This window comes from Oncorhynchus tshawytscha, linkage group LG28 (genome assembly GCF_018296145.1).
Source record: "Oncorhynchus tshawytscha isolate Ot180627B linkage group LG28, Otsh_v2.0, whole genome shotgun sequence".
NCBI lineage: Eukaryota > Metazoa > Chordata > Actinopteri > Salmoniformes > Salmonidae > Oncorhynchus > Oncorhynchus tshawytscha.
In genome coordinates this window covers 33,028,593-33,100,681 of record NC_056456.1, presented here as the reverse complement: position 1 = coordinate 33,100,681, position 72,089 = coordinate 33,028,593, and the positions used below count along the sequence as shown (strand labels likewise).

The 72,089-nt window shown below is 42.8% G+C and overlaps 2 protein-coding genes and 1 pseudogene across 3 annotated transcripts; 2 read left to right on the top strand and 1 right to left on the bottom strand.

Moving 5' to 3' along the window:
• The first annotated feature begins 25,198 nt into the window (after positions 1 to 25,198).
• Positions 25,199 to 30,292, top strand: LOC112226382 (CMRF35-like molecule 3). Of its 2 annotated transcripts, XM_042308306.1 has the most exons (6): positions 25,199 to 25,409; positions 25,682 to 26,023; positions 28,005 to 28,181; positions 28,748 to 28,852; positions 29,125 to 29,174; positions 29,315 to 30,287. In XM_042308306.1, the coding sequence occupies exons 1-6, from the start codon at positions 25,364 to 25,366 to the stop codon at positions 29,639 to 29,641; spliced, it is 1,047 nt and encodes a 348-aa protein (XP_042164240.1). In that variant the 5' UTR covers positions 25,199 to 25,363; the 3' UTR covers positions 29,642 to 30,287. The 2 variants fall into 2 exon arrangements, with proteins under 2 accessions (XP_042164240.1, XP_042164241.1); XM_042308307.1 differs by lacking the exon at positions 28,005 to 28,181 and having other exon boundaries at positions 29,315 to 30,292.
• A 14,330-nt stretch (positions 30,293 to 44,622) lies between these two features.
• LOC112227118 lies at positions 44,623 to 54,642 on the top strand (annotated as a pseudogene).
• A 676-nt stretch (positions 54,643 to 55,318) lies between these two features.
• Positions 55,319 to 65,432, bottom strand: LOC112227116 (ras-related protein Rab-6B). Its single transcript, XM_024391962.2, has 8 exons — positions 65,223 to 65,432; positions 61,370 to 61,428; positions 61,008 to 61,061; positions 60,578 to 60,683; positions 60,228 to 60,339; positions 57,387 to 57,480; positions 57,011 to 57,077; positions 55,319 to 55,610 (listed from the first exon to the last, which is right to left on the bottom strand). Exons 1-8 carry the CDS (start codon positions 65,290 to 65,292, stop codon positions 55,546 to 55,548), a joined length of 627 nt encoding a protein of 208 aa, XP_024247730.1. The 5' UTR covers positions 65,293 to 65,432; the 3' UTR covers positions 55,319 to 55,545.
• Positions 65,433 to 72,089: the final 6,657 nt, after the last annotated feature.

Below are 72,089 nucleotides of genomic sequence, written 5' to 3'. Positions count from 1 at the left end.
ACAAAACAATCATCGACCATGTTAAGAATGACTGGGCACCACTCGACTTTCGGGCGTCAGTATGGCTGAGGGCGTCATGAGAATGTTGATGGCGTAACGCAGCCGAGTGATGGAGGTGCAACACATGAATACAAATCCTCCTTTGGCCCTGATTGAACAATAGAGGTCTCATTGTGACAGTGTGCCTACGCTCAATAGTAAGCAACATATAACACACTGTGTGTTCTACAGCTGTCTCCTCTGCACTCATGGTGAACACTGGGATCAACAGAGAGGTGTGTGTGTGTGTGAGAGAGCGAGCGAGCGAGCAAGAGATTGAGAGAGAAAAGAGCAGAGCAGGCTCCTCACCGCCATGGCTACAATGTGGGATGTTCACCAAGCTGGAGGGGGAGGTGGTCCTGCTCAGGGAGAGCATGAGAAAAAAGACACCAGACATCCACACCGTAGAGGAGCACCTAACCAAGGTGAGGACAGAGCAGGACAGCAGCCTTGCATACAGCTAAAAGAGGTTCAGCAAGAGAGAGCTGACTGATCCAACAAAGGAGATGAGAGAGCTCCAAAAAGACAGGCATAGCATTAATAATGATCTGACCACACTAAGAGATGAGCTGTAGGAGAGAAAGAGAACAGAGGACAGGCTGCAGGAGCAGCTAGATCACCACTCTATGACCTGCCCTCACACAGCAGAGGAGCCCAGCTCAACCAGCCAGGCTTCCCCAGCCCTGCCTGCTGCACGCCTCCCCCAGCCCACAGAGCAGCCTCCCACTGACAGCGGTACCGGAAGAGACCAGCCACACCCCAGCTCCAACACCCACCAGCCCCCCATTCCACCCCCTCCAGTCCAGAAGAAACACTAGCTGACATCGTCCTGTTGATGGAGTCGAATGGGAAGTTTGTTCAGGAGAATAAACTTTTCTCTAGACACGAAATGAGAAAGGTGTGGTGCCCAACAACACAGAATGCCATGGAGCTGCTTGTTAAGGTCCAGCTCGGGTCGCCAAGCCACATAATCATACACACCTGAAGCAATGACCTGCGTGCTCAGCAGGAGAGGGTGGTGACTTCACTACGGGGAGTGATGAGGAAGCCTCCACAAAAAAAAAAAATCCTATTTTTATAGTTCTTGTTGGATTGTGAGGGTTTGTCTAATTTTTAAGGTAAAGAAAAAAACATTTTGAAATCTTTTTACATTGCATATTGGAATTTACAAGTATTGAAGTCCTCTGCTTTTGGGCTAAAGAGCAGGAACCCAGACTTCCTGAAAGAAACTGATGATGTTGATATTGTAGTACTACAGGAAACATGGTGCAGAGGTGATGTTTCCACTGGCTGTCCACTAGGTTATAGGGAGATAATCATACCACCATACCATCATACCATCACACAGGGCAGAGACTCAGGGGGAATGCTAATATGGTATAAATCTGAACTAATTAATTCAATCGAATTGATCAAAACAGGAGAATTCTTATTCTGGTTAAAAATCAACAAGGAGGCTATCTTATCAGATAATAACATATTCCTCTGTGCCACATACAGTACATTCCCCCCTCAGAGTCACCTTACTTCAATGAAGAGAGTTTCTCAATTCTACAGGGGGAGATGAGTCACTTTCAGGCCCAAGGCAACATGCTGGTCTGTGGAGACCTGAATGGTAGAACAACAGAAGAAACAGACACTATTATTAACAGTCATGGGGAAAAACACCTACCAGGAAGCAACAACCTTTCCCTCCCCACATACCCCCCCAGAAACAACTATGACAAAGTGAAAAACAAAAATGGAGTATAGCTCCGGAAGCTCTGTCGAACACTGGGCCTGTACATAGTGTTGTGGCTGTACTATCATTAAATTGAAGAATTATAGTTTTTTCAAAGATTCTCTGTAATTAGTATTACGCGATCAACTGATTTATCATGTAACTGTAATTAACTAGAAAGATTACAAGGTTATAATTTCCTAATATAACCTTTCAGATCATTTCATATCTGATCCATAGTCTTCTGAATAATGAATTATTTACTTTACCTCACGTTAGTCTCATTCCAAACGTCGTAAATTGTTGGTTATCTGCACGAACCCAGTCTTCACTATGAGTCATCCATACATCAATTGTCTTAAATCATTTATTTATTACTAACTAAGTAATTCACAGAAATGCATAAACAAACAGTAAATATGGTTACAATAAATGATAGGAGAATGTGCCCTAGTGGGCTGAACCGGCATCGCGGCTTGTTAGACAAAAGGGGAAGTGGGGGTCGACTAAGAAGTCACTACAGAGTGATAATTATAACAATTGAAATGCTAATCCTTTGACATGAACGCTCACTCATTCGGGAATGATTGCAATCAATATATATTTATGCTCAGTGTGTCGTCTTGATCGCTGTTGAAAAGTTGTTTCTTTAGTAGAATTGTCCGTCTCTCTCCCTCTCTCTGTCGTGGTTATAGTGGATAGTTCAGAGTGACATTCATTTTGCGTTCAATGATACCGAATTCCTAGCTGCAGACTAGTAATTAATATCAAAGACTTGTTCTTATTCTGTCAGTATCGATAGTCTAAGAGTTTAACCACGTGGTATGGTTAAAAGATTCAGCAATGGTTTACAACCTTTGTCCTCTCCTAATGAAGAAAAACATGGTCTGGTGATAATTTCTCAAAGTTGGGTTTTATTAGGAAATGCAGAAAAGGGCTGTCCCAAGACGCCTGACCCTAACTGGGCTCAGGGGCGGTCCTCTGATTTAGTTAACTCCAATTCCCTTTTTGAGTTTTCCTTCATTAAACAGTCCAAAATCACATTGTAAAATTGTGTAAACAGTATCATACTCACTCATTCATCTTATACAACAATTAGATGTAAACCTCATATCTTAGGCTATTATATAAACAGCGTTATGGTAATGTGACCACACCGTCTCCCATGAGCTTCCCCAAGTTGCAACAAACGGACCAGTTCGTTGCTGGATTCTTCACCGATCTTTTACACTTTCTCTGGAACATGAAATTTGTTCGTACCTCAAGTTCTGTGAGGTGGAAGAAATTCCTTTGTGCTCCATGAAAATTTACTCTGCCTGGGGTGCAAATGGGGTGCAAAGGAGCAAAATAAATTAATTAATTAAATACAGTTGGGAAAGAGGTAGTTGTTTGGGCTAAATTATAGGTGGGCTATGTACAGGTGCAGTAATCTGTGAGCTGTTCTGACAGTTGGTGCTTAAAGCTAGTGAGGGAGATAAGTGTTTCCAGTTTCAGAGATTTTTGTAGTTCGTTCCAGTCATTGGCAGCAGAGAACTGGAAGGAGAGGCGGCCAAAGAAAGAATTGGTTTTGGGGGTGACTAGAGAGATATACCTGCTGGAGCGTGTGCTACAGGTGGGAGATGCTATGGTGACCAGCGAGCTGAGATAAGGGGGACTTTACCTAGCAGGGTCTTGTAGATGACATGGAGCCAGTGGGTTTGGCGACGAGTATGAAGCGAGGGCCAGCCAACGAGAGCGTACAGGTCGCAATGGTGGGTAGTATATGGGGCTTTGGTGACAAAACGGATTGCACTGTGATAGACTGCATCCAATTTGTTGAGTAGGGTATTGGAGGCTATTTTGTAAATGACATCGATAAAGTCGAGGATTGGTAGGATGGTCAGTTTTACAAGGGTATGTTTGGCAGCATGAGTGAAGGATGCTTTGTTGCGAAATAGGAAGCCAATTCTAGATTTAACTTTGGATTGGAGATGTTTGATATGGGTCTGGAAGGAGAGTTTACAGTCTAACCAGACACCTAAGTATTTGTAGTTGTCCACGTATTCTAAGTCAGAGCCGTCCAGAGTAGTGATGTTGGACAGGCGGGTAGGTGCAGGTAGCGATCGGTTGAAGAGCATGCATTTAGTTTTACTTGTATTTAAGAGCAATTGGAGGCCACGGAAGGAGAGTTGCATGGCATTGAAGCTTGCCTGGAGGGTTGTTAACACAGTGTCCAAAGAAGGGCCAGAAGTATACAGAATGGTGTCGTCTGCGTAGAGGTGGATCAGGGACTCACCAGCAGCAAGAGCGACCTCATTGATGTATACAGAGAAGAGAGTCGGTCCAAGAATTGAACCCTGTGGCACCCCCATAGAGACTGCCAGAGGTCCGGACAGCAGACCCTCCGATTTGACATAATGAACTCTATCAGAGAAGTAGTTGGTGAACCACGCAAGGCAATCATTTGAGAAACCAAGGCTGTCGAGTCTGCCGATGAGGATGTGGTGATTGACAGAGTCGAAAGCCTTGGCCAGATCAATGAATACGGCTGCACAGTAATGTTTCTTATCGATGGCAGTTAAGATATCGTTTAGGACCTTGAGCGTGGCTGAGGTGCACCCATGACCAGCTCTGAAACCAGATTGCATAGCAGAGAAGGTATGGTGAGATTCGAAATGGTCGGTAATCTGTTTGTTGACTTGGCTTTCGAAGACCTTAGAAAGGCATGGTAGGATAGATATAGGTCTGTAGCAGTTTGGGTCAAGAGTGTCCCCCCACTTTGAAGAGGTGCTGCTTTCCAATCTTTGGGAATCTCAGACGACACGAAAGAGAGGTTGAACAGGCTAGTAATAGGGGTGGCAACAATTTCGGCAGATAACTTTAGAAAGAAAGGGTCCAGATTGTCTAGCCCGGCTGATGATTTGGGAGAAGGAGAAATGGGGAAGGCTTGGGCGAGTTGCTGTTGGGGGTGCAGTGCTGTTGACCGGGGTAGGAGTAGCCAGGTGGAAAGCATGGCCAGCCGTAGAAAAATGCTTATTGAAATTCTCAATTATGGTGGATTTATCAGTGGTGACAGTGTTTCCTATCTTCAGTGCAGTGGGCAGCTGGGAGGAGGTGTTCTTTTTCTCCATGGACTTTACAGTGTCCCAGAACTTTTTGAGTTAGTGTTGCAGGAAGCAAATTTCTGCTTGAAAAAGCTAGCCTTGGCTTTTCTAACTGCCTGTGTATAATGGTTTCTAGCTTCCCTGAACAGCTGCATATCATGGGGGCTGTTCGATGCTAATGCAGAACGCCATAGGATGTTTTTGTGTTGGTTAAGGGCAGTCAGGTCTGGGGAGAACCAAGGGCTATATCTGTTCCTGGTTCTAAATTTCTTGAATGGGGCATGTTTATTTAAGATGGTTAGGAAGGCATTTAAAAAAAATATCCAGGCATCCTCTACTGACGGGATGAGATCAATATCCTTCCAGGATACCCCGGCCAGGTCGATTAGAAAGGCCTGCTCGCTGAAGTGTTTCAGGGAGCGTTTTATAGTGATGAGTGGAGGTCGTTTGACCGCTGACCCATTACGGATGCAGGCAATGAGGCAGTGATCGCTGAGATCTTGGTTGAAGACAGCAGAGGTGTATTTAGAGGGCAAGTTGGTTAGGATGATATCTATGAGGGTGCCCGCGTTTAAGGCTTTGGGGAGGTACCTGGTAGGTTCATTGATAATTTGTGTGAGATTGAGGGCATCAAGTTTAGATTGTAGGATGGCTGGGGTGTTAAGCATGTTCCAGTTTAGGTCGCCTAGCAGCACGAGCTCTGAAGATAGATGGGCAATCAGTTCACATATGGTGTCCAGAGCACAGCTGGGGGCAGAGGGTGGTCTATAGCAGGCGGCAACGGTGAGAGACTTGTTTTTAGAGAGGTGGATTTTTAAAAGTAGAAGTTCAAATTGTTTGGGTACAGACCTGGATAGTAGGACAGAACTCTGCAGGCTATCTTTGCAGTAGATTGCAACACCGCCCCCTTTGGCAGTTCTATCTTGTCTGAAAATGTTGTCGTTTGGAATTAACATTTCAGAATTTTTGGTGGTCTTCCTAAGCCAGGATTCAGACACAGCTAGAACATCCGGGTTGGCAGAGTGTGCTAAAGCAGTGAATAGAACAAACTTAGGGAGGAGGCTTCTAATGTTAACATGCATGAAACCAAGGCTATTACAGTTACAGAAGTCGTCAAAAGAGAGCGCCTGGGGAATAGGAGTGGAGCTAGGCACTGCAGGGCCTGGATTCACCTCTACATCGCCAGAGGAACATAGGAGGAGTAGAATAAGGGTGCGGCTAAAAGCAATAAGAATTGGTCGTCTAGAACGTCTGGAACAGAGAGTAAAAGGAGGTTTCTGGGGGCGATAAAATAGCATCAAGGTATAATGTACAGACAAAGGTATGTTAGGATGTGAATACAGTGGCGGTAAACCTAGGTATTGAGTGATGAAGAGAGAGATATTGTCTCTAGAAACATCATTGAAACCAGGAGATGTCATTGCATGTGTGGGTGGTGGAACTAATAGGTTGGATAAGGTATAGTGAGCAGGACTAGAGGCTCTACAGTGAAATAAGCCAATAAACACTAACCAGAACAGCAATTGACAAGGCATATTGACATTAAGGAGAGGCATGCTTAGTCGAGTGATCAAAAGGGTCCGGTGAGTGGAGAGGTTGGTTGGGGGTCACGGCGATTTAGACAGATAGCCAGGCCATCGGTAGCAAGCTAGCATAGGATGGAGGTCTGTTATTAGCCACCTCTTGCGTTCCGTCAGTAGATTAGTGGGGTTCCGTGTGGTAGAGGGGATTAATCCAAATCACACAACAACAACAAAAATAAAAACAATAGATATAGTTATAGAGGCCCAAGAAGAAAACATAATAATAATATAAATAAATAAATTGTCCGATTGTCTATTCAGATAGCAGCCGGTAAGACAGCTAACGGTTAGCAGGCCGCAGATGGGCGTTCAGGTAACGTCGCGACGGAGGAGCCAGCCGGATAACTCCTTCGGGTAGATAACGTCGGCAGTCCAGTTGTGAAGGCCCGGTGGGGCTCCGCGTAGGCAGTAAAACGGGTCCGGATAGGTGACTGCAGCCCAGGAGTGATTGATGGAACTCAGGAGTGATTGACGGAGCTGGCTAGCTCCGGAATAATTGATGTTTGCTCCGGAATCGACGAAAGCCGATAGTCACACGGATAGCAGCAAGCTAGCTGTGAGATCCAGGTATGAATGTCCAGAGAGCGGTTGAAATCCAGGGACATGGAGAGAAAAATTGGTCCGGTATGTTCCGTTCCGAGCCGTGCTGCGCTGCGCCGTACAAAACTGGCGATAGATTTTCGAGCTAAAGGATAGCTGATGACCACAAACCGTGGTTAGCTGAATACTAACGATTTGCCAGTAAAGAAGCTAACTTGCTTCTGAACTAGCTTCTGGATTAGCTTCTGGGCTAGCTTCTGGCTAGCTCCTGGCTAGCTTCTGGCTAGTTTCTGGCTAGCTTCTTGGAGTAAGAAAAGAAAGATAAGAAAGAGCCCAGAACAAAAACATATACAATACAAATTACAAATCCTTGAATCATTAGTCAAAGACTATCAGAATCCTGTGGATCACAGAAGAAGAATTATTGGAAAAACTATGCACTCTCCAACCCAAAAATACATTTTTAATGAAATTATCTAATATACGGGCCACAAATTCCAATTGGCTATACTCAAACTCTTCAACATCATCCTCACTGCAGGTATTTTCCCCAATATTTGGAACCAAGGATTGATCACACCAATCTATAAAAATGGAGACAAATTTGACCCAAATAATTACAGAGGAATTTGTATTAACAGCAACTTGGGGAAAAATTCTCTGCAGTATCATAAATAGCAAATTACATAATTTCCTTGATGAACACAACGTCCTAAACAGAAACCAGATTGGATTTTTGGGGGAATCATTGTACAACAGACCACATTTACACCCTCCACACTCTAATTGACAAACAAGTAAACCAAAACAAAGGCACAATCTACTCGTGTTTTGTTGACTTCAAAAAAGCATTTGTTTCAATTTGGCACAGAGGTATTTTTAATAAACTAATAGAAAGTGGTATTGGAGGGAAAACATATGATGTTATTAAATGAATGTACACTTAAAACAAATGTGCGGTTAAAGTTGGCAACAAGCAAACTAACTTCTTCTCTCAGGGGTGTGGAGTGAAACAGGGCTGCCCAATAAGTCCAACACTATTTAACATCTACATTAATGAATTGGCAAAAACATTAGAAGAATTTGCAGCACCTGGTCTCACCATACACAATACTGAAATCAAGTGTCTGCTGTATGCAGATGACTTGGTGCTGCTGTCTCCCACCAAGGAAGAGTTACAGCAGCACCTAGATCATCTGCACAGGTTCTGTCAGACCTGGACTCTGACTGTTAATCTAAAAAAACTGAATATAATGATATTCCAGAAAAGGTGTGAAAAACAGGATGACAATTATAAATTCTATGTTTACATAGAACACACCAGAAACTGCACGTACCTACGACTAAATATCAGCAACACAGGTAGCTTCCACATGACTGCGAATGAGCTGAGAGACAAAGCAAGAAGAGCATTGTATGCCATTAAAAGGAACATTAAAATCGAAATTCCAATCCGAATCTGTCTCAAAATGTTCCAATCGGTTATAGAACCAATTGCTCCATATAGCAGCGAACTATGGGATCCGGTCTCTAACAATGAATTTACCAAATGGGACAAACATCCAATCGAAATACTACATGCAGAGTTTTGCCAGATGGTTTTGCAAGTGCAAAGAAAAACTCAAAATAATGCATGTAGAGCAGAATTTGGCCAATACCCCCTCCTTATTCGAATAGAAAAAGAGTAATCAAATTTTACAACCATCTCAAAACAAGTGATCCCAAAACATTCCACCACACAGCTCTACAATGTCAAGAGATGAAACAAGAGAAGAGTCCCCTAAGCCAGCTGGTTTTGAGGCTCAGTTCACTAACCGAAACCAACACCATAGAGCCTCAAGACATCACTCAGAAAATCTGGCCAAACCAAATAATCACAAAGAAAAATAATAATATATCCCCTATTGGAAAGACACCACAAAAAATCTAAGTAAACTTCAATGCTATTTGGCTCTAAACAGACAGTACATGGTGGCAGACTATCTGATAACTTTTCCCATTGAGTTTTCTTTTGGCTTTCATACGATGTCATGTGTTTTCTCAGTCAGGTTGAGACTGGTCTACTACTATTGCTTTAATGTATTATTATTCTCATTAATATTGTTATGATAGTTGCTGTTAATGCTAATCCCATTTCCACTACTACTATTATTATTGCTGTTGGTCCCAGCATTTAGGTTATATGTATACTTTAAAAATGTAAGTAATTTACTTGCAATGTCAATAAAGTCTATTGAAAGGATTTGAGAGAGAGAAAAAGAGATAGAGAGAGAGAATGTTCTAATCTAAACTGAACAGAAATATAAATGCAACATGCAACAATTTCAACGATTTTACTGAGTTACCGTTCATATTTTTAAAAATCAGTCAATTGAAATAAATAAATTAGGCCCTAATCTATGGATTTCACATGACTTGGCAGGGGCACAGTCTTAGGTGGACTTGGGAGGGCATAGGCCCACCCCACAAAAGTGCTTTATTACTGACAAACATTCCTTAGTTTCATCAGCTGTCCGGGTGGCTGGTCTCAGACGATCCCACAGGTCAAGATGCCGGATGTGGAGGTTCTCGGCTGGTGTGGTTACACGTGGTCCGTGGTTGTGAGGCTGGTTGGGTGTACTGCCAAATTCTCAAAAAATGATGTTGGAGGCAGCTTATGGTAGAGAAATTAACATAAAATTATGTGGCAACAGCTCTGCTGGACATTCTTGCAGTCAGCATGTCAATTGTACGCTCCCTCAAAACTTGAGTAATCTGTGGCATTGTGTGACAAAAGTAAAGATTTTAGAGTTGCTAATTTATTGTCCCCAACACAAGGTGCACCTGTGTAATAATCATGCTGTTTAATCAGCTTGTTGATATGATGACCTGACTAACTGACAACCAATCACAAGGGACATATACACACTGGCAACAAATCATAAGTGACATGTTATTATAATAGTTATTGTCACATCTGCTCCTGCCACACCCCTAGTGGACATCCTGTGTCTCCTTGATCTGCAGCCACTCCTCCAGTACACGCTCTCTACCTCTCCCTTTCTGTTTGTGTTGTTGGAGACAGGTGTGCTGGAGCCAGAGCGGATCCTCACCAGCTGCAATTCGTTCCATTATCATGACCTCTACAAGTACTCAGTCCTGCCACTTCCACTCTGCCAGATCGTGTTCTCCGTTCAGTCAGTCATGTTTCTACCTATTTGTTGTTATTTAAGATCTTGTATCCTGCTGTGCCTGTTTCCTTGCCTGATGCTGTTTCTCCTCTCACTGCAGTTTTGCTGCTCTGACTCTGGTTCCTGTATCCTGCTGTGCCTGTTTCCTTGCCTGATGCTGTTTCTCCTCTCACTGCAGTTTTGCTGCTCTGACTCTGGTTCCTGTCTCCTGTTCCACATCTCACAACCCGGCTACCCTGTTCTGGATTCAACTCATCATCACTCCCTTGGATTCCCCTCCGGACCTATTCACCCTGTCCCAACCCAGCTCACTCCAACCTCAGCCTCCACATCTGGTTTCCTACAACTCATCCAAGCTTCCCTGGATCTGCACTTCATCTCTCCCTGTGTTACAATAATTCATCCCTGTTTCCTGATCTGAGTCTGCTCTTGGGTTCCCCTGTGCTGCTCCGCTTAACAAGTTATAACTGCATGTTCCACCGACAGCCTCTGTTTTTAGAAAACAGCTGCATGATCAGGGCCTGAGTTTCCAATCGCGATGGAACTTAGGCTTACAGCCAAAGATGTAACTTGCGTTTTCTAAAACACCACGCAGAGAGAGCATTCGCTAAGTGATTCATTGGAACATGTGTCGATACTGATAGGATGTAAAGCAAAGCAGTGTCACTTTCTCCATTCAAATCTTACCTTGGCATTAGAATAACTGCACAATATTGATGAGTGTTCAGCTCCTTGGAGAGATATACTGAACAAACATATAAACACAACATGCAACAATTTCAAAGATTTTGTCGACTTACAGTTCATATAAAGATATAAGTAAATTTAAATAAATTCATTAGGCCCTAATCTATGTATTTCACATAACTGGGCAGGGGCGCAGCTATGGGTGGGTCTGGGAGGGCATAGGCCCACCCACTGGTGAGCCAGGCCCAGCCAATCAGAATGTGTTTTTCCCCACAAAAGTGCTTTATTACAGACAGAAATTCATTATGTAATTATAAACTCCTTATGAAGGGTGCCTTAATGTAAAGTTCAATACAACCCATTGAAGGCACTCTGCTTCCACGGTCTGCTTACCGTACCTAGATGCAGAACCAAGACGGGGGGCGAAGCATTCTCTATTAAAGACCCTCAACTAGGGAACAGCTTGCCCTGTCAAGAAAGAGGGGCAGACACCATTGAGGTTTTTAAATCACGGTTTAAATCTCACCTTTTTAAAATCACAGTTAACAATGTACCTTTTAGCTTGGCCTTCAACCAGTGACTGTTTTAGATGTCCTCTGTGTTTTATGTTCTTTTATTCATCCTTTTACTGCTTCCTGTTTGGTTCTACTTTTTTAATTTGATTGCTTTAATGTAAATTGTGTTGCAATTTTAAATGCACTTTAAATTAAAGGGGCAGTGCAGTTAAAAGTGTGATTATGCCAGTTTCTTTTATGATATTTCTCCAATATGATGTCGAAATAACACTCTGAAATAGTGACATTTTTGATAATGCCCTTTTTTCTGTAAGAGCTGTTTTTTTGAAATGCCTGGATTTTCAGCCTGGTCAGGTGGGATGGAGTTTTTGGCCCAGATCTGATTATAGTTGTCACGAATTCCACCGAAGTCGGTCGGCGGTCGACGTCACCGGCTTTCTAGCCATCGCCGCTTCATTTTTCATGTATCCATTTGTTTTGTCTTGTTCTCTGCACACCTGGTTTTCATTCCCCAATCAATCTACATGTATTTATTCCTCTGTTCCCACTCATGTCTTTGTGTAAGATTGTTTGTGTTATGTGTATTTTGTCTATTTTTGTTACGCGCCAGACATCAGTCTATGTTCCGTGTTTTGGGCACATTGTTTGTGCTTTTGATATTTGACCGGAATAAAGTGTGCGCCTGTTCACTTCACTCTGCTCTCCTGCACCTGACTTCGCCTCCAGTACACAGCCAGTGACAATAATAGACCAATGACTGTTCATCTGTGTAAAGGGGTGAGCTCTAGACCAATCAGGACTGTGCATGTCAATATCTTTTAATTTGTTACACAGAGGCCTGTGCTCTGGAGAGGATCGATTTGGAGGTGGAGGGTCCATCATGGGCTGGGGCGGTGTGTCACAGCATTATTGGACTGAGCTTGTTGTCATTGCAGGCAATCTTAGCGCTGTGCGTTACAGGGAAGACATCCTCCTCCCTCATGTGGTACCCTTCCTGCAGGCTCATCCTGACATGACCTTCCAGCATGACTATGACTAGCACATCTGGGACCTGTTGGATCAGAGGGGGAGGGCTAGGGCCACGTCTGGGAACTTGCAGGCACCTTGGTGGAAGAGTGGGGTAACATCTCACAGCAAGAACTGGCAAATTTGGTGCAGTCCATGAGGAGGAGATGCACTGCAGTACTTAATGCAGCTGATGGCCACACCAGATACTGACTGTTACTTTTGATTTTGACCCCCTCTTTGTTCAGGGAGACATTATTCCATTTCTGTTAGTCACATGTCTGTGGAACTTGTTCAGGTTATGTCTCAGTTGTTGAATCTTATCATGTTCATGCAAATATTACACATGTTAAGTTTGATGAAAATAAATGCAGTTGACAGTGAGAGGACATTTATTTGTTTGCTGAGTTTATAGTGAACTGATTTAACAGTCCCCAGGTTTACAGTCATGTTACAAGTCACGTCTGTTACCCTGGTGCTCGACTCCCCCTAGTGGTGGTCTTTAGTCTTTGCAGTCTTTGAAGTGTCCTGCAATCAATTTCACACAACTACCTGCGTAAGCCATTTCTAAAATACATACCCATATTTCCCGTTATTAATCAGACTCGTCCTGAAACTGTACATGTGTAAACAAGTATTATTACCCCGTCTGGAAAACGCGCCTCATTCACCTTTTACGGTTACAAATAACACCCTAATTGCTGAATAATTGGGAACTGTGTTGTATGGAATTAGGCCATGGCAATTTCTAAAGAGAAAAAGCACTGACAAATCTGATCAAATGTTTTTGGATGTTTAACAAAAGGACACCAACAGAATCTGAAAAATGTGTTAATGGTCAGTTTAAAATGACATTAAAGCAATTGTTTGGGCAGTTATAAATGTAACTCATTAATACATGTTAATACATGTTCATAGGTTTAATGTCATTTTAAACCACCAGAAGTACCTCTGTAAAGGGGATTGTTCTGTTTATAATAAATAATTCACTGTCATGTCCTTGGAACCATTCCTGGACAATCCTAGCCTTGTGTCATGGGTCATTATACTGCTGAAAAATCCATTTCCAGATGTGTACACCACTGCCATGGTTCACCTGATTGGCAATGATGTTCAGATGTCCTGTGGCATTCAAACGTTGCTCAAACTGGTGCTCCTGGCACCTACTACTATACCCCATTCACTGACATATTTTGTCTTGCCCATTCACCCTCTGAATGGCACACGTACACGATCCATGTCTCAAGGCTTAAATATCATTCTTTAACCTGTCTCCCTCCCTTCATCTACACTGATTGAAGAGGATTTAACAAGTGACATAAATAAGGGATCATAGCTTTCACCTGGTCAGTCAATGTCATGGAAAGAGCACGTGTTCCTAATGTTTTGTACACTCAGTGTATATGAAAGGTTATGACTGCTTTTCCATTGTGAGACACATTGATCAGGGCACAGTTGTATGTCAGTGAAGTGAGAAGCTTGGACGGAATATGATGAGGGAGAGTGATGGGTGTGTCTGTCTGACTGGAAGCGTGACAAACAACTGGACCACAACTTAACTTCCTGTGTGATGTATTACATGTTTCAACATCTGTCTCGGATTCAGAAACCTGTCAGTATTACTCAACTGTCTTCAGATGACATATATTTAGGGCATCCTGTGTATGACATATGGAGAGAAGGAGAGTTGATTTAATTTCCATTGTGTACTTTTAACTATTTGCACATCATTATCACACTTTACATATCCATACTATGACATTTGTGTCTATTCCCTTGAAACTTGTGAATGTAATGTTTACTGTTTATTTCACTTTTGTTTATTATCTATTTCACTTGCTTTGGCAGTGTAAACATATGTTCCCATGCTAATAAAGCCCTTTGAAAAGAGAGAGAGATTTGTGCAAAAGAGAGAGACAGACACTAGCTTGGGAAAACAGAGCACGAGCGGAAACACTGTGTTAGGTGCTGATTCAGATTTAATTCGGTTTTTTTCTGACAAGGAACATTTTTGAGAGAGAGAGAGAGATGTGGTTAGCTAAGTGATAACTAAAATATCTGACCAGGAAGCTTAGAAACCACACTTCCTTCTCTACACCTGTCAGTTCAATTCCGGTGTACATTTACACTTCAAATTCAGCAAGTACACTGACATTACAATTCTCTTCAATCAGAATCAGAATCAACTTTATTCACTAAGAACATTTACACATACTCAGAACATTGCTTGGTATAATGGTGCTGCTAGTGATAGACAACATGCTAGTAATATACAACATGCTAGTGATAGACAACATGCTAGTGATATACAACATGCTAGTGATAGACAACATGCTAGTGATATACAACATGCTAGTGATAGACAACATGCTAGTAATATACAACATGCTAGTGATAGACAACATGCTAGTGATAGACAACATGCTAGTGATAGACAACATGCTAGTGATATACAACATGCTAGTGATATACAACATGCTAGTGATATACAACATGCTAGTGATATACAACATGCTAGTGATAGACAACATGCTAGTGATAGACAACATACTAGTGATAGACAACATGCTAGTGATATACAACATGCTAGTGATAGACAACATGCTAGTAATATACAACATGCTAGTGATAGACAACATGCTAGTGATATACAACATGCTAGTGATATACAACATGCTAGTGATATACAACATGCTAGTGATATACAACATGCTAGTGATATACAACATGCTAGTGATATACAACATGCTAGTGATAGACAACATGCTAGTGATATACAACATGCTAGTGATGACAACATGCTAGTGATACAACATGCTAGTGATATACAACATGCTAGTGATAGACAACATGCTAGTGATATACAACATGCTAGTGATATACAACATGCTAGTGATATACAACATGCTAGTGATATACAACATGCTAGTGATAGACAACATGCTAGTGATATACAACATGCTAGTGATAGACAACATGCTAGTGATAGACAACATGCTAGTGATAGACAACATGCTAGTGATATACAACATGCTAGTGATATACAACATGCTAGTGATAGACAACATGCTAGTGATATACAACATGCTAGTGATAGACAACATGCTAGTGATAGACAACATGCTATCATAGACAATCAGCCCCTTCAGGATAAACACATTTTAAAAAGTGATTTTTCCTCTGCGAAAAATGCTTGTTTTTGCGGCAGCTTTTCTGATATTCAATTTTACATTAATTTCATATAAAGCAATAAAAAGTTATAAGTGATCAGTTTTAGGAAGATTTTAGTAGAATACATAATAAAAAAAACTATTAGAAACATCTAAAGTGCTCAATTTTGTTTATTTTCCTGAACAAACAGCTCTGTCATAATCCACTCACATTCACTTCTCCTTTTCATTTGGCTTGGGGCTTGCTATCAACATGCGATACCTCTCTCTCTCTCTCTCTCTCCCTCTCTCTCTCTCTCGCAAAACAACATATAGATTCAAAGCTGATCAATCGCTTTCAATTTGAGGATCGATATTTTGCATAGACTGTCTTCAAAATCCTTGAGATTGTGACTTTTTTTCTGAAACGGTCGTAAGGGAGATAAAGAGCAGAAAACATAGAAACAGAGTATTGTGGTTGATATGTACTTTTAAAACAGTATTACCATTTCAAAAAAATCGTGAAAGATTGTGCTTTCGTGACCCGTATGAAGTTTTACAGAGAGTTTAAAATGACAAAGAGGACAAATTACACTCGGTGCTTTGAGCAGCGCTCTCCATAGACAGACTGGGGAGAGCAGAGTGCCGACCACCCTACTAAAGCCAAGGTTAGACTGGGGAGAGCAGAGTGCTGACCACCCTACTAAAGCCAAGGTTAGACTGGGGAGAGCAGAGTGCTGACCACCCTACTAAAGCCAAGGTTAGACTGGGGAGAGCAGAGTGCCGACCACCCTACTAAAGCCAAGGTTAGACTGGGGAGAGCAGAGTGCTGACCACCCTACTAAAGCCAAGGTTAGACTGGGGAGAACAGAGTGCCGACCACCCTACTAAAGCCAAGGTTAGACTGGGGAGAGCAGAGTGCTGACCACCCTACTAAAGCCACGGTTAGACTGGGGAGAGCAGAGTGCTGACCACACTACTAAAGCCAAGGTTAGACTGGGGAGAGCAGAGTGCTGACCACCCTACTAAATCCAAGGTTAGACTGGGGAGAGCAGAGTGCCGACCACCCTACTAAAGCCAAGGTTAGACTGGGGAGAGCAGAGTGCTGACCACCCTACTAAAGCCAAAGTTAGACTGGGGAGAGCAGAGTGTTGACCACCCTACTAAAGCCAAGGTTAGACTGGGGAGAGCAGAGTGCCAACCACCCTACTAAAGCCAAGGTTAGACTGGGGAGAGCAGAGTGCTGACCACCCTACTAAAGCCAAAGTTAGACTGGGGAGAGCAGAGTGCTGACCACCCTACTAAAGCCAAAGTTAGACTGGGGAGAGCAGAGTGCCGACCACCCTACTAAAGCCAAGGTTAGACTGGGGAGAGCAGAGTGCCGACCACCCTACTAAAGCCAAGGTTAGACTGGGGAGAGCAGAGTGCTGACCACCCTACTAAAGCCAAAGTTAGACTGGGGAGAGCAGAGTGTTGACCACCCTACTAAAGCCAAGGTTAGACTGGGGAGAGCAGAGTGCCAACCACCCTACTAAAGCCAAGGTTAGACTGGGGAGAGCAGAGTGCTGACCACCCTACTAAAGCCAAAGTTAGACTGGGGAGAGCAGAGTGCTGACCACCCTACTAAAGCCAAAGTTAGACTGGGGAGAGCAGAGTGCCGACCACCCTACTAAAGCCAAGGTTAGACTGGGGAGAGCAGAGTGCCGACCACCCTACTAAAGCCAAGGTTAGACTGGGGAGAGCAGAGTGCCGACCACCCTACTAAAGCCAAGGTTAGACAGGGGAGAGCAGAGTGCTGACCACCCTACTAAAGCCAAGGTTAGACTGGGGAGAACAGAGTGCCGACCACCCTACTAAAGCCAAGGTTAGACTGGGGAGAGCAGAGTGCCGACCACCCTACTAAAGCCAAGGTTAGACTGGGGAGAGCAGAGTGCCGACCACCCTTCTAAAGCCAAGGTTAGACTGGGGAGAATAGAGTGCCGACCACCCTACTAAAGCCAAGGTTAGACTGGGGAAAGCAGAGTGCTACCACCCTACTAAAGCCAAGGTTAGACTGGGGAGAGCAGAGTGCTGACCACACTACTAAAGCCAAGGTTAGACTGGGGAGAGCAGAGTGCTGACCACCCTACTAAATCCAAGGTTAGACTGGGGAGAGCAGAGTGCCGACCACCCTACTAAAGCCAAGGTTAGACTGGGGAGAGCAGAGTGCTGACCACCCTACTAAAGCCAAAGTTAGACTGGGGAGAGCAGAGTGTTGACCACCCTACTAAAGCCAAGGTTAGACTGGGGAGAGCAGAGTGCCCACCACCCTACTAAAGCCAAGGTTAGACTGGGGAGAGCAGAGTGCTGACCACCCTACTAAAGCCAAGGTTAGACTGGGGAGAGCAGAGTGCCGACCACCCTACTAAAGCCAAGGTTAGACTGGGGAGAGCAGAGTGCTGACCACCCTACTAAAGCCAAAGTTAGACTGGGGAGAGCAGAGTGCTGACCACCCTACTAAAGCCAAAGTTAGACTGGGGAGAGCAGAGTGCCGACCACCCTACTAAAGCCAAGGTTAGACTGGGGAGAGCAGAGTGCCGACCACCCTACTAAAGCCAAGGTTAGACTGGGGAGAGCAGAGTGCCGACCACCCTACTAAAGCCAAGGTTAGACAGGGGAGAGCAGAGTGCTGACCACCCTACTAAAGCCAAGGTTAGACTGGGGAGAACAGAGTGCTGACCACCCTCAAGCCAAAGTTAGCGGAGTAAAAGTTTGAGTAGAACGCCACTAATCTTGATTCTTTCAGCGCTTGCCACAGTCTTCCCTGCTACCACTTCAGTCATGGTGATCTGCCTCTGCTGTGGGAACTTCTGACATTCTCATACGCTTTGTTGATTCGAAGTGACTTTTGATTGTTGACTTTGTCTTGTTTCCAAAAACATTTGGAAATTGTTTTGCACGGTCTTTAGCTGTTATTTTGTTGGCAAATGAGATTGATTGCTGTTCATTGTACTGCATGTTAGCCACCAACAATCACCCATCATCTTCGCATGTGAATACGCTGTAACGCTCCGGGTGTCATGGGTGTGGAGTCAGACGCAGGAAACAGAGAGTGCAATACTGTGCTCTTTAATGCACTCACGCAACACTGGGTGCTCAAAACCAAATGCCCCAAACACGGGGGACGAAAACAGTACAGCAGAATACACGACCAGGAAAAAACACGTTCCTCTACTACACAACCAAAGGTCACAATAATTAATCCCGCACAAAGAAACAGGCGGGGCCGGCTGTCTAATAAAGCCCAACTAATGACTCACTAACAGGTGCTAACAATAAACATACAAGGAGGGGGAGGAAAGACAATCCGTGGCAGCTAATAGGCCGGCAACAACGACCACCGAGCTCCACCCGACCGGGAAGGGTACCCCCCCCCCGACGCGCGGCTCCCGCAGCGCGCCGACACCGGCCTCGAGGTCGACCCGGAGGACGAGGTGCAGGGCGATCAGGATGGAGGCGAGGGAAATCCCTCAACATTGATGGATCCAAGATGTCCCCCACCGGTACCCAGCACCTCTCCTCTGGACCGTATCCCTCCCAGTCCACGAGGTACTGCAGGCCCCTCACCCGGCGTCTTGAGTCCAGAATGGCCCGTATCATATACGCCGGGGACCCCTCGATGTCCAGAGGTGGGGAGGGACCTCCGGCACCTCACTGTCCTGCAGGGAACTAGCTACCACCGGCCTGAGGAGAGACACATGAAACGAGGGGTTAATACGATAATAGGAAGAGAGTTGTAATCGATAACACACCTCGTTTATTCTCGTTCTGGCTTCGTTCTGGCTCGGATGCCATGGTGCCAGGACCGGCTGGTACCCCAACACACACTAAAAAAGGGGACACGTTAGTAGAGGAGTGGCGTAGTGAGTTTTGGGCCATTTAAGCCCAGGGAATGTATCGTGCCCACTCCTCTGGCCGATCCTGGCAATACGACCGCAGAAACCTACCCACCTCCTGGTTCACTCTCTCCACCTGCCCATTACTCTCGGGGTGATAACCGGAGGTCAGGCTCACAGAGACCCCCAAACACTCCATGAACGCCCTCCATACTCAGGACGTGAATTGGGGGCCCCGATCAGAAACGATGTCCTCCGGCACCCCGTAGTGCCGAAAGACATGGGTGAATAATGCCTCCGCAGTCTGTAGGGCTGTAGGGATACCGGGCAACGGGAGGAGACGGCAGGACTTAGAGAACCGATCCACAATCACCAGAACCGTGGTGTTCACCTGAGATGGGGGAAGATCGGTCAGAAAATCTACGGATAGATGTGACCATGGCCGTTGTGGAACGGGGAGGGGTTGTAACTTCCCTCTAGGAAGGTGCCTAGGAGCCTTACTCTGGGCGCACACCGAACAGGAGGAAACATAAACCTTAACGTCCCTAGCCAAGGTGGGCCACCAATACCTCCCCCGAAGGCTCCCCACTGTCCTCGTCATCCCAGGGTGACCCGAGGAGGGTAGGACGTGAGCCCACCGAATCAGTTGGTCCCGAACACCAAGCGGCACGTACTTTCGCTGCGCCGGACACTGAGGAGGCGCGGGTTCCGCCCGTAACGCCCGCTCGATGTCCGAGTCCACCTCCCAACCCACTGGTGCTACCAGCCTCGAGGTGGGAAGGATGGGAGTAGGTTCGGTGGAACTATCCTCCGTGTTGTAAATGCGGGACAGTGCGTCAGCCTTCACGTTCTGGGAGCCCGGTCTATAAGATAATGTAAACCGGAACCGGGTGAAGAACATGGCCCACCTTGCCTGACGTGGGTTCAGTCTCCTAGCTGCCCGAATATACTCCAGATTCTGGTGGTCGGTCCAGATGAGGAAGGGGTGCTTAGCCCCCTCAAGCCAGTGTCTCCACACCTTCAGAGCTCTGACCACCGCTAGCAACTCCCGGTCCCCCACATCATAGTTACGCTCCGCTGGGCTGAGCTTCCTTGAGAAGAAAGCGCAGGGGCGGAGTTTTGGTGGCGTACCCGAGCGCTGTGATAGCACGGCACCCACCCCAGCCTCGGAGGTGTCCACCTCCACTATGAATGCTAGAGAGGGGTCCGGATGCACCAACACGGGTGCCTCTGTGAACAGTGTCTTCAACCTGTTGAAAGCTCCGCCCGCCTCCGCTGACCACTGTAACCGCACCGGGCACCCCTTCAGCAGTGAGGTAATGGGAGCCGCTACTTGGCCAAAACCCCGGATAAACCTCCGGTAGTAGTTGGCAAAACCCAAAAACCGGTGCACCTCATTTACCGTGGTCGGAGTCTGCCAATTACGCACGGCCCTAATGCGGTCACCCTCCATCACCACCCCCGAGGTGGAAATGCGATAACCCAGGAAGGAGATGGCTCGTTTAGAGAACACGCATTTCTCAGCCTTGACGTATAGGTCATGCTCCAGCAGTCTACCAAGCACCTTGCGTCCCAGAGACACATGCGCGGTGTGAGTGGCCGAGTAGATCAGAATGTCATCGATATAAACAACCACTTCCTGCCCGCACAGGTCCCTGAGAATCTCATCTACAAAGGATTGAAAAACAGCTGGAGCATTCTTTAACCCATACGGCATGACGAGGTACTCATAGTGGCCCGATGTGGTACTAAATGCGGTTTTCCACTCGTCTCCCTTCCGAATACGCACCAGACTATACGCGCTCCTGAGATCCAGTTTTGTGAAGAACAGCGCTCCATGAAATGATTCCACCGCCATAGTGATGAGAGGTAGTGGGTAACTATACCCCACTGTGATGGCGTTTAGACCTCTATAATCAATACACGGACGCAAACCTCCCTCCTTTTTCTTCACAAAAAAACTAGAGGAGACGGGTGAAATGGAGGGCCGAATGTACCCCTGTCCCAGCGACTCCGTGACATATGTCTCCATCGCCAACGTCTCCTCTTGGGACAATGGGTACACGTGACTCTTGGGAAGCGCAGCGTTTACCTGGAGATCTATCGTACAATCCCTTCCCGACCGGAAAGGGGAGCCACCCTCGGTCGGACTCGTGACATACGCTGACAACCTGGGGGAAAAAACTTTGTTGACGTGTGGTTGGATTGGGCCAATTTCCACTGTAACAGTGCAGTAATTGGTCAAAATTACAAACCCACTTTTGATTGGACCCTTTATTGGGCTAAAAGTGTGGGGATTGGTAAAAATTGTGAGCTCTCACATAATATGCACTGATTAGTTGATTTTGCATTGAATTTTGCGATCACAGAATCGTGGAATCCTGGAGGGAATGGCTAACGATAGACAACATGCTAGTGATAGACAACATGCCAGTGATAGACAACATGCTAGTGATAGACAACATGTGAATGATAGACAACATACTAGTGATAGACAACATGTGAATGATAGACAACATGCTAATGATAGACAACATGTGAATGATATACAACATGCTAGTGATATACAACATGCTAGTGATAGACAACATGCTAGTGATAGACAACATGCTAGTGATAGACAACATGTGAATGATAGACAACATGCTAGTGATAGACAACATGCTAGTGATAGACAACATGCTAATGATAGACAACATGCTAGTGATAGACAACATGTGAATGATAGACAACATGCTAATGATAGACAGCATGTGAATGATAGACAACATGCTAGTGATAGACAACATGCTAGTGTCGTGTCTTTGGCATCATTAAAACTGAAGACTATTTATCAAATAACTCTCTGTAATTATTATTACGTGATTAAACTGGTTAATCATGTAACTGTAATTAACTAGGAAGTCGGGGCACCAATGAAAATATTCAGATTATAAAGTTATAATTTTCCTAATATAACTTTCAGATATTTTAATATCTGATCACTTAGTCTTCGAATGAATGAATTATTATTTACCTCATATTAGTCTCATTCCAAACATCGCAAATTGTTGGTTATCCGCACAAACCCAGGCTTCACTATGAGTCATCCATACATCAATTGTCTTAAATCATTGATTTACTAACTAAGTAATTCACAGAAATGCATAAACAAACAGTAGATATTTTCAATTAAATGATAACGGAGTTTACCTAGTGGGATAAACCCGTATCGTGGCTTGGTGGACAAAAAGGTTAGTGGGGGTCATCTGAGATGAGACACTACAAAGTTGATCATTTTAACAATTGAAATGCGAATCCTTTGCACATGAATGCTCACTCATTCGGGAATAATTGCAATCAATATATATATGTATATACGCTCAGTGTGTCGTCGGGATCTCTGTTGAAAAGTTCATTTCTGTTGGAGAGTTTGTCCGCCCTCTCTCTGTCGTGGTTAGAAAGATAGTTCCGAATGACATTCATTCATGTCGTTATAGAATAGATGTTTTGGCGGTTGTCGGTCTTCGAGTTCAATGATACCGAATTCCTAGCTGCAGACTAGTAATTAATATCAAAGACTTGTTCTTATTCTGTCGGTATCGATAGTCTAAGAGTTTAACCACGTGGTATGGTTAAAAGATTCAGCCATCTACTCAAACCTTAGCTTATTCTCAGGTTTATGGTCTCCTCTCAAACCTTGGCCCTATCGTTATCGAGGTAAGCTGGTCTGCAACCTTTGTCCTCTCGTAATTGAGAGAAACATGAACCGGTGATAGAAAACCCAGGTGGGGTTTTATTCGGAAGAACAGAAAAGGGCCTGTCCCATGACTCCAGACCATAACTGTGCGCATGGGCGGTCCTCTGATTTAGTTCAACTCTGAAGGGAATTGGAGTTTCCTTCATTAAACAGTCCAAAATCACATTCCACAATTTCACAAACAGTATCATCCTCACTCATTCATCTTATACAACAATTACATGTAAGCCTCATATCTGAGGCTATGGTATAAACAGCGTTATGGTAATGTGGCCGTATTATCTCCCACGAGTTTCACAAAATTGTACCAAACGGACCAGTTCGTAGCTGGATTCTTAATCGATCTTTTATACCTTCTCCAGAACATAAATGTTGTTCGGACCTCAAGTTTTGTGAGGTGGAAGAAATTCCTTTGTTCTCTCTATGAAAACTCACTCTCTCTATATACTGTGGCCATGAGGAGATAATCTCCTCCAGGAATTTACAACCTCTCTGACCACAGCAGCCTGGTTGTAGGAGACAGAGAGAGGGGGATGGTGCTCGCTGTACCCAAAGAGGGCAACATCATGACACTAGTGATAGACAACATGCTAATGATAGACAACATGCTAGTGATATAAAACATGCTAGTGATAGACAACATGGCAGTGATAGATAACATTCTAATGACAGACATCATGCTAGTGATAGACAACATGCTAATGATAGACAACATGATAGTGATTTACAACATGCTAATGGTAGACAACATGCTAGTGATTTACAACATGCTAATGGTAGACAACATGCTAATGATAGTGATAGATAACATTTAGAGACAGAATACACACAACAGAGTTTACATACAGTGTATACAGCTAGGTAGAGTGAGCATAGAGCTATAAGAGAATGAGCAGATATGTAAATGTATAGTGGCTATACAGCTGATCTTTCCTGTAAGCTTCCTTGCCCTGGAGTCGTAAAGGACCTCGATGGAATCAAATCAAGTTGCTTTTGTCACATGCTTCATAAACAACAGGTGTAGACTAACAGTGAAATGCTTATTTACGGACCCTTTCCTACAACGCAGAGATTGAAAATAGAGAAATAATACAAAAATAGAAACATAATAACACAAGGAATAAATACACAATGAGTAACTTGGCTATGTACACGGGGTACCAGTTCATGGCTACAGACGTGAGTGCTACGGGTCGATAGTCATTTAGGCAGGTTACCTTGGCGTTCTGGGACACAGGAACAGGAAAGGTGGTCTACTTGAAACATGTAGGTATTACAGACTCGGTCAGGGACAGGTTGAAAATTTGAGTGAAGACACTTGCCAGTTGGTAAGAGCATGCTCTGAGTACACGTCCTGGTAATCCGTCTAGGACTGCTTTAAAGTGACTGGCCACTAGGAGCGCCGCCTCTGAATGAGCATTTTCTTATTTGATTTTGGCCTTATAAAGCTCGTTGAGTGCAGTCTTAGTGCCAGCATCGTTTGTGGTGGTGAATAGACAGCTAACAATATCTCTTGGTAAACAGTGTGGTCTACAATTTATGGTGGTTATGTCACACATTTAAACAAATTTATTTGAACCCTTTATAAACCCTTTATAAAACAGGATTTGTAACACATTCATGTAGTGGTTATGAACCCTTTATAAAACAGGATTTGTAACACATTCATGTAGTGGTTATGAGCCCTTTATAAAACAGGATTTGTAACACCATCATGTGGTGGTTATGAACCCTTTATAAAACAGGATTTGTAACACCATCATATAGTGGTTATGAACCCTTTATAAAACAGGATTTGTAACACCATCATGTGGTGGTTATGAACCCTTTATAAAACAGGATTTGTAACACATTCATGTAGTGGTTAACGAGGCTTTATAGAGGCTTTATAAGATGCACTTCATTTAAAGCAGAACTTTGTTTTTATTTAACATATATTGTAGGAATAAATTATTAATAAATGGTGAGCAAACTCTTTATAAATGTCTTAGAAATGGTTTATTGACGGACATTAAAGTGTTCCTGAGAAGTGAAATGGTTTCAGGAAGTACTTAGTCAAACAGAAGGACTTCCGTGGCTCAGAGTAGACACACACACACACACACGCACACACACTCAGAGTGGTTCTCATACACACTGCAGGAGCAGACCTTCCTGTACTGGGGTGGTAACTGGACATAGAAGTATTGAGGGGACTGTAGTAAACAGGGTGTACAGGGTCTAAAGAGACTTGAACTAGCTGGGAGCCACAAGTCATCATGGTTAACCTGCTGGTCCTCACACTGAAGGTTGTCCTCCTCTTAGGTGAGTACATCAGACTGAATGAACACTTGTGACTCCTCTCTATAGTTGGATACATTTGGTTGTAACATTTTACAGTGTAACTCCATTCAATCACTGATAATGTTGTTAGATAAAGGGGAGGGGACACTGAGGAACACAAGGTCCAGTATGTACTGATGGATGTGATGGTGATCACCAGTGGTGTACCAGACCAGAATCCACTCTTACAGTATGTGAAATGGAAGCTGGGGTGTTTGTGCTGTTTGTAATGAGACTGTTGGTGTGTCCTACAGCTGCTGTGTGGAGTGTGTGTTCAGCAGAGTTGATCACAGTGGAAGGATATGAGGGGGGCAAGGCAGAGATCAGATGCCCCTATAGAGAGGAGTGGAGGAGCCACCAGAAGTACCTCTGTAAAGGGGATTGTCCTGTTTTTAATAAAAACAAAGTTATTAAGACTGAGGCAGGGGAAAACAGTGCTTCTAAAGGGAGATACTCGCTGAAGGACATCAGAGAGGAAAGTGTCTTCATTGTGACAATCACCAAACTGATGATTAACGATTCTGGGAAATACTGGTGTGGAGTGACCAATTTATTGGCAGATGACTACACTGAAGTCAACCTTACAGTCTCTAGAGGTACTGTAAATCTTTGATTCTCATCCTCGAAACTTTATCACTTCCAAACTAGACATTTTATAATATACATTCCTAATCAAGCTTCTGCTATTGACCCCGAATCCTAACCTGAGATCCTTCCACTTCATTCCATATTTTACATTCACTTTTGCAAACTTTTGTACTTTAGAATGTATGATATTTACCCATTTATTCTTGAAATATACAACTTATTAATGCCTCATGAGCTCAATTCAATACCACAATAAATTCAAAATATTTGCTTTCTTTGCTCCATTGTTTGTAAATGATGTCATTGTTAACAAAAACACTGTAAAGACTCAGACCATGGTTAAAACTACAATATTGATCTCGTGGATGGTCAGTCCTTGCATCTATAGCTCTGTCTATAAATGTGAGTGTAAGGATCGACGCTGGTAGACGAAAAGCAGGTACAGGGAGAACATTTATTGAGCAACGGACAAGGAACAGGACAGGACAGCGTCTGGACATTAGACAAGGAACAGGACAGGACAGCGTCTGGACATGAGACAAGGAACAGGACAGGACAGCGTCTGGACATGAGACAAGGAACAGGACAGGACAGCGTCTGGACATGAGACAAGGAACAGGACAGAACAGCGTCTGGACATGAGACAAGGAACAGGACAGGACAGCGTCTGGACATGAGACAAGGAACAGGACAGGACAGCGTCTGGACATGAGACAAGGAACAGGACAGGACAGCGTCTGGACATGAGACAAGGAACAGGACAGGACAGCATCTGGACATGAGACAAGGAACAGGACAGGACAGCGTCTGGACATGAAACAAGGAACAGGACAGGACAGCGTCTGGACATGAGACAAGGAACAGGACAGGACAGCATCTGGACATGAGACAAGGAAGTCTCATGGTCTACAAGTCTATGTCATTGGAGTTTCCAAACCTTTCTGGTTCTGTTAGGGTATATATTTAGTTGATAATACATTGGCTGAACTTCTTTCTGAGCGCTAGGCCTAAATGTTTGTTTAAAATGACAGATTGGTGCTGCGAGAACCGCACTGCAGTGACTGGCTACAGTATGAAGAACGGTCAGTCTCCACCACTGTGTTTATGATGAAAAGTATGAAGACAATCAGAAATACTTCTGCAAAGAGAAGACACGATCGAAGTGTCTAGTTGATGTAAAAGTGACAACAACCAAAAGCCAAAACGGGAGGTTCTCACTGTTCCACAACAAGACAGACAGAGTTTTCACCATGACCATCACCAACTAACCTAAGAGGATGTTGGGGGATATGTATGTGGCGTACAGAACAACCACACAATTGATACCATGTCAGCAGTCAGACTATAGACTGAGTGGACAAAACATTAGGAACATTTTTCTAATATTGAGCTGCACCCCCTTTGCCCTCAGAACAGCCTCAATTCGTCAGGGCATGAACTTTACAAGGTGTCCAAAGCGTTCCACAGGGATGCTGGCCCATGTTGACTCCAATGCTTCCCACAGTTGTATCAAGTTGGCTGGTAGTGGATTTCTACTCCAAATAGCTCATTCAATCTCATCCCACAGATAATCAATTGGATTGAGATCCGGTGACTGGGCAGGCCACTGCAGTGAGCTGAATTCACTGTTGTGTTTGTGGTCCAGACATCACTAGAGCACACAGATCATATTATCACCATTCAGATAAATGAAGAGCATATTACTTCCTGGTACACATTATGATGCTGTGTTATTATTTAGTTATTATTAAGGCACATTTCATTCTATCACATAAACATATTTGTGTATTGTACATAGACGGATCTGGCGTCAAATCTGACTTTGGAATCAGATTCCCTCTCTTGGTGGTAAAGACATGGTGCTCTGACAACACATCTCTGTGCAATAACTACTTTAAAAGCAGTAGACAACATTTTTGTTGTGTTAGCCAAGTGAAAAATGTTCACACATTGTCACAACAACTGTGTTTTGTGGTCCTTTGTTTTTAGCGACACCAACAATAACCACCACCACAAGAAAACCTGCAGCAAAAACAACAGCATCAAACCCAGGTTCACCAATGCTATCATCCTTAGCCACCTCCATCTCATCATCATCATCCATCTCTCAACTATCATCCATCTCAACACCATCATCCATCTCATCATCAACACAAAATGGATTTGGTAAATAAACTTTATAGCTGCTTTTTAACAGACATCTAAACAGACCAAAAATATGACCAATCAGATCAGCCCTGAAAAAGATAGGATGTGAAAAGATCTGATATCTTTGGTCAAAAGACCAATTAGTGGAAACAAGCTGTGTCAGCGCAGCCTATGAGCCTTTTTACGCTGCACCAGTTTAAATCCAGTTCCCTCAACACTTCATTTTGTAATGTAAAGAGACTGATCTGGCGTCAAATCTGCCTTTAGGTAATCTGGGACACTTCTACACCAGATTCCTGGTATAGAGTGGTAGTGAAAAGATAATGTCTCTCCGATTCCACATACCCCTGCAATAATTACTTTAAGACCAGTCGACAGCATTTTTGTTGTATGAGGCTGCGTTTACACATTGTTGGCCACCACATCCAAGGCTAATGTCAGGACAGGAAGTAAACAGAAAAGTTACACATCTGATGTGGAAGAGAGGCAGATCTTACTTCACAGTGTAAAAGGCCCTATGTAAGTTGAACAGAAGTGCTGATTGTAAAGTATGTGTTCTAATGGTACTGTTTGTGTCTGTTCAGATACATCAGTGGTCATCATAGTATCTGGGACTCTGGTCATGCTGCTATTGGTGCTTGTGGTCAGCCTGCTCATAGTCTATAGATGGAAATTCAACAAGGAAACAGGTGAGAAACACTCTCTCACACACACACACACACACAACGGGAAGTTACTCACACCCAGTCTTAAATTGCAAGAAACTTGCATATACAATCTTCCTTTGACCCTGGTTGAGAAATAGGGGTCTCATTGAGAACAGGGCTCTGAGAACCTCCTGAACAGACTGCTGCAGCCCAATATTGACATGTGTGAAGTGTGTGTGTGTGTGTGTGTGTGTGTGTGTGTGTGTGTGTGTGTGTGTGTGTGTGTGTGTGTGTGTGTGTGCTGTGTTCCACAGCTGTCTCCTCAGCACCCAGGGTGAACACAGACACTCGGATCAACATAGAGGTCAGTGTGTGTGTGTGCAAGTGCCTGCCTGTGTGCGTCATTGCGTCTCTATATAAAGAGAGAGAGAGCATGTTCTAATCTATGTTCTTCCCTCTCTCATCATGTCCTCATGTCCCTCTCCTCCTTTTCCTCCTCTCCAGGGTTGTCATGGTGATGGTCACTATGAAGAAATAAAGGACCGCCCCCTACAGTCCAGTTCAGGTAGTGAGACCCCCACAATCTACGCCACCGCCAACTTACCCACAAGCCCCTCTGACTCTCTCAACTATGCCAGCGTCAACTTCCACAAGGACCCCAGCTGCTCCAATGAGGCCACTGTCGCCATCGCTAAAAATAGCACTTTTTCTGGTGACTATGCCACTGTCAACATAAGTCAAAACCCTGCCTACTCTACTGTCTTTCATCCACACAGCTCCTCTGAGGCGCCTCCCATCTACTCCACAGTGAGCAAATCCAGAGACACCTGAGTCACTGACAACCAATCACAAGGGAGAAAAAACACACTGGCAACCAATCACAAGAAACATGTCATGAACTACGTTTGCCACTAACAGCCTCTTGAACATTGAGCTCTGTTTTTAGCTGACAGCTAGATAATGTGCTTCATGTCCTCACAATGTGTTTTCCTGACTTCTCTCTTCCATCAGATGTGTTTCCCTGACTTCTCTCTTCCATCAGATGTGTTTCCCTGACTTCTCTCTTCCATCAGATGTGTTTCCCTGACTTCTCTCTTCCATCAGATGTGTTTCCCTGATTAAATAAGCATTAATGATGTCATGATAAACTCCTGATAAAAAATGCCTTTAAAAACACCCATTTTAGCTTGGCCTTTAACCAGTGACTGTTTTAGACGTCCTCTGTGTTTTATGTTCTTTTATTCATCCTTTTACTGCTTCCTGTTTGCTTCTACTTTTTCATTTGATTGTTATATTGTGAATTGTGTTGCAATTGTAAATGCAATTTAAATTAAAGGGGAAGTGCAGTTAAAAACTTGACTTCCCTGTTTTTTTTATGATATTAGAGACACTAGAGAGGTGGAAATAACACTAGGAAATTGTGAAATTTATGATTAATTACCTTTCTGTGTGAGAGCTGTTTTAAAAGAATGCCTGGAATTTCAGCATGTTCATGAAGCCACAATCTGATCTGAATATAAGGGACCAAGGACGGGTCATCTAGGTAAGTGGGTGGGCTCTAGGCCATCCTATCAGCCAATCAGGGCTGTGTTTGTTTCCTAACACCCACACGATCAATGGCCAAAAGAGGCTCAGGGAAATACATTGTAAAAATTATATACATTTGACTTATTTTGATCAAATAAACACACAGTGATTATATAAAAATGACATTGAAATAACTCCATGGGGGCCTTAAGTTTGATTTGATATTTTCACATACAGTATGTTACAGTAGATACAAAACAGAGCAGCACATATTGCACTTAGATGTACACAGAGGGCAAATGTCAACGACATGCATGTCAATCTCTCCTGACTCAAAGTTGAAGGAAACATTGACTGCTTCACTATTGGTCTTTGTGCGAGATGTTGATATGTTGAGGCTACCGAACTGTCTGTTTAGGCAGTTGGTTCACAGTTCGGACACTCATTGGTACCAGACAAGACAACCAGAGGTCTCTTCACAGTCCCCAGGGCCAGAACAGAGGCTGGGAAACACAGTATTAAATAGAGCCATGACTACATGGAACTCTCTGCCACCCCAGGTAACTCAAGCTAACAGATAAAATACCTCCTTATTGCAGGATGGCGACTGTAAAGAGACACAGACATGTTTAGGCATTTTGTATTGTTTTCTGCATTGTATTATGTGTTGTGTTATGTATGTGATACGTGGTTAGGATATGACTTTGATATGTGGTTGTCTCGTCTGGCTGTCTTAAGATGAATGCACTGGCTGTGGGTCACTGTGGATGGGAGCGTCTGCTGAATTGCTCAATTGCAATGTAAATGTAGTGCTGTATATTTCTGTATATTATGTACTTTATTTGTTATTTTGTTTCATGTTTGGTCCCCATTGTGATTTTTTCAGTACATATGTGCAAATTATTTATTTCAGAAGGAGCCAGCAAAACTAGTGCACTCCTTGTGCTCTAGGTCATTGGACACCATTAGACATGCACGTGGTTATTCTTGTAACTGTTATGGCCAACTATGGTTACACCTCTGGGGTCTTTTCCAGAACAGGGGTTCCCCTTTCAGAGGACTCAGCAGGATGTCATGTATTGGTTAATCCTGTAGAATGCCAAGGTCTGTTGCTATGGTCCTTACATGCATGAAACTATTTTTGTGACTCTACAGGTTGCATGTCCTAATTTGAAGACAATATGATAACGGTGGCTAAATGCCAGAGGTGATAAGCCATTAAGAGGAGTTACTATGAGAATGATGTAAGAAGGACAAATGTATAAGTATTCTGTGCCAAGGCTGGAAGGCAGTTGTTTTCATGATTCCAGCTCAGCTTTTATTATGAAGTAATTAAAAGTCTATTTGAACTCACATGCTCCGGGATTGGTGAAATATGATGGACCAAATGTTTCCACGACAACCCCAGGAAGAGTAGTTGCCTCAGCAACAACTAAAGGGGATCCTAATAAATAGTAAATACTACTAAATACATCAACGTGAAAATTGAAATGTTTATGAATGTGTGTTGTCCCTGGTTAACTAGATACATAAACACACTGCCTCTCAAAATTATTTGTCATTTGCCTGAGAAAATTACTTTGATTGGTGGCCATGTGGTGAACTGATATAACAGTCTCTTCCTGTACATCTGTAACCCTGGTGTTGGTCTCCATCTAGTGGTGGTCTATGGTATTTGCAGTCTTTGACTTGTATCCTGCAGTCAGGTCATCCGGTGGGACAGAGGAGTAATACTCACCATGTTGCCTCTAAACTGCACCACGCGCTGGCGAGCAGTACCCCGAGACTGCCATGAAGAAGAAATATCAGCCCACGGAGAGTAGCACGAGATTGAACTTTACTCAACTTTCTAGAGCAGTAGTCACCAACCGGAGGATCGCAATCGACTGGTCGATCTCTAAGCATTTGTGTACAAAGCCCAACGATAAAGCCTTGTGTTCCTATTTTTCTATTGTCTCGGGCTGTTATTCATCTTGGGCTGTTATTCATCTTGGGCTGTTATTCATCTTGGGCTGTTATTCATCTTGGGCTGTTATTCATCTTGGGCTGTTATTCATCTTGGGCTGTTATTCATCTTGGGCTGTTATTCATCTTGGGCTGTTATTCATCTTGGGCTGTTATTCATCTTGGGCTGTTATTCATCTTGGGCTGTTATTCATCTTGGGCTGTTATTCATCTTGGGCTGTTATTCATCTTGGGCTGTTATTCATCTTGGGCTGTTATTCATCTTGGGCTGTTATTCATCTTGGGCTGTTATTCATCTTTGGCTGTTATTCATCTTGGGCTGTTATTCATCTTGGGCTGTTGGCTGTAGAATTGTTGCCATGTGGAACCATATCATGTGTCTGAAATTTCAAACTCTGCCTTCCCGGTGGGCCAAGAGAGCAAATCAAGTGCACTAAATAGGGCTACCGCTGGCCAATCAGATGGCTCAGAATACTGTGTCTGCAGTAATCTAGCAGGCATAAGAGAAAGCTACAGAAAAATTGATAGTGTGAGATTTCAAAACATTTAAAACCATAACTAGAAAGAGGTTGTCAACAAATACAGCACAAGGCTGTGATATGTGGCTGTCCCACCTAGCTGTTTTAAGATGAATGCATTGACTGTAAGTTGTTCTGAATAAGAACGTCTGCTAAATGACTAAAATGTAAAAAGTAGAACTGCTGTTTTTATGAGTGAGTTCGTGTTTAGCTTCTTTACTCGCCACTGTCAACACTTTGTATTCAACACTTTCATAAGCCACAAAATACACATTCTTCCTATTTCCACATTCAGCTGCGTGATCGGGGCACCACCAGTACAGAGCTTGCTCAGGAATGGCAGCAGGCAGGTGTGAGTGCATCTGCACACACAGTGAGGCGAAGACTTTTGGAGGATGGCCTGGTGTCAAGAAGGGCAGCAAAGAAGCCACTTCTCTCCAGGAAAAACATCAGGGACAGACTGATATTCTACAAAAGGTACAGGGATTGGACTGCTGAGGACTGGGGTAAAGTCATTTTCTCTGATGAATCCCCTTTTCCATTGTTTGGGGCATCCTGAAAAAAGCTTGTCAGGAGAAGACAAGGTGAGCGCTACCATCAGTCCTGTGTCATGCCAACAGTACAGCATCCTGAGACCATTCATGTGTGGGGTTGCTTCTCAGCCAAGGGAGTGGGCTCACTCATGATTTTGCCTAAGAACACATCCTCCAAGGGCAACTTCTCCCAACCATCCAGGAACAGTTTGGTGATGGAAAATGTTTCACGACTCTCGTCTCCTCAAGATTTCAGAATGATTGATAACAGGTGTAGGAACTATGCCTACCTTGTTTATGTTGCTGGCTCCTGTTCACTGATTCGGAATTTCTAGTTTGACTGTAAATCATGGTGAACCCTGCTCACAGCGCCAACTGTTAGGTTTTAAATTACAATTAGTAAAGATTAAACCAAGTTTATTCACCCATTGGGTTACACAGCTGAATAATACAAAGACATATTTCCACCAGTGGTAGTATACAGTTGAAGTCGGAAGTTTACATACACTTAGGTTGGAGTCATTAAAACCCGTTTTTATACCACTCCACAAATTTCCTGTTAACAAACTATAGTTTTGGCAAGTCGGTTAGGACTTTGTGCATGACATAGAAAGTTTACAACAATTGTTTACAGACAGATTATTTCACTTATAATTCACTGTATCACAATTCCAGTGGGTCAGAAGGTTACATACACTAAGTTGACTGTGCCTTTAAACAGCTTGGGATATTCTAGAAAATTATGTCATGGCTTTAGAAGCTTCTGATAGGCTAATTGACATCATTTGAGTCAATTGGAGGTGTATCTGTGGATGTATTTCAAGGCCACCTTCAAACTCAGTGCCTCTTTTCTTGACATCCTGGGAAAATCAAAAGAAATCATTCAAGACCTCAGAAAACAATTGTAGACCTCCACAAGTCTGGTTCATCCTTGGGGGACATTTCCAAACGCCTGAAGGTACCACGTTCATCTGTACAAACAATAGTATGCAAGTATAAACACCATGGGATCATGCAGCTGTCATACCGCTCAGGAAGGAGACGCATTCTGTCTCCTAGAGATGAAAGTACTTTGGTGCGAAAAGTGCAAATCAATCCCAGAACAACAGCAAAGGACTCTGTGAAGATGCTGGAGGAAACAGGCACAAAAGTATCTATATCCACAGTAAAACGAATCCTAAGGTCGCTCAGCAAGGAAGAAGCCACTGCTCCAAAACTGCCATGAAAAATCCAGACTACGATTTGCAACTGCACTTGGGGACAAAGATCGTACTTTTTGGAGAAATGTCCTCTGGTCTGATGAAACAAAAATAGAACTGTTTGGCCATAATGACCATCATTATGTTTGGAGGAGAAAGGGGAGGCTTGCAAGCTGAAGAACACCATCCCAAACATGTAGCACGGGGGTGGCAGCATCATGTTGTGGGGGTGCTTTGCTGCAGGAGGTGTACTTCACAAAATAGATGGCTTCATGAGGGAGGAAAAGTATGTGGATATATTGAAGCAACATCTCAAGACATCAGTCAGGAAGTTAAAGCTTGGTTGCAAATGGGTCTTCCAAATGGACAATGACCCCAAGCATACTTCCAAGGTTGTGGAAAAATGGCTTAAGGACAACGGTCAAGGTATTGGAGTGGCCATGACAAAGCCCTGACCTCAATCCTATAGAAAATTTGTTGGTATAACTGAAAAAGCGTGTGCGAGCAAGGATGCCTGACTCAGTTACACCAGCTCTGTCAGGGGGAATGGGCCAAAATTCACCCAACGTATTGAGGGAAGCTTGTGGAAGGTTACCTGAAGCATTTGACCCAAGTTAAACAATTTAAAGGCAATGCTAACAAATACTAATTGAGTGTATGTCAACTTCTGACCCACTGGGAATGTGATGAAAGAAATCAAATCTGAAATAAATCATTCTCTGTACTATTATTCTGACATTTCACATTCTTAAAATAAAGTGCTGATCCTAACTGACCTAAGACAGGGAATGTTTACTAGGATTAAATGTCAGGAATTGTGAAAAACTGAGTTTAAATGTATTTGGCTAAGGTGTATGTATGTAAACTTCCGACTTCAACTGTATATACCCCAATTTGGGTGGAGTCTCCCCATTCTCTCTAAACAATGCATCTTTATTACTAGGCAGGAAGTTAAGTGATATGGGTCACAAACTGTTCCTTTATGATTACTTGACCTGGAGACGTGTAGGACCTCGATGGATTAAATCCAATTTACTTCGTAAACAACAGGTGTAGACTAACAGGTAAATGCTTACTTACGGATCTTCCCAACAATGCAGAGAGAGAAAAAAGAGAAAGAATACAAATAGAAAAAAAGTAACATAATAAATACACAATGATTAATGATAACTTGGCTATATACAGCGCCTTCAGAAAGTATTCAGACCCCTTGACTTATTCCACATTTTGTTACATTACAGCCTTATTCTAAAATGGATAGTAATTTTTAAAAATATATATATCATGTTTTTTTAACCCCTTTTTTGTGGTATCCAATTGGTAGTTACAGTCTTGTCTCATCGCTGCAACTTCCGTACAGACTCGAAACACAACCCAACCGAGCCACACTGCTTCTTGACACAATGCCCACTTAACCCGGAAGCCAGCCGCACCAATGTGTCAGCGTGTGCTGCACCCGGCCCGCCACAGGAGTTGCTAGTGTGCAATGGGACAAGGACCTCCCTACCGGCCAAAACCTTGCCTAAACCGGACGACACTGGGCCAATTGTGTGCCACCCCATGGGTCTCCCAGTCAGACCTTAATATTTGGTACAGAAACCTTCGTTTGCAATAACAGTGATCATACGTTTCCTGTAGTTCTCGACCAGGTTTGCACTGCAGCAGGGATTTTGGCCCACTCCTCCATACAGACCTTCTCCAGATCCTTCAGGTTTCGGGGCTGTCGCTGGGCAATACGGACTTTCAGCTCCCTCCAAAGATTTTCTATTGGGTTCAGGTCTGGAGACTGGCTAGGCCACTCCAGGACCTTGAGATGCTTCTTACGGAGTCACTCCTTAGTTGCCCTGGCTGTGTATTTCGGGTCATTGTCATGCTGGAAGACCCAGCCACAACCCATCTTCAATGCTCTCACTGAGGAAAGAAGATTGTTGGCCAAGATCTCGCGATACATGGCCCCATCCATCCTCCCCTCAATACGGTGCAGTCATCCTGTCCCCTTTGCAGAAAAGCATTGGTTGGCAAGTTGGCATGGTGTTCTTGGGGTTGTATTCATCCTTCTTCTTCCTCCAAACACAGCGAGTGGAGTTTAGACCAAAAAGCTCTATTTTTGTCTCATCAGACCACATGACCTTCTCCCATTCCTCCTCTGGATCATCCAGATGGTCATTGGCAAACTTCAGACGGGCCTGGACATGCGCTGGCTTGAGCAGGGAGACCTTGCGTTAATTACTTAAAAATCATACAATGTGATTTTATGGATTTTTGCGTCTCTCACAGTTGAAGTGTACCTATGATAAAAATTACAGACCTCTACATGCTTTGTAAGTAGGAAAACCTGGAAAATCATCAGTGTATCAAATACTTGTTCTCCCCACTGTATGTACATATTGCAGTGGAATCTCCTCGGAGGAGGAAGGGGAGGACCATTGTAATGTAACATTTTAATTGTATGTGTCCACATAACTGGGTATGTGACTAACCTTGTGAAACTGTGTGAAACTGCCCTATTATAATCTCCTGTTCTTGGGAGTATAATCCTGTGTTTCAAACCAGTTTGCTCCTGTGTCCTTGTATAGATGAAAAAAAAGAACAGGAACTATAAAGATATGTGCTTATCACCCAATGCTTCAGATTTCAGACTGTCCACACTGCTCTGTGTAACTCCAGCAGATCCTTATTTTATAATATCCACCACAATTTGGCTGACGTATCGTTGACCTGTGGCTCCGAGGGTAAACTGCCGGCAGAGGCTCACTGAGCTGTGACACTAGGGTAAATTCCTCCTCGCCAGACGAGGAAACAGAGAGACCCACTTGACATCCACGGGAGTTTGCGCTAAGGGATAGAGGAGCATGCTCTACCGCATAGTGCGATGTGGGTAGACCGGTTAGGATGTCCTGTTAGACTAGAATATCCGGTTAGGGATGGACTTACTAACCAGTGGACAGGAAGAACTGTTTCTCATACATTTGAAACTAAGTATAATAACAAAACTGTGTTTATGTAGGTACGATATCCATGTGGACAAGTTCTCCAGTGGTTCAACGACAAATTGGGCAATATTTTAGCAGTCATGCAATTGCATGGTTTAGGTTGCAGGAACTGATCACTCCTCTATGTTGTGTGTGAGTGTAAAAGAGATAAGAACTCAAGATGAGATCATCCTCGAGCAAAAAGTGTTTTCCAGCCACCACATGCTACACAAGGCCATTGAAAGTAATGGTAAGCAAATGGGGACCGATTGTTGCGAGGACGTGTCACAATGGCACAGTTTAACAAATCGAGATTTTCCCAAAGAAGGCACCCTCAATGTCATTAAGTTGAAATTAGTCAGAACGGTTGGAGAAAGTAGGGAAAGGCAAGAAAAATAATATAGGATGGGATCATTTTAGAAAGTGGGAATTTGAAGCAGAGACAAGGACAGAGTGAGAGAGGATAAGTGCAGAGGTAATGATGAAATCTGAAGAAAAGAAAGGCAAAGCAAGTAGGAACAGACGTAAAGATGAACTGTATCAACATCATCCACCACACTACACTCCCCCCACCTCAAAACAGCTACCACCTCCACAACCAGGACCCCCAGCAGCAGGAGTGTGGGCTGTGGGGGCAGACGGCGGAGAATCTGAGGAAGACAAAGAAGAAAAATAAACACCTCTGACCACCATACACACTGAGTTCCGACACCTCAGGACCGCCCCTGCCGAGACCCTAAGCCTCCCAAATGACTGGTCACCAAAATGACCTGTTGAGTTTATCCAGACATATCACCCCATCCACCTCCTGTTTCCACACTACCCTATGCTGCTTCCCCTGATGTCAATACCAAATCCAGTGGCAGGCCATGACGCGAACGCCACTCCAACCATCCTCCTATTATAATCTCCTGTTGTTGGGAGTATAATCCTGTGTTGCAAACCAGTTTGCTCCTGTGTCCTTGTATAGGTAAAAAGGGAACTGAGAGTCCTGCCCAAGAACAGGAACTATGAAGATATGTGCTTGTCACCCAATACTTCAGAATTCAGACTGTCTACACTGCGCTGTGTAACTCTGTTATTCTCTCTGAGCTCAGAAATAAGAATCTTGGTTTGACTTGGACTCCAGCAGATCCTTATTTCATCATTTCCATCATCATTTCCACCACACCATCCTACTCAATTAATTTCAGAAAAATGAAAAAGTTCAACATAAAAAATGATCCTTTTTAGATAAAACTATACTTAAATATGTATATTCATGTCACCAAATAATTGATTAAAACACACTGTTTTTCAATGAAGGTATACAGTAGCCTCAGCAGCACTCTTTAGCGTTGCACCGTGGTGTAGCTGGAGGACAGCTAGCATCTGTCCTCCTCTAGATACATTGAACAATTCAAAACCTACAGTAGGAGGCTCATAGTTCTCACCCCCTTCGATAGACTTCCCAGATGACATCCTCCAACCTATCAATCAATCAAATGTATTTATAAAGCTGGTGGTTTGCCCTTTTACATCAGCCGATGTCACAAAGTGCTATACAGAAACCCGGCTTAAAACCCCAAACAGCAAGCAATGCAGATGTAGAAGCACGGTGGCTAGGAAAAACTCACTAGAAAGGATGGAACCTAGGAAGGGACCTAGAGAGGAACCAGGGGTGGCCAGTCCTCTTCTAGCTGTGCCGGGTTGAGATTATGACAGTACATGGCCAAGATGTTCAAACGTTCATAGATGACCAGCAGGGTCAAATAATAATAATAATAATCACAGGGGTTGTAGAGGGTGCAACAGGTCAGCACCTCAAGAATAAAGGCCAGGTATTCCTGAGACATGGTCCCAGGGCTCAAGTCATCCGGGAGGTGAGCGAGAGGGAATTAGAGGGAGCATACTTAAATTCACACAGGACACCGGATAAAACATGAGAAATACTCCATACATAACAGACTGACCCTAGCCCCGCTACACAAACTATTGCAGCGTAAATACCGGAGGCTGAGACAGGAGGGCCCCCGTAATAGGGTTAAAAGCAGAGAATCCTGGTGGAGAGAGGAACCAGCCAGGCAGAGACAGCAAGGGCGGTTCGTTGCTCCAGGGCCTTTCTGGTCACCTTCACATCCCTGGGCCAAACTACACTCAATCATAGGATCTACTGAAGACATGAGTCTTCAATAAAGACTTAAAGGTTGAGACCAAGTCTGTGTCTCTCACATGAATAGGCAGACCATTCCATAAAATTGTTGTACTATAAGAGAAATCCCTGCGTCCAGCTGTTTGCTTAGAAATTCTAGGGACAATAAGGAGGCCTGCGTCTTGTGACCGTAGCGTACGTGTAGGTATGTACGGCAGGACAAAGACAGAGAGATGGGTAGGAGCAAGCCCATGTAATGCTTTGTAGGTTAGCAGTAAAACCTTGAAATCAGCCCTAGCCTTTACAGGAAGCCAGTGTAGACAGGCTAGCACTGGAGTAATATGGTCAAATGTTGGGGTTCTAGTCAAGATTCTAGCAGCCGTGTTTAGCACTAAGAGCGAGAGAGAGAGAACTATCTATGTTTCGTAGTGTATATTTTTTTACTTTTACTTTCATTACTTAGCTAGCAAATGCAGCTATCTAGTTTAGCCTACTCAAACACCTGGTTGAAACAGAGAGGGATGCTATGTTAGCTAGCTGGCTATGTGTGGCTGGCAGCCTTCCAGCTACCACAGAACTCCTGTACTTCATCCATTGTCAGTCTGCCTCCATCACCACCAGCATCTTCAAAGGGAACTGGGACTTTGTCCGTGGACAAGGGGTCCTCAGATTAAGGGTTTTCAATGGTTGGGGGGCAGCTCCTCACTGTCACTGCCAGAATCTGATTACTGACTTTCAGGCTCATTGTTAGAATTTTAAAAAATCTCCAGAATTTCCGCATTTGTGAGTTGTCTCCTTTTGAAAGACATTGCTAATACTACAGCTTAGCTCACTAGCAACATACATAAACAACAACACTGAATGGTTCAGAGTGGGAGTGAGAGGTTACGTGATTGACTGCCTGCACGCACTATTTGTAACAAATTATTGATATATTTACTGTTTTATTCACATTTTTAAAGTACCGGGGATGAATCATGCATTCCGATTATTGCACATATTGTGTGTAAAATACTTTTTTGAAGGTTGTACTGATTATGATGAGCTAAGCTAATTCCAGCTATATGTGTGGAGCCATGTTTGTTGACATACAATGCCTTCTGGGTTTCACGTAATCGTCTGTTGGACCGAAAATGTTATAACAAAATGAGAGGCGTAAGGGTTCACTCATTTCTTGAGGACTTCCGTAAATGAATGGTGGGATGCGAACCATGGTGAATGACAACCCCCTTTGAACATGCATACTATAAACAGACCAAACTCATCTTGTCTCCTATTATCTTTGGTTTCTTTGAGGGGGAAAAAAGCATGGCGGCGAGCAGAAACTACCCATTGTCGGATTACTTTCCATTTCTAGAGAGTGTTTTACTCAATTATTTCGATCAATGGTGAGCTCACCCGGGATGTGATTCATTATACATAGTCTTTTTATATTAGCTAATTCATATTGTATTTGCTCAGTGAGAGTTATACAAATTTGACCGCGTGTGTTATGTCAATCTTTCCTCAGTTAGCGCTAAGACAAATGTAGCCTACATTTTTCCAATTTGGATGATTGTGTTATGCTGTAGATACTTCTGTGAATGTCTGAACATTGCATCCAAAAATGAACTGCTCACATTCTGGACATAACTTTGTAAGGACTGTGTTTGTGCAAAATGTTTCTGAAAAAACATGTGGGCAGCTCAAATGCTGATTGTTGCATCATTCGAAACTGTCCGTTCTAAATAAGCATTCTAATCACACCATATGCTACAGGGACCACTGTGGAATGATCACACCATTGTGTTGGTACATGTGAAAAGGTTAAAGTGTACATTTCCCAGCTGTCAGGTTTACATCTAAATATTGTGAAACGTATGTGATTAAACATGAAACTATTTGTGAAAAGATGTAATGTGACGTTAACCTTCTAAATAAGAGTATGGATGTTCCTATAAAGTTTAACTAGTCAGTGGCCACGCCCCCGTGAGGCCAGACATTACATCAGGTGTCATAGAACTGCCCCTTTTTCCACAGAGAATGAAACCACTTCCTAAGAAATGTACATTACGGAGTCCCCACGTTGGAACTACTGCAATTCTATAGACCAAAATATGGAGCTGACGCTACATGTTGAAATGGTTAAGAACTACAACTCCTGTAACGATTGTCTTCGGTGGAATGAGAGGAGGACCAAGGCGCAGCATGGTATGTGTTCATGATATATTTTAATGAAATATCACTGAACACAGAAAACAAAAAAGAACAAGAGAAATAAATTAAAACCGACACAGTCCCGTGTGTAACAAACACTGACACAGAAAAATAATCACCCACAAAACACTGGTGGGAAAAGGCTACCTAAGTATGATTCTCAATCAGAGACAACGAACGACACCTGCCTCTGAGAACCATACCAGGCCAAACACATAAACACAACATAGAAAAAAGAACATAGACTACCCACCCCAACCAAACTAAAACAAAGACATAACAAAGGAACTAAGGTCAGAATGTGACAACTATAGGCCACGGAGACCATACAGATATAGTTTTGGCTACACGGCTGGAAATGGTTCAACTCTGAGACTATCGATCACTACAGAATATGAGCAAATCCTAGATGTATAATTACTAGTCTGCAGCTGGAAATTACGTAAGTCTAGGACAAGAATACCGACAACCGCCGAAACATCTATTCTATAAAACATCCATGTGTATGTCTGACGTATCCATAATTTACATAACCAGATACTTTGTCGGTTGACTCTCCAGCAGACGGACCGGATTCCAACAGAGAAGACAACGACATACGGGTGTAAATATTTACACTACCGTTTAAAAGTTTGGGGTCATTAGAAATGTTTGTCACGGTCTTCTTCCTCGTCATCTGAAGAGGAGAGGCGAGAAGGATCAGAGGACCAAAATGCAGCATGGCATGTGTTCATCATGAATTTTAATAAAGAAAACACTGAACACTGAAACACTATAGAAAAACAGTAAACAAAATAACAACCGTGAAGCTACTGCGAGCTGCGCTGAAACAAGCCATCAACATAGACAATCACCCACAAACAAACAGTGCAACCCAGGCTACCTAAGTATGATTCTCAATCAGAGACAACTAATGACACCTGCCTGTGATTGAGAACCATACTAGGCCGAAACATAGAAATACCCAAATCATAGAAAAACAAACATAGACTGCCCACCCCAACTCACGCCCTGACCATACTAAATAAATACAAAACCAAGGAAATAAAGGTCAGAACATGACAATGTTCTTGTTTTTGAAAGAAAAGCACATTTTTGGTCCATTAAAATAACATCAAATTGATCAGAATACAGTGTAGACATTGTTAATGATGTAAATGACTATTGTAGCTGGCAATGGCAGATTCTTTACGGAATATCTACATAGGCGCACAGAGGCCCATTATCAGCAACCATCACTCCTGTGTTCCAATGGCATGTTGTGTTAGCTAATCCAAGTTTATAATTTTAATAGGCTAATTGATCATTAGAAATCAATTTGCAATTATGTTAGCACAGCAGAAATCTGTTTTCCGATTAAAGAAGCAATAGAAGTACATTAGAGTGTTGAACAGAAGTGTTGCTTGTAAAGTATGTGTTCTAATGGTACTGTTTGTGTCTGTTCAGATACATCAGTGGTCATCATAGTATCTGGGAATGTGGTTATGCTGCTATTGGTGCTTGTGGTCAGCCTGCTCATAGTCTATAGATGTGAATTCAATAAGGAAACAGGTGAGAAACACTCACTCTCACACACACACTGTGTCAAATAAGGAAATTACTCTTTTCACATCCAGTTTTCAATTCCAAGAAACTATTTGCACAAACAATCATCCTTTGGCCCTGAGAAATAGAGTTCTCATTGTGTACAGGGCTGTGTGTGTGTGTGTGTGTGTGTGTGTGTGTGTGTGTGTGTGTGTGTGTGTGTGTGTGTGTGTGTGTGTGTGTGTGTGTGTGTGTGTGTGTGTGTGAGTGTGTGTGTGTGTGTGTGTGTGTGTGTGTGTGTGTGTGTGTGTGTGTGTGTGTGTGTGTGTGTGTGTGTGTGTGTGTGTGTGTGTGTGTGTGTGTGTGTGTGTGTGTGTGTGTGTGTGTGTGTGTGTGTGTGTAAAATGTTCTAATCTTATGTTCTCTATCAAAGACCCTCAGTTATGGAGCTGCTTGCCCTCTCAGGTAAAAGGAGCAAAAACCATTGAGGTTTTTAAAATCACAGTTAACAATGTACCTTTTAGCTTGGCCTTCAATCAGTGACTGTTTTAGACATCCTCTGTGATTTATGTTATTTTATTCATCCTTTTTACTGCTTCCTGTTTGCTTCCACATTTGTAATTATATTGTTTTAATTATAAATTGCGTTGTGATTTAAAATGGACTTTAAATTAAAAGGCCAGTGTTGTTAAAAACGTTATTTTTTATTTTTTATTTGTTTACATTGTTGACAAAAAATGACAATGAATTTTAATTCCATTTTGTAACACAATAAAACGTGGGAAAAATCTACAGGTGTGAATACTTTCTGAAGGCACTGTAGCAGATGGTCTTATCCAGAGTGATTTACAGAAGCATTTAGGGTTCAGTGTCTTGTCAATGAGAACGCCCTAATTTTTCACCGAGTCGACTCGGGGATTCAAACCAGCATTCTTTCGGTTACTGGCCCATAGGTTACCTGCCACCCTAACTAGTAAATCATTAACAAATCATTTAAAAGTTGTTTGAAAATCTGTCTATATACAGTATATGTTTTTATTTCATATTTATTGTAGGAATAAATTATTAATAAATGGTGAGTAAATAAATGTCAATAAATGTAAATATATATAAATGTCTTACAAATTGTTTATTGCCGGACGTTATTATAAAGTGTTACTGAGAAGTGAAATGGTTTCAGGAAGTACTAAGTGAAACAGCAGGACTGTGGCTCAGCGTAGACACACTCACTCTCAGAGGGGTTCTCATACACACTGCAGAGGAGCAGACCTTCCTGTACTGGGAGGGTAACTGGACGTAGAGGTCTGAGGTGACTACCCTGCGTATCTTATCCGTATTTTTTGTTAAACTGCACTGTCGGTTAGGGGCCCGTAAGTAAGTATTTCACTGTAAGGTCTACACTTATTGTACTCGGCGCATGAGACTAATACAATTTGATTTGATTTTATTTGATTTGATGTGACTGGAGTAAACAGGGTGTACAGCGTCTAAAGAGACTTGAACTAGCTGGGAGCCACAAGTCATCATGGTTATCCTGCTGGTCCTCACACTGAAGGTTGTCCTCCTCTTAGGTGAGTACATCAGACTGAATGAACACATGTCCAGTGACTCCTCTCTATAGTTGGATACATTTGGTTGTAACATTGTACAGTGTAACTCCATTCACTCACTGATCATGTTGTTGGATAAAGGGGAGGGGACACTGAGGAACACAAGGTCCAGTATGTACTGATGGATGTGATGGTGATCACCAGTGGTGTACCAGACCAGAATCCCCTCTTACAGTATGTGAAATGGAAGCTGGGGTGTTTGTGCTGTTTGTAATGAGACTGTTGGTGTGTCCTACAGCTGCTGTGTGGAGTGTGTGTTCAGCAGAGTTGATCACAGTGGAAGGATATGAGGGGGGCAAGGCAGAGATCAGATGCCCCTACAAAGAGGAGTGGAGGAGCCAACAGAAGTACCTCTGTAAAGGGGATTGTTCTGTTTTTAATAAAGACAAAGTTATTAAGACTGAGGCAGGGGAAAACAGAGCTTCGCTGAAGGACAACAGAGAGGAAATTGTGTCTTCATTGTGACCATCGCCAACCTGACGTTAAATGATGCTGGGAGATACTGGTGTGGAGTGGACAAATGGGGACAAGATAACTACATTAAAGTGAACCTTGAAGTCTCTGAAGGTAGTGTAAACATTGGATCCTCAAAACTTTGTCACTTCCAAACTAAACATATTATAATATACATTCCTAAGACCAAGAAGGCCTGATTCACAAGGTCTTCTCTGAACAGTTGATGTTGAGATGTGTCTGTTACTTGAACTCTGTGAAGCATTTATTTGGACTGCAAATTCTAAGGCTGGTAACTCTAATGAACTTATCCTCTGCAGCAGAGGTAACTCGGGGTCTTATTTTCTTGTGGCGGTCCTCATGAGAGCCAGCTTCATCATAGAGCTTGATGGTTTTTGCGACTGCACTTGAAGAAACTTTCATCATTCTTGACATTTTCCGGATTCATGTCTTAAAGTAATGATGACTGTTGTTTCTCTTTGCTTATTTGAGCTGTTCTTGCCATAATATGGACTTGGTCTTTTACCAAATATGGCTTCTGTATCTCACCCCTACCTTGTCACAACACAACTGATTGGCTCAATCGCATTAAGAAGGAAAGAAATTCCACAAATTAACTTTTTAACAGGTGTGCCTTGTTAACGGAAATGCATTCCTGGTGACTACCACATGAAGCTGGTTGAGAGAATTCCAAGAGTGTGCAAAGCTGTATACAAGACAGAGGATGTGTCACGACTTCCGCCGAAGTCGGTCCCTCTCCTTGTTCGTTCGGGGGTCGATGTCACCGACCTTCTAGCCATCGCCGATCCACTTTTTATTTTCCATTGGTTTTGTCTTGTCTACCATCACACCTGGCTCCAATTCCATCAATTACATGTTGTGTATTTAACCCTCTGTTCCCCCCATGTCCTTGTCTGTAATCGTTTGTTGTCAGTTCTTGTGCATGTTTTGTTCTGGTGTGTGTCGGGTTATGTACCCATGTATTTTATTGTTCTGTATCTGGTGGGATTTGATCATTAAACTTAGCCGTTGGAAACACAGTTTTGCTCTCCTGCGTCTGACTTCTCTGCCGCCAGTACGCACCCTTGACAGAATTACAGACCGCTACTATGTAGTCAGCAGGAGCAGGTACCCCGGTATTAGGGGTGAAGGGACGGATCTTCCAGTGCCTCCACCAGCACAACTGGGGTCTCCACTGAGCGCCCCTCTTCATCCTGGTCCCAGTGGGATTCGTCTCTCCCTGCCCCAGGGATACGATGGGAAGGCTGTGAACTGCCAGGGGTTCCTTCTCCAACTGGACCTATACCTGGCCACCATCCACCCGGCTCCGTCGTGTCGTGAGAGGATGTCCGCCCTCATCTCGTGCCTCACCGGGAAAGCCCCGGAGTGGGCCAACGTCGTATGGAGAGAGGGAGATGCGGAGTTTGGACCAGTTTGAGGAGTTCATCCGCTGTTTCCGGGCAGTCTTCGACCATCCGCCTGAGGGTCGTGTGGCAGGTGAGTGCCTCTTCCATCTGAGGCAGGAGACGAGGAGCGCCCAGGAGTTCACCTTAGAGATTAGGACCCTGGCTGCCGGCGCGGGATGGAACGACAGGGCCCTCATCGACCATTCTCGCTGCAGTCTGCGCGAGGACGTCAATCGGGAGTTGGCCTGCAGTGACACCACCCTTACGTTTGACCAGCTGGTGGACCTGTCCATCCGGGGAGGTTTCCGTTGGTGCTACTACGGTGGAGAGTCCAGACCAGGTCTCCCCCGTGCGCATTCCCCCTGAATATGCCGATTTGGCTCTCACCTTCTCTAAAAAGAAGGTGACTCAATTACCACCCCATCGACGGGGCAATTGTGCAATAAATCTCCTGGTAGATGCTGCACTCCCCAGGAGTCACGTGTATCCCCTCTCACAGGCAGAGACGGAGGCTATGGAACATATGTCTCCGAATCCCTGCGTCAGGGGTACATTCGGTCCTCCACTTCACCCGCCTCCTCAAGTAAATTTTTTGTGAAGAAGGAGGAGGGAGGTCTACGCCCGTGTATTGACTATCGGGGTCTGAATCAGATCACTGTGAGGTATAGCTACCCACTACCACTCATAGCTACAGCGATTGAGTCAATGCACGGGGCAAACTTCTTCACCAAACTAGATCTCAGGAGCGCTTACAACCTGATGCGTATCTGAGAGGTAGACGAGTGGAAGACGGCTTTCAGTACCACCTCAGGGCACTATCTCGTCATGCCGTACGGGTTGATGAATGCTCCATCAGTCTTCCAAGCCTTTGTAGATGAGATTTTCCGGGACCTGCACGGCCAGGGTTTAGTGGTGTATATCGATGACATTCTGATATACTCCGCTACATGCGCCGAGCATGTGTCCCTGGTGCTCAGGGTGCTTGGTCGCCTGTTGGAGCATGACCTGGACGTTAAGGCTCAGAAATGCTTGTTGATCTAGCAATCCGTCTCCTTCCTAGGATATCGCATTTCCAGCGCAGGGGGAAGATGGAGAGTGACCGCATTTCAGCCGTGCGTAATTGGCTGACTCCCACGAAGTTAAAGGAGATGCAGCGGTTCTTAGGTTTTGCGACCAGCCCTGTTTACACACGTCTTCCAGCACTACGGGGTGCCTGAAGATACAGTGTCTGATCGGGGTCCCCACTTCACGTCTAGGGTCTGGAAGGCGTTCATGGAGCGTCTGGTGGTCTCGATCAGCCTTACTTCAGGTTTTCACCCCGAGATTAATGGGCAGGTGGAGAGAGCGAACCAGGATGTGGGTAGGTTTCTGCAGTCCTATTGCCAGGCACGGCCGGGGAGTGGGCGGCGTACGTGCCCTGGGCCGAGATGGCACAGAACTCGCTCCGCCACTCCTCCACTAACCTCTCTCTCCCTTCCAATGCGTACTGGAGTACCAGCCGGTTCTGGCACCTTGGCATCAGGGTCAGACCGAGGTTCCTGCGGTGGACGACTGGTTTATGCACGTGGAGGAGACATGGGAAGCTGTTCGTGTCTCCCTTCAGCAGGCCGTGACGCGCCAGAGGACGAAGGCAGATCGCCAGGCAGGTAGCTGGGTCCAGGGGCGGGCAGAAGGTCATACAATGGGGGACAACAAGATAACAGTACAGGAAGGGGAAAGGCTAGTAATGTCGCCCGGGAGATCAGGCAATAGGTTGATAACAGGAAATCCGTTTTTGCCTGCCTCAATAGCCTATCATACACAGGAGGATTAAATTACGGGCAAAACAGAGCACCGAATAGAAGTGTGTCACAAAACAAACAATACCTCACAATGATGGGGTGCAAAAAACTGAACTAAATAGTGTGTGATAATGACATACAGGTGTGTCAACAGGTGATCAGAATTCAGGTGATTGGGATCTGGAGAGTGAGCTGGGTTCAGGGGATCTATGTGTTTGAGTGTGTGAACCCAGGAGACTTGAGTGTGTGAACCCAGCCAACTTGGTCAGCCAGTCCAAGTGGATTATTATTTGTTCAGATGGTGACGAAAAATAAATATGTACAAAAAAGAAAAGTAGAAAAAAAGCATGCCCAAACTAAAGACTCAAAAACAAACGAAAGGCCTCATGGCCAAACAAAAACCAGCAGCCTCATGGCTCTGCCAGCTGGGACACACCTTAATTGGCAGCACCTGTGTGCAACTAGAAACTTGGCTCGGCATCTAGACTCGGTTGGTGCTGCCACCTGAGGATGTAGTGTGAAAGTGTATCATGGTAGTGTGTTTGTCAATGTCCTAACTCTAACCTTACCTCCATATCATAACACCATCAACACACAATGGATCCTTTTTACACTACGCTAGTTTGTAAACATATTTTTTACTGTAAAGAGACAGATCTGGCGTCAAATCTGACTTTGAATCAGATTCCCGCCTCTGAGTGGTATAGTGTACAAACAATGTCTCTCTGACAACACATCTGTCACCGATTCCCCGTACTCCTGCTCACTCCTCACTCCGTGCACCAGTTCCGGGGGTCTACGTCACCGGCCTCTAGGTGGCACTGAACTGTCCTATTACGCACACCTGGTTCCCATTCCCTCTGATTAGTAATTGTATATATGTGCCCTCTGCTCACCATTGTGTGGTCGGTTATTGTTCCCATGACTGTTGATCTTGTGAGTACAAGTGAGGTGTTGTATTGTGTCCTCGTTATTATGGGTCTCGTCCTGGGTATTTATTAGAGGTTTAACCTCTTGTTTGGGTTACATCCCTGTGTTTTTGTACTTGTGTTTGTTTTGAACTTCTTCACCGTGCCTTTACATGGCATGTTGTGTTTTTGGGTGGAGTTAAAACCCCCTATTACGTATTCCTGTCTCCAATCCTTTTCTACAACATCCCCCTGCAAGAACTACTTTAATACCAGTAGACAGCATTTTTATTAGCCAAGTGGAAAATTGTCACTTTGTTTTGTGGTCCTTTTTAGCAGCACCAACAATCACCAACAAAACAGAACCTACTACAACCGCATCAAACCCTGGTTCACCAACTTCTTCATCCTTAGCCATCTCACCACCATCATCCATCTCATCAACACACAATGGATCTGGTAAATAAGCTCTTATGGCTGTGTTTTTCTCTAATTCAATCAGATCAGCTCTGAAAAAGATGATTTGAAAATATCTGTGATTGGTCAAAAGTTGTGTTAACACAGCCTATGAGCCTTAAAACTACTGTATGCTGGTTTCTCTTTGAAACTGGTTTCACAACATGTACTTTTGTAGTCTAAGTACTGATTTGTAGCCAAATCTGACTTTAGGTAGTGTGGGACACTTCTACACCAGATTCCCCACTGAGTGGTATAGTGCAAAGACGATGTCTCTCGGACAACCCATTAGATATTTTTCAGAGCTGATCTGATTGGTCAAAATATCAATTACTGAAAAAAGATCAGAATTGGCCTGCCTGTGTAAATCAGCCTTAAACAAATAGGGGAAAATGTCCACACCTGTGATTTGATGCATTACTTAAGTTTGCAATATGGTTTAGATGAGGAGCTCCTGTATAGTTGCACAAGCTAGCCTTTTGGTAGTCTATATACTATGGTGTATGCTAATAGCTGCACTAATGCATGAATGTTAGCCTTGGATGTGGTGGCCAATGTAAGGATAGGATGTGAACAGAAAAGATGCACATAAAATTTTACATTTTATCAGAGGCAGATCTTGTATTACATATTAGTGTAAAAAGGCCTTATGTAAGTTAAATTGCTGATTGTGAAGTATTGGCACTACTTGTGTGTCTGTGTTCCAGGAGCATCAGTGATCATCATAGTATCTATGAGTCTGGTTACATTGCTGCTTGTAGTCGGTCTGCTTATAGTCTACAGATGGAAATGCAACAAGGAAACAGGTGAGAAACGCACACGCTGTCAAAACATATAAATGCCCCTTTTCACACTTCATTTCAAATAAATAATTAGCATATTCATGATTGCAAATTTCGTCACTATTGTTTTGAGGGTTCTCTTGAGCACTGACTAGTGCATTCTCAACTAGCACTGATTAAGATTTAGTCTAAAGTGCATCATAGTGATTTGGAAACAAATAATCAGTAGGAAAACCTGTCATCACTGTGATGTCATCCGATTGACTTTAGGTGTAGTATAACGTTAGCTAGCTAAGAGTGTTAGTAAATTCACTCTGGCTATCTACTCTGATTTTAGAGCACTCATCTGTGACAGGAGTGCAGTATAACTGAATTTACGAACTGCAACACCTGAATATGACCAGTGTCAGTAAACGTTGGCAAAGAAACGCCATTAAATTGTTGCAGGCAGCAGTTATAGTATCCAAAGCTCTAGATAACATAAACAGCCTAACCAGCTCTGCTAGAATGAGTAAAATGGTCACACCCTGATCTGGTTCACCTGTCTTTGTGCTTGTCGCCACCCTCCTCCAGGTGTCGCCCATCTTCCCCATTATCCCCAATGTATTTGTACTTGTGTTCTGTTTGCCTGTCAGTTTGTTTTGTTATGCCTACCAGCGGATTTCCCGTGCTCCTGTCTAGTTCCTGTTTTCTTGTTTTGACCATTCTGCCTGTCCTGAGCCTGCCTGCCATTCTGTACCTTGTCACACCACCCTGGATTACTGTCCTCTACCTGCCTTGAGCCTGCCTATCGTTCTGTACCTTTTGGACTCTGCTCTGGATTACTGTCCTCTACCTGCCCCCCTGTTTTTGTAACTTTTGTTACTTTGAAACTGTATCTGGGTCTTCTCCTGAGCCTTGACAGAGTGTGAAATTCCCTCATTTGTGTCGGCAGTATCTAGCAAGTTGGCCAGTTAGCTTGGCAGCTTGACTGCTGTTGTGAAATCAGAATGCTTGGATCAACCCTACTCCTCGGGCAAAGGGTCCAGTCTTCTCTCTGAACTCTCCGAGAGTGAAACGCTCTGAATTTACTATGACAATCTGACAATGTTCTGAATTTACAAACGGCCAGAAAACACTGAGCGGACTCTGACACTCCAGAGTGAATTTACGAACACACCCGTAGTATCATGTTAGCTAGCTAGATAAGAGGGAGGGGAGCACACTGAATTATAGCTAATTAACATGAGCATTGCTAGATAGTTTTGACAAACTTTGCTAGCTAAGGATGACATTGCCATCTGTCTAAAGTAAATTTTGACAACATATTGATGACAATTGTTTCCTACAAAATAGCTGCATAATGGCAGTGTCATGCATTTCCAAGCTACTATAGTGTAATTTAGACACAACACTCATAGCCCCTGTTAAGAATGACTGGGCACCACTTGACTTTTGGGCATCAGTATGGCTGAGCGTCATGAGAATGTTGATGACCATGGCATAACGCAGCTGAGTGACAGAGGTACAAATCATCCTTTGGCCCTGATTGAACAATAGAGGTCTCATTGTGAACAGTGTGCCCTCGGCTCCCTGTTCTTGGAAATGCAGCTCTCAAATCCACCTGAACAGAATGCTGGAGCCAAATAGTGAGCTGTGTTTTGTCTGTGTTCTACAGCTGTCTCCTCTGCATCGACGGTGAACACTGGGATCAACAGAGAGGTCAGTGTGTGTGCCCTGTTGGTGGAAATGCAGCTCTTAAAACCACCTGAACAGATTACTGGATACCCAATACTGAGCAATGTATAACACAGTGTAGCTTCTTGATATGCCACACCTGTCAGGTGGATGGCTTATTTTGGCAAAGTTTAAATGCTCACTAACAGGGATGTACAAAATTTGAGAGAAATAAGCTTTGTGCATATGGAACATTTCTGGGATCTTACTTCAGCTCATAAACATTTGTTACTTTGAAACTGTCTGCATCTGGGTCTTCTCCTGAGCCTTGACAGTGAGAAGTTCCCTTATTTGTGTCAGAAGTATCTAGCAAGCTAGCCAACTTTAGCCAGTTCGCTTGGGCGCTTGACTGCTGTTGTGAAGTCGCAATGCTCGGATCAACCCTACTCCTCGGACAGAGCGTCCAGCGTTCTCTCTGAACGCTCCAGGAGTGAAACGCTCTGAATTTACTATGACAACGTTCTGAATTTACGAATGCCCAGAGTGAATTTACAAACATCTAGTATAATGCTAGCTAGATAAGAGTGAGGGGAGCACACCGAATTCTATCTAATTAGCATTGCTAGGTATTTGACAAACTTTGCTAGCTAATGACAACATTGGCATCTGTCTAAAGTAAATTTGACAATTTTGATTGTTTCCTACAAAATATCTGCCGAAATGTAGCAGTCATTGAGTGTGAGATCATGCTGTTTAATCAGCTTCTTGTCACACCTGTCAGGTGGATTATTTTGGCAAAGTAGAAATGCTCACTAACAGATGTAAACAAATTTGTGTACAAAATGTAGACTTTTGTGCTTACGGATCATTTCTGGGGTCTTTCATTTCAGCTCATGAAACATGGGACCAACACTTGACATGTGTTTTGACAAGTGTATGTTCTTCCCTCTCGTAAGTCCTCCCATCCCTCTCCTCGTTTTCCTCCTTTCCAGGGTTGTGATGGTGACTATGAGGAAATAAATGACCAACCCCTACATTCCAACATCTACGCCAACTTACCCACGTGCCCCTCTGAATCTCAACTTCCACAAGGACCCCAGCTGCCCCAATGAAGCCAGTGCTGTCATTTTATGAGGGCACTTCTTCTGGTGACACTGCCACTGTCAACGTTGGTCTCAACCCTGCCTACTCCTCCCATCTACTCCACAGTCAGCAAACCCAGAAACACCTGAGTCACTGTCAACCAATCAGAAGGGACATACACACACTGGCAACCAATCACAGTGACCTGTTATTATCTATGTGTGCCACCTCTTGAGCGTTGAGATTTAATTTGAGCAAACATCTGCATAATCTGCTTCATGTCCTCAATCAGATGTGCTACTTTGACTTGGGTCTTTCATGTCTCTGCTCACCTTGTCTTAATGTTTAGGTCACTTAGGCCTAATTTGCATGTTAATATCTAAGTAAATATTGGCTCACTATATGCATTATAACTGTCTAATGGTTTTTAACACATAATTAAATAGACATTAAGGGATAATCAATGAAGGACTATGCTTTCTGTGGAAAATAATGCACGATTTGGAAGTTGTGGCACTAACCTTCCACGAAGTTGCATTATTTACCAGGAAACGCATAGAGCCCTGAGTTGACTATTCCGCTTATACCACAGCTATAACACTTTCTGCTAGAAATGAAAAAGTATCTAGCTGGCAAGTTTCCTAGATAGCTACAGTAGTTACCTAACCAAACAGACTTGCTACAGTAGATTAGCTAAGCAAACCATCAGTCCTAGCTTGCTATTAATGAAAATCAATATTGCCAATTATGTTTTCAATTTGACTTTTGCTTTCCAAAGCAGGTTAGACCCCTGGTAATGTCAAATAGGTAATAGTCTCAACCATGGTCTCCATTTCCCCCCCCCCCACCATGTGCCCACTATGCCCAACATTTAATAGTTATTGACTCGATACCGGTACCCCCTGTATACAGCCTCATTTTTTTTCTCTTACTATTTTTACTTTAGTTTATTTAGTAAATATTTTTAACTTTTCTTGAACTGCATTGTTGGTTAAAGGCTTTAAAGTAAGCATTTCATGGTAAGGTCTACTACACCTGTTGTATTCAGAGCTTGTGACAAATACAATTTGATTTGAACTGTAAATGAGAGGATCATGTTATGTAGAATTAAAACATGTTATATTCTGACTTAGTCGGATATACAGTATGTATTTGAAAGGATCATAAATATAACGACGAGTAAAGCAAAACAGACACTTGACAGACGAGACCATTGTGAAATGGGTAAGTGTGGATGGTTAGAGTGAAGCCCTTTTAATCTTTTCTTTATTCATCATTAAACATTGTTAGATTATTCATACCGGTGAACAATGACCACTTTTACTAAGGGACGTTCACAACATACATATTACATTATTATATACAGTGCAGTACAGTGGATCGTTATGTGTTGCCGGGGGAACGGGGAGGGAATGTGAAATTCCATTGGCTTCTTCTTCTTGTACCACAGCACAGTTCTATAAAAGTTGCCCATTGAGAGTTACACATTTTCACAGCTACAGTAACTTAAGGGTGAATCTAGGGTAAAGCAACTCCTGTGGGGAATATGAATTGGGACACATTGTTGATATGAGTATGCTATTATTACGCTATAAAACATTCTAAGTTAGTCGAGCAACTCCGGGGTTCGAGAGCCAGAGGAGAGGCATGAGATCAGCGTGCATGCGTGCTGCAGACATTCAGACAGGGCAGCCATCTTGAAAATGGACTGGCCCACTTCTCCCCATTTAAGCCTCATTTTTGGTGCTTTCCCTTTTATATAAAAAAATACAAAACATAACGGCGAAAATAATTCAAGTTTCATTCCATTTTCCCTTTTTTTTTTTCTTTCTTTTTTTTCTTGTCCGGCACTTAGCTACATATTGACAAAGTATACAATATTTTACAACTGAAGACTGAAATAACACTTGATTCGTCTAATCGGATATATACGGTGTAAGGCCCATATCCAATCAGAAAAGCCAACTGGAAGCTAACCAGTAGGAAGCAACACAACAAGCCTATGGTGTGAAGAAAGATATCTGACAGCTCTGCATTAACACGAGCACCCGCCCTCTGGGACAGTGGGTTCTGCTGGTTTGTCCAGCTTTATGTCAATCACTGGAAAGTGTCCAATTAAGGAAAACTTGGGGAATACATAGAAAATGGTTAAACATTATCTGCATATTCCATTCTAAATAACAAAACTGTAACATGACATCAACAAAAATGACTTTAATGCAATATAATAGACCCTCTTTATTTCTCTCTCACACCCACGATCACACAATTCCACATTATATGGAACTACAGTACGCCCTCCTTCCAACCACAATAGTGTATTCATCATGTCTCCCTAGTACAGCTCTGCTACCCAACACGAGCCCTAAGGGCCCCGACATTATACATCGGGTTAGGAAGGGACTGTTTTTTAAATCAATAACTAGGGTATTGGCCAGGCTTGGGTATCATTTTCAAGAATTATTCAATTGATCAATAACATTTTGAAGCTGAGCCATTCACACCCTCCTGCTCTTATTCACAGTGTCTCTGTACAATCATCTCTTAACATTATAACACGGTGTCAGAAGTGCTTCAACTGGAGAGATTATTTCACACTTTTGACAAGAGTTTAGAGTGATCTAAAGAGGCTACTTAACAACTCAGTCCCTCTCTCGTCTGGTGAGCAGCCAACTCAGTCAGTCCCTCTCTCGTCTGGTGAGCAGCCAACTCAGTCAGTCCCTCTCTCGTCTGGTGAGCAGCCAACTCAGTCAGTCCCTCTCTCGTCAGGTGAGCAGCCAACTCAGTCACTCCCTCTCTCGTCTGGTGAGCAGCCAACTCAGTCAGTCCCTCTCTCGTCTGGTGAGCAGCCAACTCTGTCAGTCCCTCTTGTCTGGTGAGCAGCCAAGCGGAGCCATTGTTATGGATACTCACACATGTAGAGAGCATATTGGAGCAGATAGACGCAGCAGTGCAGGGATGGAGCGGGGGACAGACAGGGAGGAGCAGCTAACGGTACGGGCCAGGGAACGGTAGGGCCTGAATGTCGTGGGTATTGGAAATGTCATGCCTGTGCAGGGCTCTACTCCCTAGGTACAGGGGCCTACCCTACTATACCGTCACTAGGCTGCTATCCTGCTATACCATCATTAGGGGGATCCTTTCCCCTTGTCCTATACTGCCCTACAAAACCTTTCATCTGTTGTAAAGGCCAGGTATGTTATCTGATTAATGTGGTATTTAGTTACCTGAAACAAGAACAAGCCAATCGATCAAAATACATAATGAAGTACCATAACGTAGTTAGCGAACTTTGTAGGGCAGTATAGATTCCATACAAACCGATCGTATTACTGGTTCACTGAAATGGAGATGGCAGCCGATTTCTGCCTACTTCCTTATTACCGTACCAGCAACCACGATGAGTTAAAGGATTCGTTCCCTCTACTGAGTTTCTCTTCGTTGTTCTGAGCCTTGATTAACAGTGTTGAGTCACTCACTCTCTCTGTTCTAAAGGATACTGCCTTCAGGGTTCACATCGTCCAAACTCTCCATCCCAGGTAAGGTTGCTGCAACACGCCGAAACAGCTGGAGAGGGAGGAGAGAGAGAGAGAGAGAGAGAGAGAGAGAGAGAGAGAGAGGGAGGGAGAGAAAGAGAGAGGGGGGAGGAAGAGGGAAGAAGTGAAAGAGAGAGGGAGGAAGAGAGAGAGCGAGAGAGGAGGGGAAATAGTTTGAAAGAATAGAATCAAACTAACATAATAAAACAACATACTAGAAAGAATTTCCACAATCTAAATCTTATGTTTGAGTGAGTGACATTAAGCAAATTAAGAAGCTAAAATTCTGAAATGTTGACTGCCTAATTAAGAAATGCTAAATTTATATAGCAAGAATCACCTGTTTGACATTGGTGCCTGTCTTGGCACTAGTTTCGATGAACATCACGTTCAGTTCTTTGGCTCTCTGCTCTCCCGCCTCAATAGTGATTTGCCTGTGGGAGAATCAGACCATAGCATGCATTCAAATGTTTCAAGGGAAATACTTGTTAGACACCTTAAACGGTTTATGTAGAACCAATGACGTTGAACAATTGATGCATAATTGAATCAAATCAGGTGACTCATGTTCACGCTGTAAATGCATATATAATCCATTTAAAGGGATTGAAAAAGTAGCATTAAGGCAGACAAACTACCCCTCCGGAAAGCTTATACAGGGATGCTGGCCCGTGTTGACTCCAATGCTTCCTACACTTGTGTCAAATTGGCTGAAAGTCCTTTGGGTGGTGGACCATTCTTGATACACAAAGGAAACTGTTGAGCGTGAAAAACCCAGCTCCGTGGCAGTTATTGACACATAAAACAGGTGTGTTTGTCACCTACTACCATACATTCAAAGGCACTTAAATATTTTATCTTGCCCATTCACCCTCTGAATTGCACGCTTACACAATCCAAGTGTCAATTGTCTCGAGGATTAAAAATCATCCTTTAACCTGTTTCCCTCCCTTCATCTACACTGATTGAAGAGGATTTAGAAAGTGACATAAATAAGGGATCATAGCTTTCATCTGGATTCACCTGGTCGGTCTATGTCATGCTAAGAGCATGGGTTCCTAATGTTTTGTACAGTCAGTGTAAATGTAATACATTTATCAGATATAAACTAGAGCAGGGATCATCAACTAGTTTCAGACAGGGATCATCAACTAGTTTCAGACAGGGATCATCAACTAGTTTCAGACAGGGATCATCAACTAGTTTCAGCCAAAAATCATCAACTAGTTTCAGACAGGGATCATCAACTAGTTTCAGACAGGCATCATCAACTAGTTTCAGACAGGGATCATCAACTAGTTTCAGCCAAAGATCATCAACTAGTTTCAGACAGGGATCATCAACTAGTTTCAGACAGGGATCATCAACTAGTTTCAGCCAAAGATCAACTAGTTTCAGACAGGATCATCAACTAGTTTTTCAACCAGAGGGATCATCAACTAGTTTCAGACAGGGATCATCAACTAGTTTCAGCCAAAGATCATCAACTAGTTTCAGACAGGGATCATCAACTAGTTTCAGACAGGGATCATCAACTAGTTTCAGACAGGGATCATCAACTAGTTTCAGACAGGGATCATCAACTAGTTTCAGCCAAAGATCATCAACTAGTTTCAGACAGGGATCATCAACTAGTTTCAGACAGGCATCATCAACTAGTTTCAGACAGGGATCATCAACTAGTTTCAGCCAAAGATCATCAACTAGTTTCAGACAGGGATCATCAACTAGTTTCAGACAGGGATCATCAACTAGTTTCAGACAGAGATCATCAACTAGTTTCAGCCAAAGATCATCAACTAGTTTCAGACAGGGATCATCAACTAGTTTCAGCCAAAGATCATCAACTAGTTTCAGACAGGGATCATCAACTAGTTTCAGACAGGGATCATCAACTAGTTTCAGACAGGGATCATCAACTAGTTTCAGCCAAAGATCATCAACTAGTTTCAGATGGGGATCATCAACTAGTTTCAGACAGGCATGATCAACTAGTTTCAGACAGGGATCATCAACTAGTTTCAGCCACAGTTCATCAACTAGTTTCAGACATGGATCATCAACTAGTTTCAGCCACAGATCATCAACTAGTTTCAGCCACGGATCATCAACTAGTTTCAGACAGGGATCTTCAACTAGTTTCGGACATGGATCATCAACTAGTTTCAGCCACAGTTCATCAACTAGTTTCAGACAGGCATCATCAACTAGTTTCAGACAGGGATCATCAACTAGTTTCAGCCACAGTTCATCAACTAGTTTCAGACATGGATCATCAACTAGTTTCAGCCACAGATCATCAACTAGTTTCAGCCACGGATCATCAACTAGTTTCAGACAGGGGTCTTCAACTAGTTTCAGACATGGATCATCAACTAGTTTCAGCCACAGTTCATCAACTAGATTCAGACAGGGATCATCAACTAGTTTCAGCCACAGTTCATCAACTAGTTTCAGACATGGATCATCAACTAGTTTCAGCCACAGATCATCAACTAGTTTCAGCCACGGATCATCAACTAGTTTCAGACAGGGATCTTCAACTAGTTTCAGACATGGATCATCAACTAGTTTCAGCCACAGTTCATCAACTAGTTTCAGACATGGATCTTCAACTAGTTTCAGACATGGATCATCAACTAGTTTCAGCCACGGAACATTTTTTTTTGAGGATGGTCGGGGGGCCGGAACACAATTACTAAGATTTGTAGAGTACAAATTGACTGCAAGAAGCCCACACAGATATAATGTTTGACTAAAACATAATCAATACAAACCTTGCTTACATTTGTATACGATCATGTGTCTTTCTAGTATGCATGGGAACACTTGGGAACAGATTTCTTACATTAAAATAACTTGGAGCTGATTTCCTGTTGTTTTTAAAGTCTTACAGTCCTAGGGTGACAGAACATTAGGCCAGTAACCGAAATGTTGCTAGATTGAATCCCCGAGCTGACAAGGTAAAAATATGTTGTTCTGCCCCTGAACAAGGCAGTTAACCCACTGTTCCTAGGACGTCATTGTAAATAAGAATTTGTTCTTAACTGACTCGCCTAGTTAAATAAAGATTAAATAAATAAAAATTATGTCCAACAACTTGGGGGGCCAAATATTACCACCCGTGTGGGCCAAATTCGGCCTGCAGGGTGCCAGTTGGGGAACACTGAACTCGACCCACCTCTTCTCCTCCAGGTCTGTCTTGTTGCCCACTAACATGATGATGACATCACTGCCCCTCTCTGTTCGAACGTCATCAATCCACTTACAGGTCTGCTGGAACGAGTTCATGTCTGTAGAGGAAATGCATAATTTACAACCTTTTTACTGTATTTTACTGTGTACACCAAAATGACAAGCCCCTATAGTACACCGTGTGTGTGTGTGTGTGTGTGTGTGTGTGTGTGTGTGTGTGTGTGTGTGTGTGTGTGTGTGTGTGTGTGTGTGTGCGTGTGTGTGTGTGTGTGTGTGTGTGTGTGTGTGTGTGTGTGTGTGTGTGGTTCTGCTTGTTGTGTGAGTTGTAATGCTCACTTGTGATGTCATACACCACCACAGCGACAGTAGAGTCCCGTATGTAGCTAGGAATCAGACTCCTGAAGCGCTCCTGGCCAGCTGTATCCCACAGCTGCAGCCTCACCTAGATAGATAGCATACACAGAGATACAGTACTGGCTAAACAACAACTCTGTATTAAGACATTTACTTAGGTTCATTTCACCAGGTAAGTTAAATGAGAATACATTCTCATTTATGAATGCCTCGTCGATGTAATTAGTATGTAGTATGTACAAGTATGTATAGTTCAGTGGAGGCTGGTGGAAGGAGCTGTAGGAGGATGGGCTCATTGTAATGGCTGGAATGCTATTGTACTAGTTAGCGTGCTAGGCCACTAAAAGTGTAGAAATAATGTAGTCTGTGTTGATCTGTGTGTTCCTTTCAGGAAACTGACAACGTTTCTTACTGTTCGGTCCTCCAGGTACATGGTCTTTGATAAGAAGTCAATCCCAATCGTTGCCTGTCAAATAAAACAACAGGAAAGTGATATTAGCAATAATAGAACAATAAAAATGTGTCCCACAGGGTACAGTGTTTCACCCTCTATAGTTTGTTATTCACAAAAGAAAATATGTATTGTGATAGATAGGAAACATAAAAAGCTATTCAGTGTGTAGGCCAAGCAATGACATCTAATCAAATCTATGGTAATTAGATGTGTATTGCCCTTTGTACTTTGTACTCTAATTGATGTCCTGTAATTTGTTTGTAATTTATGTCCTGTAATTTGTTTGTACCTGAACATTAAATAAAGGAGCCAAGTTTTACCTGATATGTGTTGTCGAAGCTGTCGTACATGAACCTGGTGATCAGTGATGTTTTCCCCACTGGAAGATGAACAGAACACAAGGGTGAACATACAGTAGATACATACATACATACATACATACATGCATACATACATACATACAGTACATACATACATACATACATACATACATACATACATACATACATACAGTACATACAGTGCATACATACATACAGTACATACATACAGTACATACATACATACATACAGTACATACAGTACATGCATGCATGCATACATACATACATACATACATACATACATGCATACATGCATACATACAGTACATACAGTACATACATGCATACATACATACATACATACATACATACATACATACATACATACATACAGTACATGCAGTAGATACAGTACATACATACATATATACAGTACATACAGTAGATACATACATACATACATACATACATACATACATACATACATACATACATACATACATACATACATACATACAGTACATACAGTAGATACAGTACATACATACATACAGTAGATACATATATACATACATACATGCATACAGTAGATACAGTAGATACAGTACATACATACATACATACATACATACATACATACATACATACATACATACATACATACATACATACATACATACAGTGCATTCAGAAAGTATTCATACTCGTGGACTTTTTCCACATTTTGTTATGTTATGGCTTCATTTTAAAATGTATTAAATTGGGGGGATTTTCTCATCAATCTACACACAATACCCCATAACGACAAAGCAAAAACAGGTTTAGACATTTTTGCAAATGTATACAAAATTTTAAAAAACTGAAGCGCACTGGAGCAGGTTTTCATCAAGGATCTCTCTGTACTTTGCTCGTTCATCTTTCCCTCGATCCTGACTCTTCTCCCAGTCACTGCCGCTGAAAAGAATCCCCACAGCATGATGCTGCCACCTCCATGCTTCACATAAGGGATGGTACCAGGTTTCTTCCAGACGTGACACTTGGCATTCAGAACAAACAGTTCAATCTTGGTTTCATCAGACCAGAGAATCTTGTTTCTCATGGTCTGAGAGTCCTTTAGGTGCCTTTTGGCAAACTTCAAGCGTGCTGTCATGTGCCTTTTACTGATGAGTGGCTTCCGTCTGGACACTCTACCATAAAGGCCTGATTGGTGGAGTGCTGCAGAGATGGTTGTCCTTCTGGAAGATTCTCCCATCTCCACAGACGAACTCTGGAGCTCAGTCAGAGTGACCATTGGGTTCTTGGTCACCTCCCTGACCAAGGCCCATCTCCCCCGATTGCTCAGTTTGGCCGGTGGCCAGCCCTAGGAAGAGTTTGGTTCCAAACTTCTTCCATTTAAGAATGATGGAGGCCACTGTGTTCTTGGGGACCTTCAATGCTGCAGAAATGCTTTGCTACACTTCCCCAGATCTGTGCCTTGCACAATCCTGTCTCGGAGCTATACAGAAAATTCCTTTGACCTCATGGCTTGGTTTTTGCTCTGAAATGCACTGTCAACTGTGGGACCTTATATAGACAGGTGTGTGCCTTTCCAAATCATGTCATTATGGGGTATTGTGCATAGATTGATGTTTTATGTAATACATTTTAGAATCAAGCTGTAACGTAACAAAATGTGGAAAAAGGGAAGGGGTCTGAATACTTTCCTGATGCTCTGTACATACAGTGCCTTCAGAAAGCATTCAGACCCCTTGATTTTTTAAATCAAATACATACATACACACACACACACACACACACACACACACACACACACACACACACACACACATACATACATACATACATACATACATACATACATACATACATACATACATACATACATACATACATACATACATACATACATACATACATACATACATACATACATACATACATACATACATACATACATACATACATACATACATACATACATACATACATACATACATACATACATACATACATACATACATACATACATACATACATACATACATACATACATACATACATACATACATACATACATACATACATACATACATACATACATACATACATATAGGTAACTGCCAAAATAATTATGGAGTCGTGCCTGAGACAGCGTTTTCCAACACCATCAACAAAACATCAAATGATGGAATTTCTTGTGGAAGACTGGTGTCGCATCCCTCAAATAGAGTTCCAGACACTTGTGGAATCTATGCCAGGGTGCATTGAAGCTGTTCTGACACACCCTATTAAGACATGTTATGTTAGTGTTTCCTTTATTTTGGCAGTTACCTGTACTTACCGTGCAGAACATACATTGTCTACATACATACATACATACATACATACATACATACATACATACATACATACATACATACATACATACATACATACATACATACATACATACATACATACAGTAAATACATACAGTAAATACATAATGTTACGAAATCAATAACTAGCCTATGGACAATGTTGCACTCGCTTTGTCTAGGTGTCTTAGGCTCCTTGTAGCTAAGTACATCACAGTTAGTGACCTACAGAAGGCTATGGGCAGTGGCCATTACAGGCTTGAAATCAGCACCACACCGCTACATTACAACATACCTTACAGAAAACCATTAGGGTGTTAGCTAAATACAAATGCAATAACACATGCGCACAAACACACACACACACACACACACCCATGCACACACACAGTACATACACACACGTACATACACACACACACACACACACACACACACACGCACACGCGCACACGCGCACACACACACACACACACACACACACACACACACACACACACACAGTACATACACACACACAGTACATACACACACACACAGTACACAGTACACAGACACACACACGCACACACACACAGCACCCATTCTATTCTACAAATAAACCACTAGTATTTTTCACTTCCATGATTGTACCGAAATGTGAATAGCCATTCCGACTGTATGATGTCTGACCAGTGACCACATATTCCAAGAGGTTTATAGCGCTAAACTATTATCGATCTAGACTCCTGAATCTGTGCCATATCAACCACGTAAACAGTCATTGTTCCCTAAATGATTGAATTATTGAGTACAGCATCATGTTACGAAACGGAAAAACCATTCGTGACTATCATTATGTTACGGAACTGTAAGTCAAGTGATGGAGATTGGAGACAGTGACTGCGAGGTTTATACATTCTACAGACATCGCCAACCTGGGTGTGTCCCGAACTGACACATGGGAACTGTTTGTCTATGTATCCCTTTTAAACCTAACAAAAAATTATAGCTTGTCATGTCATGTATTTTAATGTTACATTTACGCCTATAATCAACGATGGAACTGTGATAACATGTTATTATAATCTTGGAACAGAACGAATCTTTCTGCCGGTCACTGCACCACATCAAAACATCCAAATTCGTATTTCACGTCGTCTACTATATTCTTTCTCTAATAACAATGATACATTAAAATAAAACATGTTTAAATAGAGAAATTGGTTTAAATAAAATATTAACATCTGGAAAACCGGGAAGATAGATTTATTTCATGACGTTTTAGATCACAATGGATGACTAATCAAATTTTCTACAAAAACAAAATCGTGACAGGAACCGGTGAATTGGTTGATTGAGCTAACATATTACACAACCTCTCAAAACATTTACAAAATAGTGGAAACTTTCAAATAGACCAAATAACACAGTTATGGCCTTCAGGATGCATTAGCGTGTTTGGCAACTGATAACAAGCCTCCAACCAAGGCTCTCCAAAATGCTCGACTCACCGCTCTGTTCTCCTAAAAAGACGAGTTTAAATTTCCTCAGAGGGTTCCCCAAGTCTCCTCCGGCGGACATGGTTACAGCGATAAAGCTCTATCGGATTATAATACAGGTTTTCTGATCCAGAGGCGTTGTTTCTTTCACTATCGGTGTGTTGGGATCCTCCTCTGCTCATATGATGATGGGAATGCAGCTCAGCATCGTCCTGTCAATTTAGGATGCGTGTGCGCCTGTGCGCGACCTCACCTTATTCGTTCTCTCACCTTCTGAAATATTATGGCATTTTCTACCGTTATTCCTTACATATACACAGTGTATGCATTTTCAGAAAGGTAAGTAACGTAATGCAACAGCTGTGTTTTCGGGTTAGTTTTATTTCCAAACACATTGTATTATAAACAATTTGTTATAGTAATATGACATTCACATTCATTCACAAATAGTGTCATTGATACAAATCCTCATAAAATTAAAAACATGCGAATACCGTACAATAAACCCGTAGCATATAGCGTTTTCATGAAAACATCCCTTTATCAAAACCATATGAAGTTATCAAAAGTCCCTTCAAAATGGAAGAAACTGCTATGTTCATTTGTATTATAGTTCAAAATAAAATATTCAATGTTGATACTACGTAATATAATAATATGGTCATTTAGCAGGCACTTTTATCCAAAGTGACTAACAGAGCTGCCATTGACAGTGGCACATATTCAGCTTAATTGGCCAATGCGGGAATTGAACCTGCAACCATAGTGTTTCCAGTATTGTGATCTAACTTGAGCTGAAGGAACCAATGGCCTTGACCCTCTCAGGCTCAGTGCCTTCCTCTTACTCCGGCCTCCCAGGCTCCTTCTCAATACTCAGGCCAGGCCTGTGATGGCTGTAATCTCCAGCCAGCCAGGAATAAGAGCACTGACCCAAGGCACTTATAACCCACCTGTAGCCCAATAACCCGAAAGGTTGCTGGTTCGAATCCCCAAAACTGACTAGGATAAACATCTGCCGATGGGACCTTTAACAAGGCACTTAACCTGAACCGCTCCTGTAAGTTGCTCTGGATACAAGCATCTGCTAAAATGTGTAGAAAAAACGTTCACAAAAAACAAGGTCAACAAGACTTTGTTCGTGGTGACCCCTAATTTACAAGCACATCAAGTGCATCTGCACCTGATCCGAAGGATGTTGTTTGTTGTAGTAGTAACCGCAGGCGCTCAGTTTATTCCCACAGGCCTGCTTCCACCAGACACAGGAGTAGTCAATGGCCAGCTTAAACACAGCAAGGGCTGGCAGCCAGGCTGAAGTATATATGAAATGTATGGGTTCAAACATATTTGGAATCTATACTGAACAAAAATATAAATGCAACATGCAACAATTTCAAAGATTTTACAAAGTTACAGTTAATATAAGGAAATAGGTCAATTTAAATAGATTCATTAGGCCCTAATCTATGGATTTCACATGACTGGGCAGAGGTGCAGCAATGGGTGGGCCTTGGAGGGCATAGGCCCACCCACTTGGGAGCCAGGTCCAGCCAAATCTAATGAATTTTTCCCCACAAAAAGGCTTTATTACAGACAGAAATACTCCCCACCTGTCAGGTGGATGGATTATCTTGGCAAGAGAAATAAGCTTTTTGTGCGTATGGAACATTTCTGGGATTTTTTTTTCTCAGCTCATGAAACATGGGACCAACACTTTACATGTTTTGTTTATTTTTTTGTTCTGTGTAGATGGGGTTGTGGGATGAATCCAGTGAAGACCATGAGGATCATGGAGGGCAGGAGATGGGGGTTTCTCTTGGCAGAGGAACCTGGATGGGCAGTGCCCATACCCATGACAGCATTATATGGGGATGCTGTCATTATATTATAATATATAATAATAATATTCTCTAATAATAATCTATAAAAAATCATCTATAATAATCATCTATAATAATAAAAAATTACCTATAATAATAATAATAATAATCTCTAATAATAATCTCTAATAATAATCTCTATTAATAATATATAATAATATATAATAATAATATATAATAATAATATACAGTAATAACAATCTCTAATAATAATCTATCATAATAATAATAATCTATAATAATCATCTAAAATAATAATATATAATAATAATATATAGTAATAACAATCTCTAATAATAATCTATCATAATAATAATAATCTATCATAATAATCTCTAATAATAATCTATAATAATAATCTATAATAATCATCTCTAATAATAATCTATAATAATAATAACAATCTCTAATAATAATATACAACAATAATCTCTAATAATAATATACAACAATAATCTCTAATAATAATATACAACAATAATCTATAATAATAATATACAACAATAATCTATAATAATAATAATATATAATAATAATAATAATAATCTCTAATAATAATATACAGCAATAATCTCTAATAATAATATACAACAATAATCTCTAATAATAATAATATATAATAATAATAATAATCTCTAATAATAATAATCTCTAATAATAATAATCTCTAATAGTAATAATATCTAATAGTAATAATATCTTATAATAATAATCCATGGGACTTTTGTAGCACTTTTCAAGGACCCAAAATCGCTTTACAATTGTAGAAATTTAACAGATCAAACAAGGCAACACCAGACTAGCAGCAGGGAGAAACAGAAACATGAAACAAAGAGAAGGGGGAGGTGTTTACGCAGGCAAAAGCTTTAGGAGGGACTGAACGATGGTGATGGGCTTAGAGTCACAGATGGCTGGAGGGAGGGAGTTCCAGAGCCGTGGAGCTTGGACTTGGGAACGGCAAGGTGGCCTGCTGTGGTGGAACAGAGTGAGCGTATGGGTTGGTAAGGGAGAAGAAGGTTGGAGAGGTAAGGGTGGGGGGGGCAATGTGGAGAAGAGATTTGTACGTCAGAAGGAGGATCTTGTAGTTAATGCGTTGAGAGACAGGGAGCCAGTGGAGTTTATGGAGGATGGGGGTGATGTGCTGCCAGGACTTTGGGCTGGAGGAGTCGGGCTACAGGGTTGTGAACGATCTGGAGCTTATAGAGGGAGCTTGCGTTGATGCCGGTAGAGTAGGAGATTGATGCATGTATGAGGGTTTCAGCGGCAGGACGGGAGAGGGAGGACCTGACTTTGGAAATATTGTGGAGGTGGAAAAATGAAGATTTGACAGGGGATTTGATATATTGATTTGATATACAGTATTTGACATGGAATTTGATATAGTGATATAACTCACGGATGAACTATTCAGTACCTGGACTCTGTGAGAGTTTAGTGGGTCGGTAGTGACATTAGTGCAGCCAGTGTGACAGAGAAAGATGTACTCTGTGCTGTTCACTCCACACACAGGGTTAAAGACATAATTCAGACAGGAACAGTTGGAGTTACAGAGAGGGAGAAACCTGGTAAAATAATAACAGAATAGAACAGACTAGAATATTTGCCAACCTATCAGTGATGGTTGCTTTGGCTACAACGGTGCAACATGTTGAGTACACAATGCAGTCAGTGGTCCATATAAAGTGAGTGACGTAGAGACAGCATAGGGAGACTGAACATTAATAATGGAGTTAGGATTTGTACCGCCAAAGGAAACAAATGTCAAACAGTAAAGTGCCACACAGTAATGAGGGGTATTTTCATACAGTCCACTGGTCAAGTGTGTCACTGTAGCCCACGTTGACCCCTGCCACTCTCTGAGTGGAACGGCCCATGAAGACAAGAGGTACACAGAGCAGGATGGAGAGGGAGAGAGGTACCTAACACAGCTTCATCACCACCCCGCCCAGCAGCAGCCCTACAGCAACAGTGGGCAGGTTGATGCCCCTGGAGAGAACCAACAGGGTGGAGGTCACAGTTTGGTTTAGGGTCAAAATAATTAAATGTTTCAAACTATATATTTAGAGATTGTGTGTGTGTGTGTGTGCGTGCGTGCATGTGTAGCGAACGTAGCACATCATCCATGAGCAAGCTGCCGTAGGCGGCGGTGGTGCCATACTGGTGCTCCAGGAACTAGCTGAAGAAGGTGGTGAGGCCAGCAAAGGAGGAGGAGGGAGAGAGGGATGGAGGAAGAGGGATGGGGAGAGAGGGATGGGGGAGAGAAGGATGGAGAAAGAGGGATGGGGGAGAGAGGGATGGAGGAAGAGGGGTGGGGGAGAGAGGGATGGGGGAGAGAAGGATGGAGAAAGAGGGATGGGGAGAGAGGGATGGAGGAATAGGGATGGGGGAGAGAGGGATGGAGGAAGAGGGAAGGGGGAGAGAGGGATGGAGGAAGAGGGATAGGGGAGAGAGGGATGGAGGAAGAGGGATGGGGGAGAGAGGGATGGAGGAATAGGGATGGGGAGAGAGGGATGGAGGAAGAGGGATGGGGGAGAGAGGGATGGAGGAGTAGAGGTAAGAGGGGATGGGGAAGAAGGATAGGGAAGAAGATTAATGGATGGAGAGGATGGGGAGAATAAGGGGGTTATCGGGACAGGAGCAGAGAGAGAATGGTAGGGGAAAATTCCATTGAATTTGAAAGTCATTGCTTCATATTTTTCTGGCTGTATGTGCTCTTCTCATTACTAACGGTGGAGCAGTGACATACTTAAACCTATCTTGTCCACGTCTACATAGATTCAGAGCATCATGGAACCCAGGAGGTACCAGAAGGCTGGCCCAAAAACAGAGATGGCGAGCGGGGTGGCTGGAAGACACAATAAATGAATTGTGAATAAAATATCAACCAGGTGATACTTAAAATATAACTCATCACCAGGGCCAGATTTAATGAACCCCTAGAAATGATTTCATTGATAAAACGCTCAGATCAAATCAATATTCTCAACAAAACATTTCACAACAAAACATTTCACTGTTAGTCTACACCTGTTGTTTACGAAGCACGTGACAATTTTTTATTTTTTTACTAAAGAATGGGTCAATGAACATTTTGTCTGGTTCTCCTATTAGAAACTACATTATAGATTCAGGCAGTACTGTAGCAGTAGCAGTAGCTTACCAACGTCCACATGGGAGATGCCAAACAACACCTGGGAAGCAGCCAGGGTCAGCCACTGTGTCCGCTCCTCAGAGGGGTGTCCGCTGCCCCCCTGTCTGCACACCTCAGGGGCAGAGGAGTTCTCCTTGGGAACACACACGTCCCACAACCCTTCGGCTAAAAACAACAACACATGCATATATTTCTCTGTAATCTGTTCAGTATTTTTAAGAAACATGCAGTGAGCGTTATTATTGCTTGTGCCAACCAATACACATGAAGTACGAAAACATTTAAATATATATATATATTTACACTACCCGTCAAAAATTTTTGAAAACCTACTCATTCAAGGATTTTTCTTTATTTTCTACATTGTAGACATCAAAACTATGAAATAGAACATGGAATCATGTAGTAACCAAAAAAGTTTTAAAGAAATCAAAATATATTTTATATTTGAGATTTGTCAAATAGCCACCCTTTGCCTTGATGACAGCTTTGCACACTCTTGGCATTCTCTCAACCAGCTTCACCTGGAATGCTTTACCAAGAGCTCCCACATCTGCTGAGCACTTGTTGGCTGCTTTTCCTTCACTCTGCGGTCCGACTCATCCCAAACCATCTCAATTTGGTTGAGGTCGGGGGATTGTGGAGGCCAGGTCATCTGACGCAGCACTCCATCACTCTCCTTCTTGGTCAAATAGCCCTTACACAGCCTGGATGTGTGTTGGCTCATTGTCCTGTTGAAAAACAAATGATAGTCCCACTAAGCCCAAACCAGATGAGATGGCGTATCGCTGAAGAATGCTGTGGTAGCCATGCTGGTTAAGTGTGCCTTGAATTCTAAATAAACCATAGACAGTGTCAACAACAAAGCACCCCACACCATAACACCTCCTCTTCCATGCTTTACGGAGGGAAATACACATGCGGAGATCATCCGTTCACCCACACCGCGTCTCACAAAGATACGGCGGTTGGAACCAAAAATCTCCAATTTGGACTCTAGACCAAAGGACAAATTTCCACCGTTCTAATGACCATTGCCAAGTCTATTCTTCTTATTGGTGTCCTTTAGTAGTGGTTTCTTTACAGCAATTCGACCATGAAGGACTGATTCACACAGTCTCCTCTGATCAGTTGATGTTGAGATGTGTCTGTTACTTTAACTCTGTGAAGCATTTATTTGGGTTGCAATTTCTGAGGCTTGTAACTCTAATGAACTTATCCTCTGCAGCAGAGGTAACTCTGGGTCTTCTATTCCTGTGGCGGTCCTCATGAGGAGCCAGTTTCATCATAGCACTTTGTCACGTCCTGACCTTATTGTTTTTTTTATGTCTCTATTTTTGGTTTGGTCAGGGCGTGAGTTGGGGTGGGCATTCTATGTTTTTGTTCTATGTTTTGTATTTCTGTGTTTGGCCTGGTATGGTTCCCAATCAGAGGCAGCTGTTTATCATTGTCTCTGATTGAGAACCATACTTAGGTGGCCTGTTCCCACCTGTGTTTGTGGGTAGTTGTTTTCTGTTTTGTGTGTCTTCACCTTACAGAACTGTTTCGTTTCGTTCACTCTCTCTCTATGTTGTTTTTTGGTTATTGCAGTGTTTAGTTTATTTATTAAAATTAACTTGGACACTTACCACGCTGCATTTTGGTCTGATCCTTCCTATTCCTCAACCGAAGAGGACAACAATCGTTAAATACTTGATGGTTTTTGCGACTGCACTTGAAGAAACAATCAAAGTTCTTGACATTTTCTTGATTGACTGCCCTTCATGTCTTAAAGTAATGATGGACTGTCGTTTCTCTTTGCTTATTATGGCAAGCTGTGGTTTTAGTATAAGCTGTGCATAAGAAAGAAAG

What these genes read in the sequence shown, in the direction of transcription:
- LOC112226382 (XM_042308306.1), top strand. Translation starts at nt 25,364, where the DNA reads ATGGTTAACCTGCTGGTCCTCACACTGAAGGTTGTCCTCCTCTTAG. An exon ending in ATCAACACAAAATGGATTTG is followed by an intron (nt 28,182 to 28,747) that starts GTAAATAAACTT and finishes GTGTCTGTTCAG; the next exon opens with ATACATCAGTGGTCATCATA. An exon ending in GAAATTCAACAAGGAAACAG is followed by an intron (nt 28,853 to 29,124) that starts GTGAGAAACACT and finishes TGTGTTCCACAG; the next exon opens with CTGTCTCCTCAGCACCCAGG.
- LOC112227116 (XM_024391962.2), bottom strand. Translation starts at nt 65,292, where the DNA reads ATGTCCGCCGGAGGAGACTTGGGGAACCCTCTGAGGAAATTTAAACTC. An exon ending in CTTTTTAGGAGAACAGAGCG is followed by an intron (nt 61,429 to 65,222) that starts GTGAGTCGAGCA and finishes TTCATCTTCCAG; the next exon opens with TGGGGAAAACATCACTGATC. An exon ending in GCTTCGACAACACATATCAG is followed by an intron (nt 61,062 to 61,369) that starts GTAAAACTTGGC and finishes TTTATTTGACAG; the next exon opens with GCAACGATTGGGATTGACTT.